At 44.9% G+C, this 71,789-nt stretch overlaps 1 protein-coding gene across 2 annotated transcripts; it reads left to right on the forward strand.

Moving 5' to 3' along the window:
• The first annotated feature begins 3,239 nt into the window (after nt 1-3,239).
• Nucleotides 3,240-50,621, forward strand: SNX19 (sorting nexin 19). Of its 2 annotated transcripts, none has more exons than XM_054998550.1 (11): nt 3,240-5,414; nt 6,106-6,244; nt 8,379-8,479; nt 10,893-11,012; nt 12,946-13,064; nt 14,912-15,008; nt 15,428-15,611; nt 18,428-18,557; nt 45,180-45,364; nt 48,318-48,405; nt 50,043-50,621. In XM_054998550.1, the coding sequence occupies exons 1-11, from the start codon at nt 3,711-3,713 to the stop codon at nt 50,122-50,124; spliced, it is 2,949 nt and encodes a 982-aa protein (XP_054854525.1). In that variant the 5' UTR covers nt 3,240-3,710; the 3' UTR covers nt 50,125-50,621. The 2 variants fall into 2 exon arrangements, with proteins under 2 accessions (XP_054854525.1, XP_054854526.1); XM_054998551.1 differs by having other exon boundaries at nt 50,066-50,621.
• The last annotated feature ends 21,168 nt before the right edge of the window (nt 50,622-71,789 follow it).

The raw sequence follows: 71,789 nt of genomic DNA on the forward strand, positions 1-71,789 counted from the left end.
CAGTCTCATTTTAGATTGGGGGCTGTTTTGTACTGCTAGAAATGTGATGCCTTATCTTCTAATCCTGGGTGCACACGAGCAGACATAACGAGGGTAATTGTGCTAGGTGCAAAACATATTACAGGTTGCATGAAAGGTTAGTTCACCCTGACCTTGATAGCTCAGGCAAGCCCAATCTCGTTGGCTCTCAGAAGCTAAGCAGGCTCAGCCTTGGTTAGTAACTGGATGGGAGTAACTGGATGGGAGACCTCCAACGTAGACCAGGGTTGCAGAGGCAGGCAATGGCACTTGCCATGAAAACCCCACCATGGGTGGCTGTAAGTCAGCTATGACTTGACAGCACTCTCCTCCACCACCAAAGGCTTTCCAGCTTCCAGGTGGTGCTTGGAGATTTCCTAGAATTACAATTGATCTCCAGAGTACAGAGACCAATTCCTCTGGAGAAAACTGATGCTTTGCATGGTGGATTCTATGGCATTATACTTCACTGAGGTCCTTCCCCTTCCCAAACGCTATGCTCCCCAGGCTCCAACCCCCAAATCTTCAGGAATTTCTCAACCCAGAGTTGGCAACCCTACAGGACTGATGAGCAAGCAGTGGCTGGTCTGCCATGCAATAGATGAAATACCAGAAGTAATTCAACTCCTTCTCTTGCACAAGGAGATATGTCTGATCCTCTGAGAAGGGGCTATGCTTAGTAGCTTCTCTTCTTCAGAGAAACATAAATATCAGCAGTAATTCAGTTCTTTCTCCAGCACAGACAAATCTGTCTCTGACTCATTGGTAACACACAAGCTTTGCACATAGAGAACTCTTGGTTCAATGGCTCGAATTGCCACTTAACAAGGCCACAGATGTTGTGGAAAATTCATGTATGTGGGTATATTTTTACAGTCTCTATTTCTCCCCCATGAGAACCCAAAACATCTTCAATTTTTCTTTTCTCCAGTTTTATCCTTGGAACAACAACCCTGTAACGTATGTTAGGCTGACTGTGACTGGCCCAAGATTACTTAACAAGCTTCCATGGCAGCGTGGGAATTTGAACCAGGGTGTTCCATAACCTAGCCCAACACCGTAACCACTACCACTTTTGCTAGATGGCTGCCCAAGACCCTGGAAAACTGCTGCCAAATACTGAGCTCGTCAGATAAATAGTCTGACTTGGAATAAGATAGCTGTATGTTGTTGGTTTTAGTAATAACATTGTTCTTATTTGATAAGGGCTGTGGCTGGGAGATACAGCACCCACTTTGCATGCAGAAAGCCTCAGGCGCAGTTTGTGGGGTTGCCAACTGCAGCTTAGGGAATCCCTGGAGATTTGGGGGCAGTGTTTGGGAAGGGCAGCTTTTGGGAAGGGAATGGAGCTCAGGAGGTATCTGATGTCATAGAATCCAACCTTCAAAGCAACTGTTTCCTTCCTGTGGAACTGAGCTCTGGGTAGGATGAAGAGCAGGGGGAATTCCAGGAGACCTCCAGACCCCTCCTATAGGTTGGCAACCCTAAGCCCCCTGGCATCTCAGGTTCAAGGATCTCCCAGGTAGCACCTGTTCAGAAAGAGCTGAGACTGTGGAAAAGCACAGGCAGGCAGGACTGAAAATACAGAGCAGAGAGGCAATAAAAGAACCAGTGCTCTGTCTCAGAATCGGCTAGCATGACTATCTGGTATATTTTTATCCCAGCCTTCCTTCAAAGGGCTTAAGGTAGCCTATATCCTTCTTCCTTCCTCACAACAACCCCAGGAGGTAGGTGAGGCTGAGTGACTGGCCCAAGGTCAGGCAGTGAATTTCATTGGCTGTGTGGAGATTTGCAAAAATCCACTCTTCTAAAGATATTATTTAAAATAAGCAGCTTTATTCCACACATGGTGTGGGGAAGGGTGCTTCTGAGCATACTAAACAGAGACCGTTTCCACACACGTTGAATAATGCACTTTCAACGCACTTTAGTTATCCTTTAGAAGTGGATTTTTTGTTCCACACATGGAAAATCAGTTATAAATGTTCACCAAAGTGTATTGAAAGTGGATTATCCAATGTGTGTGGAAGCAGCCAGAGAAAGGAGGAAAAGACATCTCTACTCTGCCAGGATCTGGGAGACCCAGGTTCGAATCCCCACTCTGCCATGAAAGCTTGGTTCAGTCACACACAGTCAGCTTAATCTACCTGACAAGGTTGTTGTGAGAATAAAATGGAAGTGAGGAGAATGACGTAAGACATTTCAAGGAAGGCATTGACAATGTCTTTCCCACCCTACAACCAATATATTTAGCAACTAGAGACTGGATTCTTTAGAGTATGGTAACTGCCTGAATTCCAGATTCCCTGCTAATCTCTATGCTGTGAGATAAACAACAGATTGGAACAATTACTGTAAAACAAACTGCTGGGTAAACCTGCTGTGGTGTAGTGATTAGAATGTCAACTATGATCTAGGAGACCCAGGTTCGAATCCCCACTCTGCAGTGGAAGCTTGCTGGGTGACCTTGGTCCAGTCACGCACTCTCCACCTAGCTTACCTCACAGGGTTGTTGTGAGGATAAAATGAAGAAGGGAAGGATGTCCTAAGCCACGTTGGCTCACCATTGGGAAGAAAAGCAGGGTCTAAAATGAAGCAAGTTTCTGTGTCATGGAAATCTAGCTCATCTTTAAAGTGCTACTGAACTTGAATCTTGCTCCGCTATTACAGTCCAGCCCAGACAAGCCGGCTTTGACTCACCTGAAACTATGCTCTTTAATACGTCATTCTTAGAATTGCTTATGCAATTTCTATTTCAGCACACCTTTGTACTGGATTTCTGCTGCCTTTATACCTTTGCAAATTTGCATTTACATACCCTATTATGTTGTTTATCGAAAGGTCTTTGAAACCGACGGTACCGACTCACGCTGGGTAATCCGCCTTGCGTCTCAGTGAGAAAGGCGGACTATAAATAACCTAAATTTTTTAAAGTAAATGAAATTTGGGATCCCATCGAGGAGACAGGCGGGGATGTAAATCAAGTCAATCGCATAACACAGTAGCGGAAGGAGGACCTTGCGATGCAACAAGCGCAGGACGGAACTTTCTCGTTGCTCGGCCGGACTGTGCGCTCTGGCGAGCGCTAGATGGCACTGAAGGAAATCGCAGACCCGGCGCGCCTCGCTCAGCGCTCGCCTCTCCTTAGCAGAGAGACCCAGGAAGAGCTCGGCCGACACCTGCCGCGGGCTCTCTCGGCCGGAGCCGGGGAGGAGCGGCTCTCGGAACGGACGCGGCTCTAGGCAGAGGCGGGCGCAGAGCCACGGCGCCTTTGGAGAGCCCGAAAGGGGCCCGTGGCGCAGTTGGCCGGCTGGAGGCTAGAAGCGGGCGTCGCTGCGCGGTGCCAGGTTTGCAAGGAAGGCAGTCGGGGGGCTTGCAAGCCCCGGGGAGGCAAGGGGTAGAGGAGTGAGTTAGGGGAGTTGATCCTTCGCTGCTTTCCGCAGAAGCCCGTTTTGGATGCTCCCAGTCCTTCCACTGCGTCTTTCCCCCAGATGGACGGCTCTGTAATGATTTAATGCAAACCCTCGCTGGTGGGAAAAGGCAGGCGACGAACCACTTTTTGCAAAAAGTTATTTTATGTATTTTTAAAAAGTCATGTGAACTCCGGCTTTATTTAGAAACGATGAGCTCTTTGCTCCGTTAAAGGATGGGGGTGGGGGGTGGGGGTCAGAAGATGTTAAAAGTCCCGGAGCATGTTAAAAGTGCGAGATGTTAAAAGCACAAGTCAGAAGATGCTGAAAGCGCAAGAGCCGGGGGCTAGCTTAAGCAGCATGGTGGGAAGCAGGAAGCTGATGGCCTTCGGGGCGGTGCTGGGCTGGCTGCTGGTTGTCCACTTGCTAGTGAACGTTTGGCTGCTCTGCATCCTCTCCGGCTTGTTGGCGGTGCTGGGCGGATGGCTCGGTTCCCAGGCGGTGATCGGAACCAGCAACCAAGTCCATCTAGAGCGGTTCCTCCTCCCAGAAAGCTACCCCCCCAACCCAGATGCAGAAAAACAGCTGGATGAGGAGATCGACAGCATGATATGGAAAATCATCCGGGATTTTGTGTCGTCTTGGTACCGAGCCGTGAGCAGCGAGCAGAGCTTTGAGCGTGAGGTTCAGAAGGCGATGCTGGGTCTGGCCCAAGAGCTTAAGAGGAGGTTGGCCTTGGTAGACAAGCCAGCTTTGACCCAGAAGGTGCTCCTGCTTGGCGGTTGCCACCTGCAGACTTACAAGAAAGCCCGAGAAAAACTGGCAGCCGCGAGAAGCTCGGATGACCCACTTCAAAGAGCCAGCCGGCTTTGGCACGAGTACTGTGAATTGTCAGCCCCCCACATTGCAGTTCAGAGCCCCGCCAATGAGGTAGACTACGCCCGGCGCATTGTGAGCCTGCTGCTGCGTGTGTTGGTGCCCAAGCCACACTTGGAAACGAGGACTGGGCGCTTTGTGGTGGTGGAGCTCGTGACGTGCAATGTGCTCTTGCCCATGATCAACAAGATGGCGGACCCCGACTGGCTCAACCTACTGCTGATTGGGATCTTCTCCAAAACTGGTGGGAAAGCAGCAGAAGGAAAAGAGGAGAAGGTAGGGTTGTCTCCGGTTCCGGCCATTTCCCCATCCCAGCCTGTGGTGCCCAGCTCATTGCCGCTGCCGTTTCCATTGGAAGCTATCCCGGAGGTGCGGATGTTGTCTCCGAGGGGCTCTGAATCGTCAATCTATGATACGATGGATGCTCTGGAGTATCATCAACTGGAAGGGAAAGAACTCATCAGTAGAGAGCTCAGTGCAGACATGAATGGAAGGAGAGCCAGCAGCACATCTGCGTCCTGCCTTCAGCCGGACCCTCTGGGGTCCTTTTTCCCCTGTGAGGACTTAGAAATTGAGTCCCCCATGTTGGACGTAGGAAGGGACTCTGGCTCCGTGGTCCTCATGTCTGCAGAAGAATTCCTCACAGACTCCCTCACTGCTATGGAGGGCCCTGACCGCCTAGACCAGGACAATGGTGTGGGAGTCAAAAACAGGTTCCTCGACGACGGTCCCGGCTGCAGCTCAGAATCCCACTTCCGGAGCCCTTCCCTAAGCCCATGCCCTGACATCCAGATTGAGCCAGCAGTGGAGAAGGAGGAGACCTTAGCTTCCCTGACAGCGCTTTTGGAGAGCTCACAGAAGTGTTTCTTGAGCCGACCGTCCTACTTGGACAAAGACTTGGTGTCTTCTGAAGGCCTGGCCCCCAGCCCTCAGGATCTGCCGAGCTTGCTATCTTCCTCTCCCACCGCTCCCATGGGAACCTTCAGCTTTGAGCCACTAAGTAGCCCAGATGGTCCCGTCATCATCCAGAACCTGAGAATAACAGGCACCATCACCGCCCGAGAGCACAGCGGAACAGGGTTCCACCCATACACCTTGTATACAGTCAAGGTAACCCAGTAGTTCTTCTGTTCATGTTGTGAATGGGGAGGCAGGTGGTTAAGCACATTCTACCTTATCAATATGATATGGATTGTTGGTGTCATTTTTAAAGCAGTGATACTCATTCAGTGGCTCTTCTACGTGCCATTTGTGGCTGTTCTGAGCACTGTTTCCCAGTGTGGAAAAGTGGGCAAGACCCTTGCCTGCTGGGGCTTGCAGTTGGCAAGTGGTTTCCACTTTGAACAGGTAAGCTGTGAGCCTCCCTGAGGTGGAGGCAGCATGTCAAGATGGAAGTAAATGTATCTCCTTTGGCTAGCGGTAATTGTGAGTGTGGCTTTCCGTGAGCTGTGGCACGAGAACCACTATTTGAAGTGGCATTCAGTAGTTCTTCTGAACTCCTGGGCCTTCTTGGGCCTTTTTAGAGCTGCTGTAGCAAAGTGGTTAAGTGGTTGGCTTGCGAATCAGCACTCTGCTGGTTTGACTCCCGTTCCGCTCAGCCCCAGCTCCGCAGCTGTATTGTGCAGTTAATAACAACATTGACTTTGTTGATTGCACTGAATGAGAACTATTCTGTCCAGAATGGTGGTATATAAGCATACAGTTACTGTTGTTGTTGTTGTTCTACAATTTTTGGTAACACAGTAGAAAGTTATTTGCATTTCAGGGCTGAATAGTGAATTATCTCCTTTTTCTTTGACAGTATGAGACAACGTTAGATAGTGAAAACACTAGCAGTCTCCAGCAGGTGGCGTACCATACGGTGAACAGGCGATATCGAGAATTCTTGAATTTGCAAACTCGATTGGAGGAGAAGCCGGATCTCCGGAAATTCATTAAAAGTTAGTAACAAATCTTGCTTATTTCTACCTTCTTGGCAGGTAGTTCTGTTTGATTCAGCCACATGCAAACAAGAAAGGATGGTAGGAAGTGCCTTTCTTTAGTAGAATTAATCGGCCCCAAGCGAGGAGGCAGTCTGAAAAATAATTTTAAATATATACATAGGGTAAACTGTTATTTGTTTCTAGTCTTCCCATCTTGCCCAGAAAAAAAGTTGTAGAATTTATCTGAATAATGGAAATAAAACCAATTGCACAGCTGATATTAAAATACAATTAATATAAAACAAACACATAAATATATCTTACTGATCAGTAACAACATTTTGGAGCCTTTAATTTTTTTTACAGTCTGCTTCTAGCCTAAGGACTGTTTTACAAGGATCATTTTAAGCAGCTAAGCTTTTTTAAAGCTTAAAACAACATAGTTTAGACATTGTAGCCATGATATTCCTCCTGATCTGCCTTCCCTGGCCTCACATACAAGTTTCTGAGGCTAACACATTTTTATTTTATTTAGGAAATGAGAGTGGCAAGAATAATATTTTTGGCCTATTATTGTGCATAGAACTGTGGCAAGAGATGCTGAGACCCAGCGCCACACAGCATCTAGGGTTCAGTTGAATGCTGCCAAGCATTGGAAATGTGCATGTCTTCCCAAACTGAAAGCTGTCCGTTTTTTCCTTTTTTTTTAAGACCAAGGGGAGTGCAACCTTTCTTTTAAAACAATAACCTTTTCTTGCACAATTGTAAACCGTACACAGACAGGGAAGGGGAGATCACTCCCTATCCCAGCCGCCATGCATTGATTGGCTCTGTGTTCTCTGAATCTATGCAAATACACATTGACGGTACATCTACAAAGGATATGGTGACCCTGTTAAAACACTTGGAATAATCTTTGTGATAAAAATTGCCCTGGTTGCCTTTTTGGGGGCAGAACGTGCAGAGAAAGGGCCTCAACATCTCTGTCCTTTTAGGATAGAGTCGTATTATTCAGCAGTGTTCCCAAAATACAGCCATGTACCACTTCCGTTTTTCATTCTGTGTACAGCACACCACTTAATGCTCGGATCCTTTCTTCTCCTTAAAAAAAGAGAGTGTTTGGGGCAGAATCCTTAAGAGTCCAGTCTGGTGATGTGGGCTTACCCGGTCCTAGTAAAGGCTTTGAGATCAGCATAACTAAGAGAACAGTCTCCATTTCTGTGCTCCATCTTGAATGTTAAGATTGACCGGGAACGCTCTGAAGTATGCTGTCTCCCTAAAATCAGGCCGTGAAGGCACTTCAAGAGGTGTTCTGCCCGGCTCGACTATGAAATGAAATTTCTTTTCCTAAAAACTCACCAGAGGCTGCACCTGTCCCACTTCTGGCAACAGCGTAAGACCTTTTCATTCGAATTGGCATTGTGCACCCAGAGATGAGGTAGAACAATTAACATATTGTTAGCTACCTGATGGGGTGGGCTCTTGGTCTAAATGAATAAATAATTCTGTACACAGAGACAATTGCAAGATAATCGACTGAACAGGGTGTAACATTATTGCCAGTAAAAATGGAATTTGAACACGTGCTTACCAAAACACAGTGGGTCAGCTGGGAATAACGCTTAAGATGTCCACACCTATCCCCTTCCATTTCCTAACTATAGGCTCCCACATAGAATTCCACTCGGGGGCATTGGAGGGGATTTTTGCCAGTTTCCCCTTCGTATGCCAAACCTCTGATTCCCCCAGGCTATCCCTCTTGATCACCATTGGGGGGTGCATTCTGGACAACAGCAGGAGAATGGAGTCAGGAGGGCATGGTTTTGTGGAAATTTATGGAAATTTTAGGTGGGATTCAAGCAATACATTCTTATCCCCCCTTTCTTCCAAGATGTTCAGGGTGGGGTATACAGTTCCCTCCACTCTTTTGTCCTCACAACAGCCCTGTGAGATGGACTGATCCAAGCTCACTCAGAGTGTTTCATCACTGAATGGGGACTTGAACCTAAGTATCCTAGATGGTAGTACAACACTCTCAACTACACCTCACTGAGGGGAAAAAATGTCTTTCATTAAGATTGTTAAAAATGGTGTAAGATTACTCCACAACAACCATGGTGTAAGATTAGTTTACATGTTTTTTTCCCCCCAGATGTGAAAGGTCCAAAGAAGCTCTTTCCTGAACTTCCTTTTGGCAACATGGATACAGAGAAAGTGGAAGCCAGAAAAAGTCTCCTGGAGTCATTCCTGAAGGTTGGGGGCTCTTCTTTCCTCTCCATTTAAGAACTGCAGCAGCTTTTCAAGATTCTTGTGCTTCACAAAGTATCATTATGTCTAGAAGTCCACTTTGTTCCACTTTGCTAGAAGGTGTTGAAACGTGGAATGAGAATTTTTTAATTAAAGACCAGCAGGCCTAGCTATATTCTTAGACCACTTCCCTCTTGTTCATTGGGAATGTTTAATCTGTTTAAATCCTTTCCTAAGCAAAGCTTCTCTTCTCCTGCACTATTAGCCTTAGGCACTAGTTCTTTTCCAACATGTTCGGCTGTGGTGTAACTGAAGCATGAATTATTCTCTTCAAAGCTCCTCGTCATACAGTCTCATCACCATTTGTTAATTGGTGTGTGTGTTGTAATGTCTGTTGATTCCCTTAAAGCAATAAGGAATTCATGTTTGCATTTTATGAAAAAAGAAAAATGAAATCTAAATTAACAGAATTTGTGGGGGGGCGGTGGGGGGGAAGCTTGGTAGAGGTAATAGAGAGATGAAGGCCTGAATCCTATTTTAATTTAATTTAATTTAATTTATTATATTTATATTCCGCCCTCCCTGCTTTCGCAGGCTCAGGGCGGAAGCCTTCCTCCAGCTTAAGGACCTTTCTTCCAATTTTGAAGAGCCGCTTAAGTTGTAGGAAAGCTGCTCAGGTGGGAGGAAGGCTTCAGACTTGGTTGAGTGGTAAGATACTGGCTGCTGTTTCTGAACAGGATATGGCAGAGGCGGGCAACTTAGAAAGCATCAGGGAGTCCGCTGTGTTGTTAACTGTCTTCAAGGTGCACTTCCAGATTATTTGGGGCAGTGGCGCTGCTGAATTGGTGCTTGAAAAGGACTTTCTACAGGGGTGGTGGGATTTCCAAAAGTTCTTGCACACTAGCTTTAAAAAAATGTGGGGGATAATACCTGGGGAGGGATGAGTCTGTTCAGGAACGAAAATCAGAAATACATGATTGAGAGAATGTCGTCACTAGGGATGTGCAATTTGGGTATCCGATTCAGGATAAATACCCAAATTGAACTCGATTTGTAAAGATTTGAGATTTCTGAATTGGGCCCAGCATTGGGGGCCCGATTTGGGAATCCTGAATCAAAGCTTTCTGAAGCGATTCAGATAGCCTCGGAAAGCTTCGGGGCATTTAAACCTAGCGCCCTTGCTGCAGCTAACTGGCGGGCTCTGCCAGTTAGTTGGAGCAAGGTCAGATGATTTAAAGATTCAAGTGCCCTCCGTGCTGCTTGCAAGCGGCAGGGGGCACTTTAACCCCCCTTGCTCCTGCTGACTAGCGGTTCTGCCTGTCAGCTGGAGCAAGGGGATGTTAAAGTTTAAAGCACCCCCCGTGCCGCTTGCAAGTGGCACAGGGGGCTCTTTAAGTTTGCAGGGCCCGCAGAGCACCCGGCCAGGCTGACTGCCATGAGCTGCGCTCACCCGATCCATGGCCCGCCGCCTTCTGCCTGCACTGCCCGCAAGGGCTGTGGGTGTGGCAGGCCCAGTACACACTGGCCAGGGCGAGCTGTGACCCAGCTGATCTGTGGCCTGCTGCCTCCCGCCCACATTGCCTGCAAGGGCTGCGGGTGGGCACAGCAGACTCGGTGCCCGTGGTCCCAGCCGGATTCCTTCGCGGTGCTGTCTGAGAGAGCCAAGGGGTGGGTGCCTGTGGTCCCAGCTGAGCTGGGGCCCGCTGTCGCCGTAGGGCACCAGGCCCACAGAACTCCACTGAGCCACGCCTGCTGCCACGGTCACCAGCCTCACAGACCGCGCCACCAGCAAGGTGCAGGGCAGTGCCTGCCAGTCAGCTGGAGCAAGGGTACAAACTTAAAGTGCCCCCTGCCACTTGCAAGCAGCACAGGGGAGCGCTTTAAACTTTAACCCTCCCCCCCCGTCCTTGCTCCAGCTGCCTAGCAGTGCTGCCAGTCAGCTGGAGCAATGGCAGGGGGTTTAAAGTTTAAAGTGGCACCTCCTCCAGTGCCCAGCTGGTCGGGGGAAGGGGTGCTGGGCTGAGACAAAACTTTCCTGGCTTTTTCACTTCGGTATGCTCCAAATCTTTATGGAGCATACCGATGCGGTTAAAATACCCAAATCATGGAGTGGCTTGCCGCTTTGGGATTCGAGTTATTCTGGATTGTTTTCCCACTTCAGGGAAACCCGAAGTGGGAAACCCAAAGCGGAAAACCTTGCACACCCCTAGGCGTCACTCAGTACTGAGCAAAAAACTTAAGAGTAGAAACTTCTGCAGTAGGGAAATGGGTTTGGTTTGGTTATGCAGTTGAGCAGTGCAGTTGAGCAGAATTTCGGGATTGTCTTTCCCTCTAGACAGTGTTAAAAATATCTGTAGCTAACCTTCCTTCAAGTGAAGCCCGGTGTGCCCTTGAACTAATTTTTTGTGGTTGTTTTCAGCAACTGTGTGCCATCCCTGAGATTACAAACAGTGAAGAGATGCAGGAATTCCTGGCCCTGAACACAGATGCCAGGATTGCGTTTGTAAAGAAGCCCTTTGTGGTGTCCAGGATTGATAAGGTAGCGCATTCAGTCCTGCCACTTCTATCACTTTCTATCCTTACAGAGAATTCAAACCTTTAGGGTAGGGCCACGGTTCAGTGGTAGAACATTTGCTTTGCATTCAGAAGGTTCCGAGTTCAGTCCCTGGCCTATCCAGTTAAAAGAATTGGACAAAGAGATGTGAACTCTTTTCTTTTCTTCTTCTTCTTTTTAATAATATTTTTTATTGTTTTCCAGCACGCGTGCGCGCATGCACACACATTCTTTATCTCTTATATTTCATCTTATTACATCAGTTGTGAGTTCTATTATGTCATTATACAGTTAATCTTAAGAGATGTGAACTCTTTTCAGGGGGGAATTAAAAAAATGGGAAATAATCCCCCCCTTACCCCCCCCAGGACTTTCCCCCCAAGGAAATTTGGAGAACACTGAAAAGAGATCTGCGTCTTTTATTTTATAAAGTTTAACTTAATATTCGAATATGCTGGCAGTCCTACCTATTCTTCTGACTCTATGAGAGAATTTCTGTCCAAATAATACACTTTCAATGCCATCCTAAGCCGAGTTGCACCCTTCTACAGCCATTGAAGTCCATGGGCTTAGAAAGATGTAAGTCTGCTTAGGATGGCATTCTTTCTTCTTTTTTTTTTTTACTACAGAATTTGTTTTCTATCTTCTCCCCTGCCCATCCCTCTGAGATGGCAAAAATTAAAGATACATGTGCAATGGTAATATGGAGTTCAGCAGTCTGCAACTTTTTCTCAAGTATTGGATATTCTTGTGTAATTTTTGTCATAGAATACAAAGACATCTATCATTTTAAATTCCATACATATCCAAAATGGCACAATTTTAGATGCTAAAGGAAGTTAAAAAAATGATGCATTTTATGTTGTTGAATCAATAGAAGCAATTAAGATTTCATAGGAAAGTAAGCATTGCACATATTTTAATATCCATTTTTTTGCCAAGAAACAAGAAGAAAAGAAATGCCTCCTCCCAACACACCTTTGGGATTCAAAATTTCTGGAAATGTACGTTTCCAACCAGATAGTAGGTGATGTGAAAGATTCCTGTTTGAGACCTTGGGTCCTCCAACAAAGCAACTGGTTCCCGCCCTCCCCCCTGGCCTCTTCAGGTTGGGAAAACATCAGAAGGGAAAAGGCAAGAAGTCCTTCCTCTTTTCACACCCTTGGAAATGGAGTCCCCTCCCCAGGGGTCTTGCTGCTGAGTGAAAATCAGGTTGGGGAACCAGGATGCAGGCAAAACAAAACGTGGCACTTAGCCATTAGGCCCTCTGCTCACTCGACTCTCTTCCTGAGAGGAAAATGTAATGCAATTCACATAGTAAGGGTAAGGGGTGGGGGCATGGCTAGGAGGTAGAACATCTGCCTTGCATGCAGGTCCTAGGTTCAATTTCTGGCATCTCCAGTTATAGAAATCCATTAGGAGTTGATGTGAGAGTTCTATTCATGAGAGAGCTGCTGCCAGTTGGAGTAGACAGCACCAATCTTGACTGACTCAGTCGGAGACAGTTTCCGGTGAGCTCCAGTGAGGGCAAAACCTCCACCAGCTTTGATTAGCCTTCCCACTACGAACAAGGACTGTATTCACCATTCCACACCAGCCTTCTGCGGGACACCTGTGCTATACAGGACGGCAGAGGTCGCAGGAGGAGATGGCAAGGCTTAACGGAGCAAACTTCTGAGCTGCTGGGTTATTGTAGCCGTAAACCTGCTGTCAAGAAGCACTTGGCTCCTTCTGGATGTTAGGAGGTCCCAAACATGAGGTGAAAGGGGCACAGAATGAATCTTGGGGGGGGGGGTCTGTGGTGGCTCTTGGTGTGTCTCATAATAAGGATTTATTTGGTTAGTGATTTTCTTAAGATCCCCCTGATCTCTGTGGAGCAGATACTCCAGCCCTGGGCCTTCCCTGTGATCTCTTTCAGATTGTGATGAACGCCATTGTGGACACCCTAAAGACGGCCTTTCCCAGATCTGAGCCTCAGAGCCCTACGGAAGAGCTAAGTGAGGCAGAAGTCGATGGGAAGTCCCAGAAGGCTAATAAGTAAGGGTACCCTTGAGGCTCAGGCCCAAGCTACAAGTGACGAATGGCACTTGAACGGCAAGTGAACAAACTCACGTTCAAGTGCCGTTCGTCACTTGTAGCTTGGCCCTTTGTCACTTTGTTCGGAAGTTTATCCTCTTCCCTGTGTTGGGTTCGTACCTTTGCTTGGCTCTGTGAAGCGATGGCTACTCAGTAACGTAGCAGCAGATCATGCTGTTCTGGAACTCGTTTGTATTTCACTAAGTAAAGATGGCTGTGTGTTTATGTGAGGTAACCTTTATGGGTTGCGTGACCATCGCTAATCTCACTGTGTCGAGGGGGGTGGGGTGCCCGTTAAATGCTCCCTTATCGAAAGCACAAACCCAGCCGATAAAAAGCAAGCCTGTTTCTCAGGGCTGAGCTTTTCTACTTACATTGCGATCCTAAACAGAGTTACTGCCATCTAACCCAGTTGAAAGCAGTGGGCTTAGACTGGAGTAACTCTGCATAGGATTGCAGTGTTAATGTGCTAATTTTCTGCATTCAGGGAATGGGAGGGAAAAGCCGTTCAGCCGTCATCATCCTGCTGCAGCCTAAGGTGGTAGAATCCAGGCATGTTTTTACTATTTGACTCAGCTCCATGCATAAATTTGCATTCACAGATTGTGAAAAAATGAATCATATGAGATTGTTCTTTGCTCTGATGGGCCCAGGGCTAACGCTGTTTTTAACCTGAGCATTGTGTGTTCTTCAAAGGTCAGCAGCTGTGTGAGCCAGCAAATACTTAGCATTGTTTATGCAGAAGAACAGCCGGCTGGTACCGTACATGTTAAATATTTGCTGTTTCTATAGGTGACCAGATCCATTTGGCCTGGTCAGGGATTCTTGGTTGGAACATGGTGAACTGCCGTGCTTGTATCCATATCCTGGACTTTGTTCTTGGAACAAGATTTCACCTCATTAAAGTGATCAAATAAACAAAGCAGAATCTGGTGTATGCTTTTTAAAAAAAAATACCTTGGCTGGAAATGACATTCTTTAGCAATAAACAGATTTTTTACTTTGTCTGAGAAGCCAGAAGACCTTTCCTAATTACTCCAGCATCTCTCTGCTTGTAGATGCCACAGAGGGAATTTTGCGATTTTGGTTTGCAGCCTGATCCTATGTATGTTTGGAAGCAAATCTTGCCAAAGTTCAATGAGACTTACTTCCTAGTAAGCACACCAGAACGTAGTTGGGCTGTCTTCTTCCTAAAGGGCATTTCCAGTGCAGAATAAAAAACATTGAATCCAAGATGCTGAATGTTTGCACAAAGGTTGCCTCCTTTCATCCCGTACTTGTGGACTCTCTGGAAGAATGTAACCAATCCCTGTTGGAAATATGATACTGGATTTAATAGTCCCTTGGTCTGATGCATCAGGATTGCTTTTATGTGTTTGCTTGAAGAGCTAGAGATGCATGAAATGCTCCTGAGACATTGCAATGATCTTTTCTCAATTCTTGTTCCTTCCTTCAATGTTCTAAGAAATACCCTCAAAAATTGCTTTGGTTCGGCCTTCAGGTTGCTTCAATTCGCTCTTCAGCCTGGTTCACGGACAAGTTTATTAATTGCTATCTGACATGACAAAGGACAACTCACATGACAACAACTTACATGCATGTACAGGTGTAGCTCCTCCCAACTTTCATATCACTTCATTACAGCTCTCATGGTGTGTGTTTTCAGTTCATGCCTTCAGCAGCTCATCTTCCAGTATTCAGAAACTAAACAGTTCCATGTCTATACAAGCGCTTTCAGAGGAGAATAGCAGGTGATAAATGTAATAAACATATTTCTCTGAAATGTTTTTGGGGGTTCTCTTCCACAGGCCTAGGCTGAGGTTCACATCTAGTAAAATTGCTCCAGTTTTGAATGTGGCTGGAACACAAGAGAAGGTCATCTACTCCCTGAGGGACGGCACTTCTGTAAGTTTTTATTCCCCTCTCTGATGAAAACTGAATGGGGTCTTGGGCTTGAGGTATCCCAGTAGAGGCTTTTTATGTTTCTTTTTGATACCTTTGTGAACTGTATGGGTGTCTCCACATGTCCTTAAAGGGACGGCCCACTCACTGAACATTGGCAGCTTTTCCCCTTGACTCCAGACATCTCCATTTTCAAAACGGTTGCAGGCTGTTTGGTTGCTGTTTTTTCAGCACCTTTTCTGGGAGCTCAGGAAAGTACAATAGTGGGGCTATTAGTGGAATAGTAGGGTTCCTAATTCTGGTAGCATCACCCAAATCTGTCCCTGAATCACTGGAGAATGTGGCAGCTTTTCTAGGGCCAGTTTGCCTCTGATTTGCTCGAGGGCTGCTGGGAAGCTGATGTGCTGCTGCTTGTCTTTTAGGCGGCTGAGGGTTTGTCCCTGGCGAGAATGGAGTCCTTCATTCAGAAGCAGGAGAAACTTCTGGAAGCAATGCTTAAAGAAGGCCTGGAGAGTGAGGGAAATGAAGCGCTCGGCTATTCAGCCAATCAAGACGTGAATCCTACGGAGGAGTTGCGGCAGCCCGCTGAGGTCAGCGACGATCCTGGTGAGCTTCATTTTTTTTTAATTTATTTAATTGATTTACTTTATTTATACTCCACCTTTCTCTCCAGTAAGGATCTTAGGTGGCTTACACAATTCTCCTCTCCTCCATTTTATTCCCACAACAATCCTATGGCGTATGTAAGGCTAAGTGTGCGACTGGCTCAGGTCACCCCGGCAGCTTCCAGGGCAGAGTGGAGACTTGAACCCAGGCCTCCCAGATCCTTGCCTGACACTCCAACATGATGCTGGCTTTAATTTCTGCTTCAAAGGCTTGGTTTGTCTTTCTCCACGTTGCCTGCATCTCCTCACATCCTCCTGTCTCTGCTTAGGCCTGGCTCTCACGTGCAAGGGAAGGAGGTGGCAGAATAAGTCTGCTGGGGACGGGGGGTCCAGTTTTGGATATTCCTTTCCACAGGGAAAAAAAATCCATGTCAATTAAAAAACTAGCAAATTCTACCCCACCCTGTCTCCACTGTTCGCTATGCTGATTTTCTGTTTGCAGGAAGTTTTTAACGTAGGGAAACATTCCAAAACGTGACCCTTCACCTGCAATGGTCCAGTCAGTCCCTCTAACTCATTTCTATCCTGCCCTTTCTTCAAGGAGCTCAAGGCAGTGTGTATGCCCCCCCCTTGTCTTCCAGGAAGGTTAAACGGTGTGTGTGACGGGCCCCACAGTTACTCAGCAAGCTCCACATCAGTGTGGGGTATGAACACAATAACAAAATGGATAGTGGTATCTGTTGTGGTTGGGTATACATCACAAAGGAAATCCTAGGAGCTGTAGCTTGGTGAACAGGGTTAGGAATCACTAGCAGAATTCTCTTGTCAAACTACAGTTTCCAGGATTCCTTGGGGACAGTTTCAGGTTGGTAGCCATGTTGAACTGCAGTAGAACAACAGGAATCAAGTCCAGTGGCACCATGGAGACCAACAAGATTCTCAGGGTCAAGCTACAAGTGACAAATGACACAGGTTGGACACTTGTCAGCTTCCCTCAAGTTTTGATGGGAAATGTAGGCATCCAGGTCTTGCCGCTTGGCTCTCTGACTGCTGTCCAATGGACTTTTCAACTGTCACTTGTCCAACATTCCACCAAGCTGCCTACATTTCCCATCAAAACTTGAGGGAAGCTGACAAGTGTTCAACCTGTGCCTTTTGTCACTTGTAGTTCTGCTCTGAGTCTTCCAGGTCCTGGTTAGGCACTAATTGCTACTCTACACAATCTTGTTCTTTCATCTCATTCTCTTGCATGTGTAAACCAGGATTCAAAGAGGGCAACTGTAAGCCCATTCAAACATTTATGGGTTTGTCCTGTGGCTGCTTTGCACAGCTCCACTGCTGAGTCCTGATACCACCATCAGGGGGCAGCAAAGGGACATGAATGAAAAAGATGGGGCTGTGGGGGATAAATAGCAAAAGGGAACTGTGTGTGTGCATGCAGGCACCATAGATGTGAATGGCTCAAATAGTTGTTTACTCTCCTTAAGAAACCTTGGGAACTGAACAGGTTTGGGGTGGGGGAATAGGAACAGATCTCCACTCAAACTGTGGTCTCCAATGTTCTTTGAAGGGCACCACGGTTCCTAAACTGGTGCAAAGTAGGCTGCTTCCAATTTTTGCATCCTTACGGTTTCAAGATAGAAATCCCTGTATTTGCTTTTCTTCTCCTGGATGCAAATTGGAACCCACAGGTCTTTTTAAATGCTTTGCCCTTTTAAACTTAGACAATTTTAAGCTTTATTCATTTATTTTTTGGATCAAATGTTTACGAATGCCATGAAAGAAACAAAGGAGCTGGAAGTGCAAGCAACAAACAGGCAAAACGAAAGACTTGCATTGACGATGACACCATATGGAAAAGGATGTGTTTATATTTCTCCAGTATAGACCTGACCTCAGGTTTTTTTTATTTACTTCATTTATGCTCTACCTTTCTCCACAATAGGGACCCAAAACAGCTTATATTGTTCTCCTCTCCTCCATTTTATCCTCACAACAGCCCTGTGAGGTAGGTTAGGCCGATTGTGACTGGCCCAAGAACACCCAGCAACCGTCCAGGGCAGAGTGGAGATTCAAACCTGGGACTCCCAGATCCTGTTCCAACATGAAACCATTGCACCATGCAGATAACTGGTTGCTTTTGTTCGCTGTTTTGGGGCCCCGTTTCTGAATTTCCTGTCTGCCTTCAAGCATCATATTCCCACCCTTGGATTCTTCCAGTTTCTACATTCTTCAAATTAGAACCCACATAGTGGGCTGTAGGATTGGATCAGGATCTGGGAGGCCCAGGTTCAAATCCCCACTCTGCCGTGGAAGTCTGCTGGGTGACCTTGGGCCAATCACACGCTTAGCTTTACCTACCTCACAGGGTTGTTGTGACGATGAAATGAAGAAGATTGTAAGCTGCTTGGGGTAGGAAAGTAGAGTATAAATAGTCATACAGAAGTTCTCTGCCGACCATACCCATGTAGTGATTTCACCATGCAGTGGGGAGTGGGGAGACAGTGCACTCGTTTCCGCTTCCCCTCTACGTGTACTGATTTCGGCATACACACACTGCATAGAAGATGGCTAGAGTCTCCTTCTATTGTCCCTTCTGCCCGCTTGTAATCTTCAACCTTTTCGCTTGATAGATTTTGATTTCCATGGCTGTTGTAGAGCTCAGGTGGTCCAGCCTGTCCCATCCTCTCTTGCTGTCTCACTTTCTCCCTAGCTTCAGAAAGCTTCAGCAGCCCTCGGAATTTCTCAGGCGAGCCCAGAAGGTCCGTGTCCCAAACCACCATTTATCTCCTCATCTGTGCCCCCTTGCCTCGACAGAATCGGAGACTCCGCTGGCAGACATTGCCCTGGACCTCCTTCGCCTGATCATGATGGATCATTGGAGCTGGCTGTGCACGGAGAACATGCAGAAAGTCCTCCACTTGCTCTTCGGGACTCTGATCCAAAGGTAAGGCCGTATCATCGGCTTCAAGAAGAGGGTTTGACTTGGCTGAAGAAGGAACCATCAGTCCTGGGTGGATTTTGCTTTTATTTATTTGCAGATCTCCATCCCAAAGGGATTGTATCTTTTGGGGCCCAATGAGAGCAAATGGCGAGTGGTATTTTTGCATTCAGGAGACAAGCCTGGAAATCCTGGCTACCTGATCCCTGTCTTGCTTTTAGCACTTTTTCCAACAAGACACGTGCAGGGATTTTTGTATCTTGCATGGTGTTTCAAAGAGGAGTTTGTAGGCATGCTCTAAGGTTTTCCTGCAGCTGTTCTGGAGTCTCCTATGTTCTGGTGGATACCTCCATATTTTTCTGCATCTTCCTTGTAATTAAACTACATGTGATGCCAAAGATCCATGACTGGGTCCTTAGTGTATAATTTAGCCTCAAAAACCAGCCGTGGTGGAGGGATAGATTGTACTAGGGCAGTGGTGTTTACTCTTTGCCCCCATTTGGCCAATCAAACACTACACTACAGACTCTCTGCTTTTAGCCCTGGTAGGAATTTAAAAAGACAGGCATTTAGCCTGTCTTTTTTCCACCTGACTTAAAGCAGCTTGGGGGGAAGAGGAACTGCTGTAATCAAGAAAACAGCACTAGGCGTATAGAGCTAAAATGCCTTCCCCAGTGTTGTGGCTCATCTACCTTCTTCTCCAATGACACGTTTGGGGGACCTGATTCCCAAGGTCAGGTATACTTTGGCCAACCAGTCTCACCCCAGGTGGGGTTTGGATGCTTTCACACATGTTGGATAAAGGACTTTCAATGCCCTTTAATGATCTGTGCAGAACAGGAAAATCCACTGGCAAATGATTACTAAAGTTCATTGAAAGTGCATTATCCTTTGTGTCTGAAAGCAGCTTTAGAGCCGATCTCCTTGGTTGAAATTCTGGATTTAAATGGCAGAGTGGCATTTGAGTGGCTTAGCTTCCTTGCGACAAATAGAATGGGGACTTTTGCTCCTTCGTCTGGGTTTCTTGGCAATAAAATGTATGAAGGTTAGAGTGTGCGTTTATTTTTAGAATATTTCTGTGATGCCTGTTCCGAGCCCTGCTGCTGGGATTGAGTGACTGCTTTTGGACTGGACTTTAAATCTTTGCTCAGCTGCAGAACTCACTGCAGATTCTCAACTATTCACAAACTCTCAGCCTAGCCTACCTTGAGGGATTGTTGTGATGAGCAATGGGAGGTCGTCTGTGTTTGCTGCCCAGTGCTCTGTGGAGGAAGGATGGTATATAAACATATTTAGATCCAGGAGATTAGTGTTGCAGAGCTTAACCAACTACGAATGTGTGTCCGCTCTAATTCTGTTGTGGTGTAGTGTGCATGAGTTAGAGTTGAATTCGTTCTTTTTTAATGTGAGTCGTCTGTGCCGGTTGCTGAGCAGACCCTTATAGAATTGTTTAAAGACACTCTTGTTTTGTTTTAAGCCACGTTTAAGCACATCTTGCAATACTCACGATGGAATGGAGGAGGAGGAGGTGATCTTCGTATGCTGCTGTGAACTCCTTAAGGGAAGGGTAGGATAAAAATACAATAAATATCTAGGTACTACTGGACTCTTGCTGTTTTCTACTGCTCCAGACAGACTAACACAGCTACCCATCTTTAGATATCTAGGTAGTGTAGGAGCCTGGTAGTTGGTAGGGGTTTCAGCTAATTAAAAAAAAAAACCCACTGGAGTAATCATCTACCATTAATCAACTTAAAATTAAATACGTTTGCCCATGCCCAAAACTTTAAATAGACGAGCCTTTTTTAACATGTGACATGGTGTTGAAGATTAGCATGCATTTAATAGATAAAAGCAATTGCACGTAGGGGGAAGTGAACGCCCTTCGCCACTTTCTCTTTTGGGTCCCAACTCCAGTAGCACACCAGAACCAAAATAGCCTCCAAACCTAAGCCAGTTGCCCTTCAATTTGCAGCCGCCTCCCCCAGTCAAAATTTACCCTTGCCAATAAATCAACCCAGGCATTTCTGAAGCCGTCCACAAATTAAAAATCTGTACTCCTCTCTGGCTCTGGATGGTGAAACTATCGATCTGGGTTTTGGAAGCATTTTTCTCCCCTCTCTTATGGCAGACAACCCCAAGGACAGTGCCTGGGGACAAAAGGCGGCTTGTTAAGAGGTCTGGTTTATCTGAGCTGCTGCGGACGAGGTTTGTCAAGGAGGTACTGGCAGCTGCTGGAAAGCCGGTTTCTTTTTAAAGAAAACTGGGCTGGGGAAAGTGGAGGCAGGACCTGTAATGGCAGTTTCTGAAATGGGCTTTTAAAAGCAGAGTGACCGAGCTGGAAACTGATACCCTTGAGAGAGAAGCTCGCGGGCACGAGGCCTTTCAGCGGAATGTCATCGCTTGCTAATATGCTGGGCCCTGATAGTCTGGGGCGCTGTCATGCGGACTGGGTATTTTCTACAAGAGAAGCAGCCACAGATTAACTGCCTGACTGACTTAGGCTCCCAACAGGGCTGCAGAACCATCCAGGCAGGATCCTTATATGCAGGAACTAGGACGTCAGTGGTAGATCTGGGTCTCTGCTATTCAGCTGCCAAACAGCTGGGTCAGAAGCTGATATGCTACAGAAGGGGGAATGCTAAATATAGAATCATAGGGTTGGAAGGGACCTCCAGGGTCATTTAGTCCAACCCTCAAATATACTAGTTTTCACCTTTCGTCTGTTTTTCAGATTTATGTCCATTTAGGGGGAATCAGGGGAAAGCAACATGGAGAAAAGGATTTCATACATGCTGAACACACTTAGCAATGCCACTGATATTGTTGCAAATGGACTGCTTCCTTGGCCACCTCTGTTTGGCAGAGACCTACTTCTGCCACTAAATGTGTCCTTGGAATATGCTGAGAAATGAGATTTTTTGACTCTCGAAAGCTCATACCTTGGAAATCTAGTTGGTCTTTCAGGTGCTATTGGAACTGGATCTTGCTGATTTTATGTCCCGCTTCATGCAACTTTGCAGAAACAGAAGTTCACGTGATTAAAATTGTTCCTAGACTGCATTGCAACAGCATGCAGATGCTGAGGGGAATGCAGTGAAGTCAACACGGATGGGGAGGGAATGGGGATTGGGAAAGAGCCGTGTCTCAGTGGTAGAGCATCCACTTGCCATGCAGAAGGCCCCAGGTTCAGTCTCCGCCATCTCCAGATAAAAAGTTAAGGTAGTTGGTGATAGGAAAGACTACCACCCAAATTCCTGGAGAGTCGCTGCCAATCTGAGTAGACAGTACTGGCTTTGAAGGATCAGCTGTCTGATTCAGTATAAGCCAGCTTTATAGAATCATAGAGTTGGAAGGGGCCTTACAGACCATCTAGTCTAACTTGCCGCCCAATTCAGGAACTGCCTAAAACATCTCCAACAAGTATCCATCCAGCCACTTCTTGAAGACTGCCGGTGAGGGGGAACCCACTCCATCCCTAGGCAGCCAGTTCTACTGCTGAACTACTCGTAATGCGAAGAAGTTTTTTCCTAATGCCCAGCCGGTACCTTCCCTCCTGTAGTTTAAATCCATTGTTTCGTGTCCTATCCTCTGTTGCCAACAGGAACAGCTCCCTCCCCTCCCCTAAGTGACAGCCTTCTAAATACTTAAAGAGAGCAACCGTGTCCCCCCTCAACTTCCACTTCTCCAAACTGAACATTCCCAGGTCCCTCAGTCTTTCCTCGTAGGGCTTGGTCTCCAGGCCCCTGGATCATCCTGGTTGCTCTCCTCTACACCCTTTGCAATTTGTCCGCATCCTTTTTGAAGTAAGGCCTCCCGAATGGCTTACCATACTCCAGGTATGCGTCGATAGAATGAGAGCTGGAGTTCCCCTTGGATTAAGAAATGGGAAGCAAGCTGTGAATTCATGAGTTGCTTTACAGAACCAGAGTGAATTGTCTTCTGCCTGTACTTTGAACGAGTGGTATGTTAAGGCTAGCTAAAGTCCCCACTCCTTCAGGTGTTAAAGTCATATGAATATCTGGTGAGAACTTAAGCACTATTGTGGCAACAGCTAGGAGAAAGGACAGGACTGGAAAAGGGTATTGCTCAGAAAGGGCCAGTAGGGCTGTATTCAAGGCGGCAGGCCTGTCTCGTTATGTAACACAGAATGAACCTTTTTTTGAGGCCTGATCGTCGGGTGGGAGTGCCAGCCAAGAGATGAGATCATCGGGAGCCAAGAAAAGATTCCAGCTTGGGTGGCCTCCTTTTTTAACTCGATCTGTCAACGCTTCTCTTTCGGCCAAGTCCGTCTTCTTTTTGCTAAGTCGCTATGACAAGAGGTGGAGGTTGTGTGGACCGTTCAGAGCCTGCAATGGGAGTTGCACACTCACAAATTTCTGTGGGGTTTATCCTCACAGTTTTCTCCCCATTACTCAGCACTGGTGGCTCAGCTTGCATCCATGTACATATGAGCAAAGCAGAGGGTCTTAAGGGGAGGGGGGAGCTTTCTTTTTAGATGACATATACTTGTATTCTAGCAAGCACCATCTCAGAAGAAGCACCCTGTCCTTCAGGAACACTTATTCTGAGAAGACATCTGTCAATCACAGACTTGCATTAACATAAAGCTTTAAAAAAAATAAGAATAAGAAATGCAGTCTACTCTGTTGGGGCAACTTTTTATTTCAAGAGAGATCAAATGTGCTAAACGTTACAACTGATATGTGCAAAATGTGTCTATAGATTAACAGAGCAATTCTAAGCAGAGTTACCCCAGTCTAAACCTATTGATTTCAGTGGGCTTAGACCGGAGTAACTGTGCTTAGGGTTGCTCTGAAAGACTCTTCTCCTTACCCATCAATTTATGGAATACACCTTTCCATTGACGTGAGGAAGACATTTCAGTCTTGTAAGTCTGAAGGAAGATGAAGGGGACTTATGAGAACTTGCACAGGAGGGGAAATCCCACCCCCTCATTTGCTTCCCACTTGTCCCCTTGCTTCTTTCCACTTGCCATAACACCACATGGTCTTCCCTCCCTCTTCTACCAGGTTTTTGCACTGCACTTGAGTTGCTAGAGCAGTCCCGTACGTTGCTGGAACTCCAAGTTTGTTCGGCAGTACTTTTTATGTCTGTATATACAGCGTTTTGAACAGGATTTTACCCCAATGTTTGTTTTTGTTTTATACACCCCTCCTCTCCCCCTGTGAAAACAAAAACTGGTATCTTAACCTTGGTTGTCCCCATTGTACACCTTTTTTGATTCACATAGTAGGGCCGCTTGTGGCTGTTAGTGATAAGGGTTCAGGACCTTTTGGATAGCTCTGTTTGGAAAGAGGGCAGGGCCATCCTATTAATGGCCTTTGATGGCATCAGGTGAGAGGAGGTTGAGTGTCTCAAGCATCGCGGCCCTTTTCTTTGAGCTGGTGAGTCAGAAAAATGATTTAAAATACAGGTCCAGCAGCCAGAGCATGTGGTGCGTGGTCTGCTGATGTCTCTTGGCTCAAGGTGTTCTCTTTGGTCGCGGATACTGCTGAGTCCAAAGGACGGGGTACACTCATCCAGCTGATCCCAGCGCACATGAGCATCAAGAGAAAAGGATGTTCTAAGAATCAAAGAAGGTGAGTTTCAAGGTAGACCTCAGATTTGACCAGGACTGAAATGGGACCCCCAGAATTCAAGATCTCGAGACAGCCACATGGGACCCAAGGGAACAGCCAACAGCCCCATCCGATAAAACAGACAAGTTGTGATTTGGCAGGAGGAGGGGAGAGGAGAATGTGTAAGTCCGTGAGAAATACGACACCACTTGGCAGAGCCGTGCGAAGGGGCTCGTCTGCATCCCTTGGCAAATTTCCCCCAGCCCTCCTATGTGGTGACCACTCCAGCAAACACAAAACTTAAAATAGACTTCCTGGAAAAAATAAAATCCTACAGGAGCTCCAGGAAAGAAGTTGAGCCTGTTTTTGAAGAATCTTATCATAGTATTATTTAGACATGCTGGAGTCTGGTCCGATTGACCTTAGCATGCTTATGGAAGAACCTTGAGGACCAGTTCAGCCCCCCGAGGAATTCTCCTCTGGCCCCGCCGTGATTGCTGACTCCAGGCATTGCAACCATTTTAGGACATTTGTTTTATTTATTTAACAAAATTTATATCCTACCTTTTTCTCTTATAAGGGCCACCACAAGTTAAAATGTGCACAATAAAATCACATTTTAAAACTATTCAACCAGAACAAGAACAGTAACACATCATTAAGCCACAGATAAAAACATACAGAGACATAAAAACAACAATTAAAACAGTTAAAAATATTGGGCGCTAAGGAGGAATCCCAGAGGGGAAATGGCAACAGAAGGGGACAGATGAATCTCCATGGGTAGAGAGTTCCGGAGAGGTTTGGTGCCGTGACGAAGAAGGCCCTTTCCCAGGTCACCAGCTGCCTATCTCAGAAAGTGGGGGCACCCAAAGTAGGGCCTCTGAAGTTGAACGTAGTGGTCAGGGAGGTTCATAAGGAAATAGGTGGTCCTTCAGGTGAATATATGATGCTGCTACTGGTCCATCTAACTCATTAACTGGCAGCAGATCTCCAGGGCCTCCACCAGGTCTTTTCTGGCACCTCCTGTCTTTTAAGCTGGAGATGCCAAGGATAGGAACTGGACCTTCTGCATGCAAAGTCATAGCCACTCTCCCACTTTCTAAGAGGCTTTTGCTGAAATTGAACAGCAGGGAAGAGTTAGTGGGTGAGACGTTTGCCCCTCTCTTGCAAAAAATGGGATCCCTCTTACATCTTCTTGAGAACCAGAGTGGCGTGGTGGTTGGACTGGGAAGACTCAGGCTCAGTCCCCTGCTCACCAGAATGCCTCTGGGCCAGTGACACACTGTCCATTGAACTGACCTTACAGAGTTCTTGGGAGGATAAAGTGGTAGAGGGGACCTGAGGTCCATGGAGGAGGGTGGGATCCAAGTGTGGCGGACAGCATGGTACACTCTGTAAGAGGGTGGCTTGGATGTACAGAAGGGAAAGGAATGTATGCAGGGGTATGGACAATGAGGGCTAGAACCTTGTTCAGTGATGAGCAGAAGTCCAAGTGGGCCTGCTCAGCCCTGTGCTGTGCTGTGTAGAAAGTACTGGCAATTGCCACAATCATTTCTAGAGCCTTTGTGTTACCTTCTGTTGCAGTAGAGGACAATAGTCATCAATAAGTTTAGGGCCGAAAACTTTTCCAGATCGGAGGATGTCTATATTTCTCATGTAAGTCAGATTACAATTGATAGTTTGTTGACCACCCACTCCAATCCCTCGTTTTAATTTAATTTCCCTTTCCTTTGATTCAGTTGGCCCGCAGTGCTTCTCCTGCAGGCAAACCAGCTTTCTTTTCTAAGCTCATCTTGTCAGTCCACCTCACCAGCCTCCTTCCCGAGTATCATTTGAGATCCATGCCATATACAAGCTGTTAATCCAAAGATAAAGAGAGAGGACGTCTCGTCACATCCTGGCTGTCTGCACTTGGAAACCTGAGCAGGTTTCATGCCCAGCAGCCGGGTGTGGGGGGCAGCTCAGAAGATCTTCAATGTGTTGAAAGGGAAAATTTGGGCACACACCGAGAGCAAGGGTGGGTGTCAAGTTCCAAAGCAGGATTTAAAATAAACGAGAAACATCCTTCACTTGGCTAGTAGCTGGGCATCTTCTAGCCTTTCCTTTGGGTCTGTCTGTCTTCTCAGATTCCTTCCAGTACTTTGGCATGACAGACATGGAATTAAGTGTTGCAAATTGCTCCACCCCAAGTCAAAAATTCTTTAATCAGATATAGCAGCGGTATATCCAGTAAAAGTTCCTAGTAACTGCAGCTTGCTTGGAACTTCCCCCTCTTATTGTGCAAAACAGATGCATCTTTTTTGTAGGTAGTTATATCTTCTTGTAGTCAGTCGCTATGGGCTGTGGCTCAATGGGAGAGTATCTCTTTTACATGCAGGAAGGACCAGGCTCAGTCCCTGACATCTCTTGTTAAAAGGATCATGTAATAGGCGATGGGTAAGACCTGCACCTGAGATCCTAGAGAGCTGCTGCCAGTCCAGGTATCCAGGATACACCAAAAGTAGAAATCAACCAGCCAGAAATCAGAGCAGAGACCTGGGTTCCAATCCCCACTTTGCTCATGAAAGCTTGCAGGGTGCTCTGGGGCCAGTCAGTCAGCTTAACCTACTTCACAGGGTTGTTGTAAGGATCAGTTGGAGGAGAGGAAAATGATGCAAGTCATATCATGGGAGGTGTTACTGATTGGGCATCTGCACTCTGCCAGGATCTGGGAGACCCAGGTTCGAATCCCCACTCTGCCATCCAAGCTTGCTGAGTGACCTTGGGCCAGTCACATGCTCTCAGTCTTGCCTACCTCATAATATTGTTGTGAGGATAAAATGCAGAATGGGAGAATGTGGGTTGCCATTGGGGAGAAAGGTGAAGGTATAAAAGAAGTAAAAAAAAATCAAATGTGTTCATGTGTGCCCAACTGGACGTTAGCTGCCATTGTTTTCATAAAGTGAAGGTCAGCAGTGGAAGGCTGTCCAGTTGACCTGAGCTCCTGTGTCCTTAGCGCCTGTGTTGCCAACACCTTGTGTGATGTAATGCTGGCAGAGATGCTGGCAAAACTGATCCTGGCTTTGCACCTCGGTAGGTAATGCATGTAACTTCAAGGCAGGTTTTGCGCCCTGGCACTTGTCAGTGTGGAACTGAATCCCCAGCGAAAAGAGCCTAGGTGGCCCTTGATGCAAAAACAGACCCTCGTTCTAAACCAAGGCTTGGTTCCTGTGACCGTATTCTGCATGCACTTTGCTCCAGCCGCGGCACAGCACGACTCCTCTGCAGCTAGTACTATGTTTGCTGAAGGCTCATTGAAAACTACTGATTTTGCACAAACCAGTGGCAAGGGAAGTGTACTGTGCTGCACCCCAGGCAGAGCACTAGGGGAACACGGTCATAGGATCTAAACTTGGGGTTTAGAATCCCTGTCTCTGGGGTCAAAACGGTTTGACCAAGTTGGCTGCTTTTGGACACGGTGCTATGTTGGAATGTGATCCAAAACTTCTGAAACCAGGAAGCCTTCAGTTATTCTCTGTGTAAAGAAGAGAAGGGATAGAGCCTGCAAGCTAAATTTCTATCTATTAATAACAAACAGATGAGTGCAGTCTTTGATTTCCTTTTTTAATGTTTCATTTTTTTAAAAAAAATTGTGCATTATAAGAAAAACAACAGTAACAATAATCACAATTCATCAGACCTCTAACTCCTTAAACAGTACTTATTCAGAACACTTACATCCCTCAACAACGCATACAGCTCATTGAAATTCAGTTAGCTGTTTGACAAATAAATTGTGTAGTTAAATAGCTCAAAATTGGAATGTAATTCTTTTTTTGCCGTCATTTACAAAAAGGTTTCCAGATCTCTGAGAAGCTGGAAGTCAGTAAAAGCCCTGCCATCTGTCAACCTAATTCATTTAATTTAAATGGTTTTACTATGCCGGATTTTTTTTAATGCAAGATTTACTGTTCAAACTGAATTTTTTTTTCCATTTCTGTGCTTGGTAACATTTTTGCTTCTGTTAAAAGATCTATATTCTCTGAATATAATCAGGGAGAATTCCGAGCAAGAGACAACTTAGATCATTTGGAATGTCATATCCCTTCATTCAATAGAGTTCACTAAGCACCTTCTCCCATAATTTCATGGCTTTCGGGCAATGCTAAAATATATGCTTAAAATCTTCTCTTTTTTGAACCATATTTCCAACAACATGTATTGGTTAGCATGATCAATCCAGTTTAATCTATGTGGTGTAAGGGGCCATTAATAATGTTATTTTATAAAAGTTCTCCAATGTCTTGCCATTTATGGCTGAAGCAGCAGTAAATGCGAAGATCAACTGGCAATCTGTCTCAAAAATTCTGTCAAGCCCTTCTCTTATCAGTTTCAACTGGCCAGGGATATTATCACTTGTAGGCACAAGAGGGTGCTGCTAGCCAGTTTCTGTTCCTCCTGAATGTGTCGTCATTCAAAACAAATGGGCTAACTTGTGAGGTATCCAAACGAAGCCACAACTTAAGCCTTTCAGATACGTTGCCGCTGTATTCTACTTGCCAACTTTAGGCAGTAACTAGTGGCTCACACTCCCCTTCTAACCACCTCCCAGACGTTGACTTGGCTGGTAGAACACTTTCCCAGCTAAGCATCCCATGATCTCGGTGCGGTTTAAATTGTATTCAGAACTGAGCAGGGCTTGCAGAATGGACCACTCAGAGAAATTGCTTTGCACTCCATTTGTGTAGGGGGAAGGAAACTGGGATTGCATAGCTGGAGCAGGGTCAAGTGCAAGAAATTTGCTATTCTGCAAAACACGAAAGGTGCACCCAATTCTTTTTTGTAATATTGCAGAAGATTTGGGGGCGGGGGGGGGGGACCCTCAAGACTGTACATGCAGTACAGAGGTGGGCCCAAGAGCTTACTGCATTGCAAGGGATTTCCAGGCACTGGCCTTGCGTGCTGTTTCGTTGGTGCACTAGGGTAAGTTATTACAGCTGTTTGTGTTGCTTGTGCTTTGGGGCCAATCGGACAACAAGAGTTTATCTTGGTGTTGCGACAGCTAAAAACTAACATCGTTTTCTTACGAAAGTTTTCAAACGCACAAGATTATTTTTATTTGCTTTCTTGAAGTTAATAGTCAGAAGGTTTAAATGGCCCTATAAATTAGATAAACTCTTGAAGGATTGATCAGTCGAGAACTATGAATATTTTGGCTTCCAGATGCTTAGTGCATGCAAGTAAGGGGTGGAAATCTTGAGCTCCATGTCCTGCTTTTAGTGTTCTGTTTTCCAGTGTTCATAATTATCTGGATTTCTCCAGTGTATAATACTGTATCGCAATGCAAAGTCCATATTCCCCAAAGATTCTAAACCCCCTGAAGTTAATTCTATGCGTGCTCAGTCAAAAGCCCAAGTGCATGTGCAGAAGTCATTTGCAATGTTTACTCTCAGTGAAATATCTTATTGTTTTCTGTTTTTCTTTTCTGTTTGGATCAGTTGATTGTCTCATTGCCCTGACCCGGATGGCCCAGCCTAGCCCAGTCTCAGAACCTAAGCAGGGCTGGCCTTGGTCAGTAGTTGGATGGGAGACCACCAAGGAAGTCCAGGGTTGCTGCCCAGAGGCAGGTAATGGCAAACCATCTCTGAATGTCTCTGGCTTTGAAAACCCTACAAGGTTGCCATAAGTTAGCTGTGACTTGACGACACTTTCCACCACCGTGGTCTCATTCTTCACAAATATTTTCTGTGGTTTCATTCCTCATCTAGATCTAAAGCTATTTCTTGTTCCCTAGAGTCTTGAACGGAAATGGAGAGGAGGGTGTTTGAATTTCCCGCAGGCCTCTTCTGTAGCTGGCAATGTGAGATGAGTGAGGGGCAAGTGAAACTGAAATTCAACACTGATCCTAAGTAGAGTTACTCCAGTCTAAGTCCATTGAATTCATTGGGCTTAGATGTGAGTAATTCTGCTTAGGATTTCAGTGTAAGTTTCACATTACTGCAAGCTGGGAGAGTACTCTTGAAAAACCAGGGAAGTCAGGGAACCCAACACTCACCAAAGAAGCTCCTAGTGGTCCCCGGCCCAAGGGACATCTGTCTGGCCTCCACCAGAGCCAGGGCTTTTTCTGCCCTGGCCCCAGCCTGGTGGAACGCTCTCCCACTGGAGATCCGGGCCCTGCAGGACCTACTACAGTTCCACAGGGCCTGTAAAATTGAGATGTTCCGCCAGGCCTTTGGTTGATGACCTGCGGGTGTCCCCCCTTACTCCATCTAAGATACCACCTCTTCTATGATTGCCCTTGGCTATGCGTTCTGCCTAGGGCTGCCAGACACCCTGTCACCCCCGCCCCTCCCTACCTGGCCAGTGGGGGCGCGCACACCTTCCATGCAGGCCCCCTGCGGTGCCGCACGCCCCTGCGCACAGCAACCGCCAGGATCAGGCCTATTTTGGCCTGGATGGGGGCCCCTGTGGAGCGCAGGAGCGTTCCTGCGCTCCACAGGGGCCCACAACGGGCCCAATCCATGCCAAAACGGGCCCGATGCGCACCTATTTTGGCGTGGATCGGGCCCGTTTTGGCGCAGATTGGGCCTGTTGTGGGCCCCTGCGGAGCGCAGGAACGCTCCCCGCGCTCCACAGGGGCCTAAAACGGGCCCAATCCACGCCCAAACAGGCTGCGTGGTGATGTCACTTCCCAGCAGTGACATCATCATGCTTGCAGGAGCGCGCGCGCGCACCACCCCCCTCCAGGTAAGAGCCAGGTCTCAATCTCCTGCTGGGAGATCGAGGGGGCCTGGCAATCCTAGTTCTGCCCACAGCTATGACCTATACAGGCCTTTTATCAGTATCTAAAGTAGCCTATGTATAATGGTGCCTGGTCCTGGAGTATTTTAGTGTAAGTTTTAAGTGTGTTTTGAAAGTTGATTATTAATGTATTGTGTCTTATTGATGATGTGAGCCGCCCTGAGCCCATTCATGGGGAGGGCAGGATATAAGTCAAATAAAATAAATAAATAAATGCTAAACTGATTCTGAATTGAACCAGGCTCTACCCTCACTAAACAAAATAATGGATTAAGAAGATATAAAGCTCTTACCCCAAGGCAGAGTGTTCTGCTATCTCCTTTGCATTGTCTGCTTTTGACTGGCAGTGCTTATTCCTTGTCCTTAGGAGGGAAAGGTCTTTCCCCAGGACCTAAGTGCTGAGATCTTTAAACTGATCACCCCCCTCTCAACCATTAGATGGACCTTGGTCTGATCGAGCCAAGCAGCCTTGCTTCTGGGGTAGAGGGGCAGGTTACAAGACTGCAAAGTGAGTGTGCATGGAAGTACATGATTGTTGAAGGTTTTCTCAGTTTCTCAGTGTTTTGTGTTTTACCATCTTGTGCCCTGTAAGCATTGTGCTACTTAGCTCATAAATCAGACAGTCCCGCGTTGAAGCTCTGCAAATTTAATGTGAAAAGGGAAAATTATATCTAGTACAGAAAAACGAAGTCACCTAGTACCAAATGGATAGTTCCTCCATCCAGAGACACTTGCTACCTTTAAATCAGAAAATGAGAATTCCAAGATGTGGACAGCCAAAGTGTTTACTGCAGGTGCAGTAAAATTATGCAGATTTATCCAAATGACAGTTTTGATTTATGTGGTCTAATAAATCAGGCCAGTTGTATTGCTTGTAATAATTAAGTGCATTTTTACATTACCGTTTTATGGCTCACTTTTATTGAGTCTTGGGCATACTTTCTGCAGGAAATTGGCAACTCAGTGAGAACCATTTGTTCAGGTCTGCCACCAGCGCAAGGACAAATGTTCTGTCCAAATGCAAAATTACACACCGCTGAGATGCTCAAGGAAAGAAGGAAAAGGGTAATGGTGTAGCAGCAGGCCGCAAATCACCACAGGAGAATAAAGAAGCAGCGGCTCCCTTCTTGCATCCCCTCCCCATATGCTTCATGCTTATTTCCTTCCCACAATTCTCTCCTGCACCTGAAAACCAGGGCTTTTTTTCTGGGGAAAGAGGTGGTGGAACTCAGTGGGTTGCCCGCGGAGGAAATGGTCACATGGCTGGTGGCCCCGCCCCCTGATCTCCAGACAGAGGGTAGTTGAGATTGCCCTCCACGCCACTCAGCTTCGCGGAGGGCAATCTCAACTCCCCCCTGTCTGGAGATCAGGGGGCGGGGCCACCAGCCATGTGACCATTTTCAAGAGGTTCCGGAACTCCGTTCCCCCGCATTCCCCCTGAAAAAAAACCTTGCCGAAAACCATAGCATACCCTGCTTTCTGAGAGTGCATACCCTGCTTTCTGAGAGCTTCGATGAGAACTGAGATAGCGTCATTTTCATCAACCTGGAGCTCCAACTACTGCCTGTGGGTGACGGTGGGGACACGGTGACCTTGTGGAGCAGTGGTTTCTGGCTATTTCCACCATATTATGAAAACAGCCTTGTAGCGAGTGAGCAAGGTGCCTTCATATACGGATATTTGAAACGAATGGTTTCGTTTTCATTTTTGTGTCTTAGGCTAGTCCTCCTTGTGTTTGATACTTAGACCACTGATCCACCTAGCTTGGTACAGCCTGCTCTGACTAGCAGCAGCTCTCCAACATTACAGGAAGACAGCTCTGCTACCCAGACATTTTTTTTTATCAGACTGGACTTACTAAAAGTTGAACTGGAGCCCTTCTGCATACCTTCTGCCACTGAGCTATGGCATCTCCTTTAAGAGGACACTTCCCTGGGGCACAGAAGCCATGCCATTGTTAGGGCTCAAGTCTGTAAAGGACCTTGGAACTAAGACCTTAGGGAACTCCAGTAAAGATTTAGCTTCTGTGTCCACATTAGCTGAATCCAACAAGGAGTTCAACTTAGTCATGTAACTTACCGTCAGATCATTTCCCCCCTCATGTATCTCCTGTTTTTCTTGAGGTGGTATATGTAGGAGCAGGGCTTCTTTTCTAAAAGAGAGAGAGAGAGAGAGAGAGAGAGAGAGAGAGAGAGAGAGAGAGAGAGAGAGAGAGATCTTAGTACTCGTGATGTTTGCCGGTTTGGGGAGCAAGCCCACCTGCCAAAAGAGGAGCCAGTACTGCGGAAAGAGGTACTGGTACTGCATGCTGGCACATACTGCCAGCTCTGCGTAGGGTATGGCTGTCCAAGCACTGACCACAGCCAGATCTGCTTCGCTTCAGGATCATGTCTCTTCCAGCCATCCTGTGTCAGCTGATGACACCCTGCCCACTTCTAATGGGAAGCCACACCAATTTTGTGTTATGTTGTTCCATCTGTCCCACTTACCTAAAAGGTCTGTGAAACTACAACTGGTCTAATATAGTGTTGGTTAAACTTCCCAGACACTCCATGTCCCTCCATCTCTTCCACCTGAGTGGTTCTCATCTTTTTCTTACACTTGGGACAATGCTGTCCTTGCTCTATAATTAAAATGGTGCCCAGAAGACTCGTTTTATACGAAGGCTTGAGTCAGAGGGGAGGGAAGTCAGTTATCCTGTGTATCTTTCCACCCCAAATTCTTCCCCCACCCCGCTCTGTTTTCAGGACCTTTTCCCTGCAGCTGTTCATTCCCAGCCCCTCTGTAATCCATTTTTTGGCCTTGCCGTGATGGAGGTCGTTCCCCACTGAGGTAAATTCTCTGTGGACAATTGGGCTCCCAGTCACCACGACAACCATTAAATTGCCGTAGCTGCTTCTCCACCCAGTTAGGTTTCACACTCGCAACTCCTTGCCGAGTCTCAGATTGCTTGGGGGCACGAAGAGGTGTCATCTCATTTTATTTTTTTCTTATAAAGCCAAGCTGCGTGGCCAGTTTAATTAGCTCTCAACCCAGGGACTCTGTGCTGGGAAAGGCAGGCCTGCTGGTCTGTGTTGAATGAGAGCAGGGTCAGGAGGCCTTTTGCACTGGAGCAAGAGGGGAAGGAAGAGAGGAGGTTGTTCCTTCACCTTAAATGAAGCAAAAACACCAGAGCTGTGCTCATGAACAACAAATACTGTGCCTGTTCTTACACCTCAGAAACCTACCAAGCTGCCTGCCATATTGTTTGGTTAGGCTTGATTTGTGGCACTTCATTATGGGAGAATCTAGGATTGCTCTTTCATAGCTGGGTGTCCCAAAAGCTACTAAATCTACATGCTCATTTCATCATCATCATCATCATTATTAATGTCATATATAGTCCGCCTTTTTCACTCAGACTCAAGCTGGATTACACAGTGTGAGATTAATACAGTCAGTTTCGAGGACATTTCCATAAACAATGCCATAGGGTAAATAAACGCAAGTTTACAAAGACGTAGCATTAGTAAGAATCCAATACAGAGTTGAAGAAATGCTGAAATGGGACACAAGCAATTCTAGGGCTGACATTAGACCACATGAAGCACAAATAGCTCATAGGAGCACATATTTAAGACTCCAGGTAGTACGGAAGGCAACATAGTGGTGAAATCTTATGGTCCTTAAGTCATTAGCACAAGGTTAAATGCAACCATGTACTTTCTTCATCATTCCCAGTCATATGTACAGTGTATATCCATGTATGTGTGTAGGGCTTGCTATGTTTGTTCAGCTGTACCTATGCCTGTGCAGTGAATTCACAGGCAAGCGTCTCAGAAGGTTTCTGGTCTGACCAGTAAGGTCTACAGTCTCTTAAATGCACAAGAAATGGACATTGGGCAAGATTGCCAGTCCCTTGGTGGGAGCAGGGGATACCCGGCTCCCAGTCTGCATCCCCACCACCACCACCACTTACCTGGCCGATGGAGGGGCAAGTATGGGAAATGGGACCAGGATCTCGGGAGTATTCTCCCATGCAATCCGGAGCTCTTCCTTGTCGTGCTGGGAAGTTCCCCCTGCATGCACCCCCCCCCCCAAGAACCCCTGATCCGCTGGGTTGGGCTCCGGTGGACCTGGCAATCCTAACTTTGGGTCATAATGGAAAAACGTGTGCTGCATTCCCTCCCCCCTTTTAAAAATGAAACTTAAGATATAAAATATTAATATCCCATTTCTCCCTGCACTTGAGCCAAATACCCTTCCTGGAAAAAAATATTTACTGGCCAAGAAATTCTACTAACTCTTAAGCAGTTGCAGTAGCACAAATATTAGGGGCAGGAGAGGAAGGGGAAAGAACTCCCCCCCCCCAAAAAAAACCCACAAGAGATCCTGCTTTCTGTTTTTCAAAATGTCCGCAGTGCTTTTTATATGTATAGTCTTTGTTGTAATCCTTATAACAACCCTGCAAAGGTGGTCATAATTGTTATCGTCATGTTGCAGATGGCTGAGAGAGAGAGAGGCTTGCTGAGTGAGTTTTGGGCAGAAACGTATTTCTAATCTGAGATTGTGTGCCTCAGTCTTTTGGCTGCTGTGCTAGAACAGATGTGCCACTCGCTCTTTCCAAAGTCAGACCTAAAACCAACATGTCCCTAAGAGGCAAGGGTCTCATTAGAGACTTGTCATACTATGAATGGCATGGAGAGTGCAAATGGATTATCTCCCCAAAGTGATGACTGAGTGGCCGTGTCTTGGAATGCATCCCAGGAGCAAGGTCCCTTTTCATACGTATGCCGGAACAATTTTATTTTTTTTTCCCTCCTTCATTTACAGGGGGGGGGGGGGAAGCAACTTGAAAAGGCTGCTGTGGGTCCAGCCAGGAAATGAGGCCCCTTTGCACTCTGAGCTTGGCTGCAAAGAGCCTGTAGCATTTTCATGCCAACAGAGTTGGCTAACTTGAAGGGCCCTTGGCGGTTTCTGTGGTCCTCGTGTGGGTTTATAAAGTGCTACAGCTGTGAAATGCTGCCTGGCATCTCTGAGCCACCTACCTGGGAACTTGCCTGTGCAGCTGGGTTGTAACTGGACGCCTTTCTTCGGGCACCTGCTCCTGCCACCACAGTGCCTGCCTAGAACAGATGCCTCAGGCAGGTGAGTCAGTCATCTTTCTGCCAGGACCCTCTGGAGCACTGAGCATCCAGCTGCAAAGACTGCCCCTGCCTGGCCTCCTTTCTGTTGGCTCCTTTGCAGTCAGTGGAAATACTCTGGTACTGCACGGGCAGATCTAAATCACAGGCACAATCAGGTTTAATGACGTCTGTCCCTCTCCCCTGACGATCTTAAGGTTCAAAGAGACTTTGAAAAAGACTATGCATCTCTGACCAAATGCATCTTTTTTCCAGAGTCATACAGCCTCAGTTTGCCTTGGGCCGTGCAGGGAAGAAGGGAAAGGTTTACTATTTGGTACTGGGCTGCTCCATACTCTCTAATCAGCATTCGAAAGGAAAAACACATATTTAAATGGCACATCTTTTCTCCTTCAAAATACTAAGACCGAAGTGGGGAGGAGTTCTGAATCTCAAAAGCTCATACCCTGGAAATCTAGTTGTTAAGGTGCTACTGGACCTGAATCTTGCTCTTCTACTACAGACCAGTATGGCTAGCCACCTGAAACAGTACCAGACAGTGAACCTAAATGGAAGACTAAGGGCTGAATATCCTTTTCCTCCCCTGAAAGGCCTTGGGGAAAACTGCGAGTGTGTGGGCCTGCAGTTTGTATTTGTTAGAAGAATACAGATATGTCAACTTTGTCACATCTGTTTGCACCTTTACTGACTGTTTGGGGCTAGAGAATGATTTGTGCCAGTGATTTCTCAGCACCCGCAACAAACTACAGTTCCCAGGATTTCCTTGTGGGGAACCATAGAAATCTGGTTTGTAATTGATACGTTGTGTAACTATGCCTTATCTTACTGATCGTGTTCCTGAGCAGAGATTGCCCTAGAATAGCAGTAGCTTCCTGAGTGGTTGCAACTGATTTACCAAGATGTAAAATTCTGGACTGCTGGAGAGGTGAAAGAGAATGCCCTCAAGTCAGAGCTGACTTATGATGATCCCTGGTGGGGTTCTTGTGGCAAGAGACTAAGAGGGGTAATTTGACATTGCCTGCCTCTGCAACCCTGGTCTTTGTTGAAGGTCTCCAATTACTAACCAAGGCCAACCCTGCTTTGCTTCTGAGATCTGACCAGATCAGGCTCACCTGGGCTATCCAGGCTGGAGGCAAGATGCTTTTTTAAATGCTTCCCTGTGTAAAATGCATGCAAGTAACTACTCTTCCACGTAAAGGGAATTTCGTAGCATAGGTGAACATTGTAAAACGCTCCAATCAAAAACCCAGCTACCTCATTTTGTGTAGAGTGTAGATCAGTGGCAAACGTGGTATAAAAATCCTGCACAATACATGATTGGAAACATATGAACATGTGCCCCCAGTCAGCATGATGAGAACATATGATGGAATGTGCACATTGTAGATTTTCTTGAACTTGGACTTCTGTATCGAACATACAAAGTTGCTTCATGCCAACTCAGATTACTGGTTTGTCAAGTCGATCCTGGGCAGAAAGAATGATCTATCCCAGCTTCTGCTACTGGACAACCTTGAACTGGGGCATGTCAGGGATTCTGAAAGAGAAGCCTTATTTTCCTCCTCTGCGCTCCAGCTCTTCCAGGGATCAGAGGAAAGAGAGGAAACCTGAGCTCCTGGCCCGACACATTAAGTTGCTATGACTCTTGGTGCCTCCCAAACACCTGGAGATTTTCAGCTGGATCTTCCGACAACTGCGAGCCAAAGACGTCACTACTTTAGCCTCTTGGAGAGGGCCTGGCTGCTGTGCAGTGGCAGATGTAACCCTTCAGCCATGGCAGCCAGGTTCTTTCTTTGCTTTATTACAGAAGCTATAACATTCTGGGCAAGGAGGGATTCTCTCCACTAAGTACAAGAACAGATGCGTCATTACCCTTCTTCCAGCTGAGATGTGTTCCTGTTGGACTGTGTTACTCACATTGGCATATCAACTTCACATACTGGCCAGAGGTGTGTCTGTTGGGTCATGGGGGGGGGGGGCGTTAGTATTGTTGATGAAACGACAGCAGAGGGATAGTTTTTCTAAAGACAGCCTAGTAGCCATAGATCCAGAGGAGTTAGCCATGTTAGTCTGTAGTAGCAAAATAGTAAAAAGTCCACTAGCACCTTTAAGACTAACCAACTTTATTGTATCATAAGCTTTCAAGAGCCACAGCTCTCTTCATCAGATGCATCGGACGAAGAGAGCTGTGGCTCTCGAAAGCTCATGCTTTTCACAAATGATGGCTTTACTTTTCAGCATTTGATGTTACTTACTCCTTGTGGTAGCAGCAGCGACAGGCCCCAGGGTCTAATCTGCCTCCTCCCAACAGTTAACACTTGCTCCTCCTCCGTTGTGTTCAGCCAAGAATAAAAAAAAGATGGAGGAAGGATGGTTGTAGCTGTGCAGAAAACGGGTTCAGGTGGCAGGCTCGGGAGAAAAAAAAGGTGGCCTCTAAAAAAAAATGCAAGCATTTCGAGTGACTTTTTTCTTCAGGTGTATTTTGAACCAGTGAAAAAGGTTTTTGACTCTTAAAGCAAATACAAAACCGTGTACAGTGTGTGGTAGGTAGTTATTTACTGTTCGACTGCAAGGTCAGCAGCCAGGGCAGCAGAACAATCAGAAAGGCTAAAAGGGGGCAGAAGAAACCGTAACAGCAGCAAAAGCAGTAGCGACAGTGGCAGCAGCAACACTGATGCTGCCACTGCCACCGTCTCAGCCAGTGCAGGGTACAACAGTAAAGACTCTGGCACTGGCGACAAGGAGAACAGGAACAACAGTAGCGGACACAATGGGGGCAACTAAGACAATAGCAGCACTAATACAACCCCACTGTTGTCAGCCAACGTCCGTGACTCAAGCCTAACCTTGCATGGGCACCACCGGATACATAAACTAAGAACGACAAAATATTCCCGTGTATAGGAACTACAAGGTTCCACAATCTCTTTAAGAAATTTTTAAAATTATTTTATATTTTTTGAAAGTGCAAAGTGCTAATATTGTGCAAGAATATAACAATGAGATTAATCAATAGTCACTCCAATCCAGCTGGTAAAGTTCATCAATATGCACACAAGTCCAGCTGGTAAAGTTCATCAATCCATGAGCAGAGCAATCAATACGTGAAGGCAAAAATTCAAGTGTATCACACAGATGCCAAGACAGTGACCTCCCAAGTCCAATTATCCAGCGTAAGAGCTGTAGCTGAGTGTTTCTTCAAACCAACATCCGTGACTCTGCAGCAGGTGCGGAATCATGTAGGCATTGTCCTGTGTGGAAACAGCGAGCAGCGGGAGCACCTATGTGCCTGTGAACGATGAGCCCATCCACTCGCACGATTCCATACCAGCAACTGTGTCCTTGAATGATGACTGTCGGCATCAGTACTTGTGGGAGAGATGCATTTATACCCCACTTTTCTCCCCAGCTCAAAGCAGCCTAGGAAATCATTTCTTCCCTCCTCCATTTTCTCACTACAACAACCTTGTCAGGCTGAGAAGATGTAGTGGATTCAAGGTCACCCACTGAGCTTCCATGGTAGAAGTGGGGATTCGAAACCAAGGAATCCCAGGATCCTAGTCTAACATTCTATCCAATACAGTTCACCGGATCCCAACAGAAAGGGGTACATAGTCATGGAAATCACAATGCTCTTCTGGTATGTGGGTGTGCAGTGCAACTTTAACCGCTGTACGTACTTGAAAACTGAATACTTCACTGGAACATTGGACTGTACACCCTGGGAGGTCGAGGGGGTGATTCAGCCACCAGAGAGTTTCAAGACTGACATTCTGTTCCATATCTATGAAGAGTACAAGGGATTCTTTCAGGACGTCGTGTGAGCCGTACAATTCTGCCCAATGTTTTTGGATGCCTATAAGCGCATCCTCCTCTATCAATGGGAGGTGAAAATCATCATTCTCTTCACAAGGACTGGCACAGGACTGCCTGAAGCTCAGATATGGAGCTGACTCGATGCAGGCATTCCACATGCAATGCATCATCCATTTGGCAGTCCCCTGTACACGACTTGCTATCAAGGTCAGCCACAGGTGTGCTACCAGTGCAGGTCTTTCAAGCAGTTCCAGTAAGCCTGTAAGCAAAGTGGGTGCATCAGGTGTGGAAAGTGAGGCCACGCCACCACCTCCTTTTGCAACAACACTGTATGAATGCTGAGCAGCATGGAAAGGCACACATATCATATGTGCCAACCACCTAGGTGACATTGACAGCGAGAGGATTTGGTAGAGCGGCTAGAGGAGTAGCAGCAATGTAGGGCAGCAAGACAAACTGTGGAGGCATCTAGGGTGACAAAGAGTGATACAGAGAAAGAGCAGTAGATGGAGGCAGAGAAGGGACAGGAGGAGGATGCTGTCGAGGAGCAGGAAGGAGTGCAACGATGATCACTGCACATGACATTGAACTCCTGCCGAAAAATGCTGTTGCCCGCCACTGCTCAAAGCATCAGTGGAAGAAAAAGAAAACGGTGGTGTTGCTAGCATTATTACATCACCTCCGGGTACTACCTGCAAGCGACAACGAGTAGCTCTGGGAATCGCGGATGGAATGGAAGTGACGTATTGATGTCAGTGATATCATGATGTCACATGCATGCTTCCTTGTCCCCACCCCTCAGGCCTCCCACCAGTTCTATTTGCACTTTGGTTGTAGAAAATAAACCATTTGTCCTTTTAAATCCCATAAATATGCCAAGTAGTGCAATTTTATATGCTTTAAGTTATATGTGATGCAGGTTTATGTTGTTAAAATAAGTTTAGGTTTGATAGGAAAGTAGGCCTGTGCAGGCCTCCTGGGGATTGCTCTCTCGCTCTCCCTTTCTCTCTCTCAGTATTGAATATATTTAAATTTCCTCCAAAGTTTCTTTATTTTTTTCTGGAAATGAAGAAAACAGAAAAAGACACACACATTCCATAATTTCCAAATTTCCAGACTTTTAAATCTTTACTAGAAGGTTTGTATGTGGGCCTTCTCAATCAGATCTGACCCTCCTGAGTTCCGCAAACTGTCCTGCAAGATTGAACTCAATCCCACATAAGGTTTATTGGGTGCATTATCCCACCTCATCCAAGGAGCTCTTGGAGTCTTTTAAAAAATGAAGAAATTAAAGAAGTCCATAAACAACTGTTGAACAGCAAGACGAAAGCCTGCGTCACTCACTTAAAATACAACGTCCATTTCCTAATCCATCAAATAGGGCATAAGAATAGCCCTGCTAGAAATATATATGAGTAATTTGGGTGTCCTTTTACTTTGTATTCCAAAAATATATAAACTTGGACAGGTCCTCTTGGTAAGAGATTTTTAGAGTAGTGGGGTTTAGAACCAAGAAGGCTTTACGTTATTGCCCACCCTCTTTCGACATATTTCAAATTTTAGCAGTTATCCTTGCAGACCCACTTGGCAGGCTCTATTAACCTGGCTTATTTTCATCCTGCCCTTCCTCCATGGAGCTCAGGGCAACATACATCATTCTTCCTTTCCCGTTTTATGCTTACAACTAGGGGTGTGCACCCAAAAAAGATTCGGTTTCCCCACTTCGGGTTTATCGGAGGAAAAGATTAGGAAAAACCCGAATCCCGAAGCAAGTGGCAAGCTGCTTCGGGATTTGGGTATTTAAGCTGCTTCGGAAAGCTTTGGGTAGAGCGGCAGCAGCTGCAGCGCTTTTCTTACTGTTTGCAAACAGCAAGAAAAGTGCTGCTTTCAAGCTTCCCGCTGCCTTTTTTTACCTGATGGGAGAGGGGAGGAGGGGATTGTAGTGAGTTACTCACTACAACAATACTGGGGCTGATTCAGAAATACTGAATCATTCTGAATCGGGCCTGATTCGGATTAACAACTCGAATCGGAAACCCAAAGCGCACAGCACTACTTGTAACAACCCTGTGAGGTTGGTGAGACTGCAAGAAAGTGACTGGCAAAAGTCACCTAGCAGGGTTCATGGCAGAAATTAAGTTTGCAGTGCAGTCCTGAACACAGTTACACCCTTCTAAGTCCATGGAAGTCACTGGGCTTCAAAGGGTGTCACTCTGTTCAGGATTGCACTGTTGATCCCCAGATGCTACTCCAACCACTACTCCACACTCATTCTCATGATAGATGAGAGATTCCGCCGTTGCTTATCGTGATGGCTAAACATGGCCAGGCGGAACGTTGAACAAAGTCTGTTATGCTTAGATGGTGAATGTTTCATCATCTTGTTTTAATATGAATTACTTGGTCAATTTGAATTATTGAAACAGTCCCCTTCACTTCTGTTTTGCGGTCAGAGGTTTGAACAAATAAAATATGAACATAGAGTGATGCGAGCCGCAATGTTGTTCCTGAATGTCGAGTTTGAGATTGATGGTGTTAACTTTGACTTAATTCTTGGTTGCTTTTGGCCTTTGCAGAAAGGAAACGGCTTGAATGTCAGGATCATTTGCAAGCTGGCCTCCAGGCAGGCTGCTGTACCCCTCTAGAACTGTATGATAGAGTAATGGGCCTGCTGTCTGTAATCCATTCCTCAGGGTTAGAATTGGCTAGGTAGGGATTGATATTATTCCCTTTCTTGTGATCACATAGATCCCTAGAGATTAATTACAGCATTGAGGATGCCTCTTATGTTTTTTTTAGTTAGCAGAGCCAGGTTGTCCACTGGCCAGATGTGTTGTCCCATATGCTAAATATTGGGTATGTGTTTAAACCTGCGGTGGGGTAGCTCTGTTATATTCTGTGCTATTCAGATGTCTGTTTCCACCGTCCCCGAATCAGTGCATGGGTCACTCAGAGTTTTTTTGTCGTTCCAACCAGAGCATGCTTTCAGCTGCCATAGTCATAGTTGTGTCTAACATCGTGCCAAATTTTCATGAAGTCCACTTTTATCTTTAAAAGATGTGAAAAATCCTTCAAGAAGCACCCTGCCTTGGAGTTGTTTACAGCCCACGTATATTGCTCCTGCTCCAGTGCCAATTTGGGCAGGGGGTGGTGGTGGTTCATTGTGATCCCAACATTGTCTAACCACACTACTTAGTTAGTAAATATGTACCGTCTGTGTTCTAAAGACCTGCCCATTTTTTCACACTGAGTTTATTGAAACTAGTCCACAAGATCATAAGCAGAGCCCCGGTCTCGACCCAGTCCTGGGTCCAACCACTACCATGTCCAGGAAGCTCACAATGAGGGCATGAAAGTGAGAGCTCCCCACCTCCCACCCTCCCACACACTGTTAATCTGCCTCTTTTTATCGAGTTTCTCTGAGTACCTGATGTTTTAAAAGGAGTCAGGACCTCATCCTCAAATTTGTATTCCCTAAATCCAATGTAAACTGGCATAGTTGGCCTTAAGAGTTCACTTTCCTATTGCTCCAGGGTCAGGAAGGATTGCAGCTCTGCTAAACAAACACTTCATCATGCATTCGTACAGCCAGGGGTAGAGAACACATTGTTCATGGTTTATACCATTGTAAACTTTTACAGGGTAGGCAAGAGGAACATTTCCAGTAAAATATGGAGATGCTTTCTTCTATTCTTGGCCAGCTCTTGAAAAGGGCTTGGAGTGCTTCATAGTTCCTGATTTATTGGTGGTTTAATTTTTGTTCTCTCCCTCGCGTATGATTTAGCAACTTGCTCGGCAAATGTTAGTTGGCTCTGCAGGCTTCTGGGTCCAGATTTTTCTAGCAGGAGAGGAAAGGCAGCAATCCTAGTGCCAGGGAACTGTGGCATCCACAGAGATGTCACGAGGGATGGCCACAAGCAAAAATGGCTTTAAGGGGGGATTGGACAGATTCATGGTGCATCAGTGGTTACTGGCCATGGTGAGTAAAGGGAACTTCCATTTTCAGAGATAGCAAATTCCTGAGTACCAGGGTGGAGAAAGCATCAGGGAAAGGCCTGGGCATCTGTGCCCAGTTTTTTGGCTCTTCAAGGCAATAGGTTGGCAACTGTGTGAACCCGTGTTGGACTAGATGGACCACTGATTTGATCCAGCAGGACTCTTTATTTTCTTGTGAAGGCAAGAGATTTGGTACATACAACATATTTAAAGATAGCCAGTAGGTAAAATGACAGGCACTATAATAGATTTGGGCACCATGTGTTCTCGGGTAAAAAATAAAATTAGAATTCTCTACCAGAAAAGCTGAATTCTGTGGCCCAAATATGTTATGAAAATGGGAGTGGGGGGAGATCTTATTTTGTATCATTTGTTCTAGAGAGGGATAAAGAGCTATGCAGGCCATTAAATCTCAAGAGGTCTTGCTTAGAGCCTTTCTACACGAGATGCCTTGACACATGCTTATCAAATGTAGGGAGATGCAATGTTACCCGGGAAGTGTAGTTTTAAAAGACAGAGCTGGTGGAGATCACTCCTCAGAGGGTTTGTTAATTTCATCTTTGCCTCCCAGAAGGCTTAGTCAATTTCATATCTCCAGTCTAAAACTGTATTGGGTCGCAACCAGAGGGCAGTGAGGAATGGAAATGGGTTGGAGCTGCCTTCCAGAGCCGGGCTTCGACCTGGAGAGGTTATAATGAGCATGTACTCTGGTTTACCCAGATCCTAGTGCAATAATTTTAACCATGCTGACTCTCTACATTGGCTTTCCCCTTGGTCATAAGGTTGTTAACATATCAGGCGGAGTTGAGGTACAGGATATCCCAGCTCGGATTCCTCAAGTTGCTCACTACTTCTTGCTGGACTCCTTCACTTAACCTTGGCCTCCCATTGTCACAAGCTCTGGTATTAAGATGCTCTTTTTTAGCCACAATTTCATTCCTCTGGCAGCCTGTGCTTCAAAGACATGACGGCATGCAAAAGTTATGCGTTTCCAAAAAGGAAGCTGACACCCCTCGCTTCTGCTTTCTCTCCTTTTATGCTGTCTGGTTCAAAATTGCTTGGGTCCAGCAGGGTCAGATTCTCTTTGGAAGTCCAGGTCATGGTTCAGCCGCGGGTTGGCTTTCTTTTTACATTCATCGCTGAGATATTTTTTGCTGGTATAAAAATAGCCATTTCTCAAGGACCCCAAATGCAGCCTACTGTGTTTGGGTCCATTTATTTTTAGCTTGTTGACTTTTTCTGGGTATCTGCTATTGTAAAACATTCAAGTTTGAAAGCGGCACCGTAAAGAATCATCCAAAATCTCTGTATTTCCCCCCTTGTAACAGGTGGTTAGAAGTGCAAGTCGATAATCTGACTTGCACTCAGCGCTGGGTCCAGTACCTCAGGTTGCTTCAGGAGTCAATATGGCCCGGGGGAATCCTGCCGAGGGCTCCCAAACCGCTCAGGACAGAAGAACAGAAGGCAGAGGCAGAAAAGCAGGCCCTGCAGATTCTCATGGGGATCTTGCCTGGTGAGTTGCCCACTTAGTGAAATGAGCACAATGAACGGCATATGCTCTTAGAGTCCAACAAGGCTAATTGGCTAGCCTACATCGGGGGGGGGGGAATAACTTCCCGAGGTGTAGCCATGGATTCATTATACCTACTCTCGGGGGTCATTTCGTAGAAAAAAAGCTGGAGGAACTTATTAGCATAAATCATTAGCATAAATCATTAGCATATGCCATGTCCCTTGACATCACCAGAAGTGTGTCATTAGCATTACTGATTTGCATGTGCCACACCCCCTGACATCACCCAATGTACCCAATCCTGGCCATTCAGGGCCGAAATTGGGCTGAAAATGGCCAAAAAGGGGCCCAAAATGGTCAGGATCAGGCCGCTACTGAGCAGGAGAGTGATCCATCACCCGTGAGAGGCCCGATCTAGGCCGTTTCGGGCCCAATCCAGGCCAAAATGGGCCCAAAATGGCCGAGTCAGGTGGGCGGAGCCACCTGTCATGTGACCTCTTTGGGGAACTGCCAGAACTGCATTACTGCGCGTTCCCCCTCAAAATGAACCCTGCCTATTCTCAATTCTGGAGGCCTACCTGGTAATCAAATGTAGAATCCTAGATATTGAACAGCAAATGTTATTTAGCCAAGCTAATAAATCTTGTTCCCCTCTAAGTTTTGAGATTCCCCTCAAGACAGGTGGCCTGGCTACATATTTATCTGCCCTACAGGCACCACATTTCCGTAGAGCTTTTTCTCTTGCAAGATTCAACTCTATGCCATCTGCAATTTTATATGGTAGATATAAGATCACATATCCAGATAGTTTGCTTGTGCAATCATAGCAGTATCGAGACAGTTCCACACTTCCTGCTTTATTGCCAACTATATGCAGACTTGCACCTCAGATATTTAAACTCAGAATTAGTTAATATCAGGGACCTTCTAGATTCCCTAAAGGTCCATCGCCTTTTGAATGACTCCTTGCCTAAAATCACTGAGAGGGTAGCAGTGTTTCTTTATATGGCTGTAAAATTGCATCAGGAAAGTTTTCAGAAATAGTCTCTGTTCTATGTTTCTGCACCCTGCTCTGTGTTTATTGTGCCGATTAATGCCAGTAAAGATTGACTGACTGACTGAACGAGTGTTGCAACCGCTACCTCTTGAATTGGAAAGGGTGGCATAGAACTCGGAGAGGCATCCGAGTCTGAGAATCCCTGTGATCCGGATATGAATCTGGAATTTTTGGGTTTTCTGTGGTGGAATGGGTTTCAGTGGGAACCGGGAAAAGATAACATGACCACACAGAGGGTGATGTGGGATCCAGCTCCTTAAATCTGTTTCACAAATACTTTTCTCACCCTTGGAGGGGGGGATTGGAAGCCACTGTCCAAGCAACTATCATTCTACCATTAAAGGCAGAGCAACGCATGGTTTCTCCCTGCATAGCCCCCAGGACACTGAAGATTGCCTTGCCCTAGAAGGAGGAGCTAAGGAGCCACTGCCCAAGCAACTGCCCTTCTTACCATCAGCGGAAGACTTTTTATTTTATTTATTTTTGTATTTTTATTGTTTTTTTCATTGTGAGCCGCCTTGAGTGCTGTAAAGTAGAAAGGCAACTAATAAATATTTTTAAATGACTAAATTAATAGGATCAAAGATTAAAATCCAGCACCAGTTTTAGCCTTATCTGCAGCTATCTGTATGTTTTCAAGGTTGCACATCCACAAGGGCTAGAAACTTGTTTGCTTTTAACAAAACAAGCTATTTAGACACAGAACATTTGAGTTCTAGCTTAGCAGGACAGACCATGTTTTGTGTCTGATGTGCGTGTTATGTGCCATCAAGTCGCCTCTAACCTATGGTGACCCTATGAATGAAAGACCTTCAAAATGTCCTATCATTAACAGACTTGTTCAGATCCTGCAATCTAGAAGATGTGGTTTCTTTTATTGAGTCCAGCCATCTCTTATTAGGTCTTCCTCTTTTCCTACCACCTTCCATTTTTCCTAGCATTATTGACTTTTCCAGAGAATCTTGTCTTCTCATGATGTGACCAAAGTACGATAGTCTTAATGTTGTCATTTTAGGTTCTAGGGAGAATTCAGGCTTGATTTGATCTAGTACCCACTTGTTTGTCTTTTTGCCTGTCCATGGTATCTGCAAAACTCTCGCACCACATTTCAAATGAATCAATTTTCTTCCTGTCAGGTTTCCAGCATTCACATCCATACATAGTAATGCGGAATACCATAGTTTGGATTATCTTGATCTTGGTTCCCAGAGAGACATCTTTATCTTTAAGGATCTTATCTAACCCCCTCACAGCTGCTCTTCCAAGTCTCAATCTTCTTCTGATTTCTTCATTATGTTCGAAATGGATGGATTTTTAAAATTCCATGAGCATAGTTTAAGCAGCAAGCTGTGAATTTAAAGATATCACATCAGGCTTTTCATTATTGTGAAGGAACTGGCCCTTACCTGGATAGCACAGGTGAGCCTGACCTCATCAGATCTCAGAAGCTAAACCGGGTCGACATTGGTTAGTAATTGGATGGGGGACCTCCAATGAAGACCAGGTCTGCAGAGGCAGGCAATGGCAAACCACCTCTGTTAGTCTCTTGCCATAAAAACCCAGCCAGGGGGTGCCATAAGTCAGCTATGATTTGAGGACACTCTCCACCATCACCAGGGTGAAGGAAATACCCTGTTAGTCTCAACAAGAACATTTTTCTAGAACCAAGATTTGGAAAAGCAGGATGATTGATTTGTTTTAAGACTGGATGAAAGATCTATATCCAAAAGATATGTTCCTTGAAGAGTTATTTCATGCCGGGTGATATTTATCCAGTCTCCAAATGCTTCCTTGGTATCCAGAGTGAAATCCCAGTCCACGGTCTGAGAACCCCTTGAATTATGTTGTAACACCTGTCTTGTTCTTGGAATTCACACCCATCTCTGATGTCCACAGAAATAATCCTGGAAATTCTTGGATCTGGTAAATGTCAACAAAGCTGGAACCTGGTGCTGGAATCCATGCAACATCCCATCATAAACAGGTAAGCGTGCCAGACTGCCATTGTTACAGACTGATAAAGAAATATATGCAGTGAATGATTTTAAAAAGTTCCTTTCAGTGGAACTCTATAGGGTTGAGGGAATTCAATGGAATTTTAGCAATGGAATGGAAAAGGTACAGCTGTCCCCAGTGTGTATTGAGTGGTAGAGAGACAGATATTATTTCTGTGGCAGAAAGGGGGAATGTAAGAGCGCCTGGGAGCCCTGTTCTGTGGACAGAAGTACCACATACAGACATCTCTTAGATTTCAGTCCTCAGTGACACATTAGCATCACACACAAACTTTGTGCAGCTACAATAGAGAAACACTTCCCTTTTTCAAATTAAAGCTGTGTTCTGGAACAAGTCCAAAGAGATGTCTCCCTGAGAGGAACAATTCTTCAAGACAAAGTGCTCTGTGCGCAGCTTTCTGAACAATTATTTACAGCAAATAAAAGTGGACTATCTCATTCTTAACAAAACCCTAGTTTGTGGGTCGGCAGCTTCTGTATGACCCCTTTAGATGGATGACTGCCGCTTGCTTGACAGGTAATCCTAAAAACGTCGAGAAAGTAAGAGAGGAAGATAGGCCTTCTTGGCCATCTTTACAGTCGCAGAGGACTCAAAGTGAAACAAAGACATGAAATGAGTTAACCAGCATGGAGCCCTTAACACTTCTCCTCTGAATAATAAGCCAGTTATTTATTTCATTCCTCTGTGTCACTCTTCTTAGATTATAACGTTGGAATTAGGAGACCCCCTTTGTTCTAGTATATGGATGGGGAAAGGCATCCATCCGTCTGTCTGTGTCATCTATCTAGTGCGTTTTACCTTACCTTTTCTCCAAGAAGCTCAGGGCAGCATTTATAGTTCTCTTGTCTTCAATTTTATGCTCACAGTAACTCTGTGGGATAGGTGAGAATGTACATGACCAATCTAAGTCACCTAACAAGATTCATGACAGAGTGGGGTTTGGAACCCAGATCATCCAGTCTGGCACCGTAACCGTTACGCCTCATTGGCTCCCATCCGAGTTGGTGACTGAGTCATGAACCAAAACTTGCTTTTGACATGAACTCACTGGATGGACTTAGGCAGGCAGTCTTGGTTCCCCGCGTGCATACTTCTGCAATGCAAGAGTGCAAATCCTGGTCCATCCTACAAGGTTGTTGTAGAGAGTGCAGGGATCTTGCATGTTAAGAGCTTTGAACTCTTGCAAATGATGGATAAATGCTTTTTGTTTTCACAACAATCTAGTTGGGAAATCATTGGTAGTAGTCACTGGAGTGTAGTCGCTCAAACATTTCCGCCTCTTCTTTGAAGTATGTCAGTGCTGCACCGTCACCTGCCCTTCCTTCTTAGCTCAGGCACATGTGCTGTCCATTTTTACATCCAGCAGTCTGAAGCTCAGTAGGAGAGCATGCAGAAGGTGCCAAGTTCAAGCTCTGGTATCACCAGTTAAAAGATCTCAGGAAGCAAGCATTAGGGAAGCCCTTTCTCTGCCTGAGACCCTGGAGAGCTGCTGCCACTCCAAGTAGACAATACTGAGTTCGATAGATCCGTAAGCTAAAACATCTTCAGTTACATGGACATACCTGTCCGACTTTCCTTTGATCTCCTCTTTCTCCTTGGTTTCAGGCACATGGTTTACTGTCTTGCAGACATTCTACTTGAGTTTTTGATTCCCGACCTCCAAGCAGATAAACCCCAACAACACTAGTAGCTGCTGCTGTCTGTGAAGCTGCTAAGAGAGCTAACTCTGTGTCACACTAACTTGGACTGATGCTGTGAACAGCCAAGGAGTAGAGAATCCAAAAGCATTACATGTCCACTGGACTGAGCCAGGGGCTGTTACAGAAGGCTCGCGAGACAGAACTTCTTCCAGCGGTTGGTGAATCCACTTGTGGTGCAACAGTCTTGTCTTGTACTGTAAAACAGTCTTCATTCCATAACTCAGGTGCAGTTCTGTGTTAGAAAATGCCTCCTCTTTGAAGAGGTGAATAAGCTGCTTAATAGGACAAGATCCCATTGACATTCCTGGATAGGGGCAATGTAACATCCTGCATGTCTTTTCCTGCTGTGGTTTGCTTGGGGAGTTGAACACTCAGTGTACAGATAGATAGGCATTCCTTGTCGTGATCTTTATTGAGATAAGTTTATAATTAAGAGGAGAAAGGCAGCGGTCACTGTTTAATAAATGAACTTGCCCTCCTGTCATTCGGTGTCTTGTGTAATTGTCCTGGGTGTTCACACTGTCTTTTCAAGCACAGAACTATGATTAGGTGCAAATCAGCTTGAGTCAATGGTATCTGCAAGAATTCATAGAGCATGGAGAGAAATAAGAACCCCAGATAAACCCATAGATCTGGATTTTAATATAGGGTGGCTGTAAAGTTCTCCCTCTAAAGCAGAGGACATCTTGGGTGATTCCCACCATCCAGTCAGGGAGGCAGGAATGAATTTTCTTCCTCTTCCTGTCTGGCGTGTGGGACACCCTCTCTTCAGTTCTGTTCCTGCCTCCAGGGAGAACAGTCTTATCTAGTAGCAGATTAGCTCTGCTACTTTCTTATTAGGACTTCAATTTCACTTTCGCTTTCCCATTCCTTTGCTCTTCTCTTCCTCTAATATTATCGTTCTTCCAAAAGTATATTCCAAATTCTATAGGTTGCAAGAGATAAGGCTACCATATTTCTACCTGTACCCTAAATATCCTAGGGAGAGGCTCTGACACAACCCAGATGTCAGAAGGACACTCAAGGCCTATCTGCTCTGAACAGGGCAAATCAAAAAGTCGGACTTACTGTTCATCAATATGTCTCCCCTCAATTTGGGGAAGAAAATGCCTTCAGCAGCCATAGATGCCAATAACAAAACATACATTATCGAAGCTCACAGAGCTCTCATCATAGAGGTTCCTAATGGAATAACAGCTCATTCTGTGAGAAGTGCTGCTACCAATGCAGCATTACACAGGAACACTTCTGTAGAAGAAGTCTGCAAGGCAGCAACATGGTCGTCGGTCTCGACCTTGGTGAGATGCTACAAATTAAATCTATATGATTCAGCAGACACTGCCTGCAGTAGAAAAGTACTGCAGTGCATGGTCTCAGACGAAGACCACATCCCATCCAGAAAGTGGAAACTGCTCTGGGAGCACCCAAGATGTCCTCCACTTCAGAGGGAGAATGGACCTTTGGACACTTATCGTGAAAGGTCCTTCTCCTCTGAGGAAAGGAGGACATCTTGCCCTCCCTGGGTCTTCATCCTCCTCAACCCTGCTGCTTCATTATTGTACTTCCTCCAGGTTATGCTGTACCTGTTAACGCAACAGGTGTTGTTTCTCTCTCAGAATTGACAGTTGCTGAATGATTAATTCAATGTTACTGCTTTGTGGAGTCACCTGAACTGAAGAGAGGGTGTTCCACATGCCAAACAGGAAAAGGAAGAAAATTAGTTCCTGCCTCCCTGATTGGATAGTGGGAATCACCCAAGCTGTATTCCTTTCCTCAGAGGAGAAGGACCCTTCATGGTAAGTGTCCAAAGGTCCGCTATAATCAAAGAAGATAGGTACTGGCAACCAGACCTGGTTTCATCCTAATTTGCACACAATTGAGAACCATTATCTATTAAGACTGGGTCTGCAATCGTTAAGTACTCTGTTCCATTCTACGGCTGCCACCACCAAAATGCCCCACACTAACAGTTCAGCTATAAAGCTTTATCAGACAATCTAAGAAGACAGGGAGATTGGTTTGGGGGAAAGTTTCCTAAGGTATGCTGGGTCCAGGCAGTTCAGTGCTAAAGTGTGTAACCAGCACTTTGCATTGTGGTGGGCAGCTGACAAGTAACCAATGCAGGCATGCCAAGATAACAGTCACATAATCTCTGCTGTGTGTTTATGGACAGGGGGTTAAAGTTCAGCATGAATTGGTGCTACCAAATCATCTTCAAAAGTTGCCCCATCTATGGAGCACCTGACAATAAACAAACCAAACTAGGGCCAGATTCCAATCATTGAAAAGAAGGGCATGACCAGCTAGGTAGCACAGTTCAAAGATGAATGTGTTCAAAAGAAAAAAAAGAAGAAGTTGAAGCCCCAAATTAAAACAATATTAATTTTGGTTTAAAATGAGGAGGAAACCCTATACGGCAAAGTGCTTGGGTCATATGTTATTCCAGATTAGACATGCTACAGAAAGATCCCAGATGCTGTCGGAAATCCATTGCCTATGACTGAGATGAACATTTGCGCAACACATGATGTGGTGATTGTGGCGAGAGCCAAGTTCCCTTCCATAATATCCACCCCAGGCTAGACTGGGCCATTTCCAGTGTCAACAGCTATAAGATTAAGCACTTATCCTCACACAGCATATGGTGTAATTAATACCAGATCAAACTGGGAACTCTGGTCTTGGCACCGTTGCCGTGTCTGAGAGGGTCTATAGGGTGGATTAGGGGTAAATCTAGTGAGATTTCCTAACATCTTAAGACTTGGAGCCTGGCCTTGTTACAATATGCAAAGGCTGGAGGTGTCAATAATCATATCATAAAGCATCTAAAATATAATTGCACCTGCATGTGTTCTTTAGAGTACATTATATTAAAAGTGCAATCCTAAGAAAAGTTACACCATAGTCCATGCAAATCAATGGGCTTAGAATGGTATAACTCTGTTTTGGATCGCACTGTAAAACTCCTGCCATTTTATAATTAAGATTGTGAGAGTGCCGTCCGGAGACTTTGTTGACTGCAACCTACACACAGAGGGTGAGTGAGATTACATCTGTCTGGTCCTCCAAAGGGCATGACTGCTTCCAGGGACTTGTAGCAGAGGTAACATTTGCAGAGGTGACGTTCCCGTTTGCTTGCAGGTCAGGAACAGGGGACTCACTCAGGATCCTGCTCTTTTGTTCACACAGCAAAGATGGGAGCTTTCAAAACAATGTCCATTTATTAGCAAGGAGATACAAAGCTGGGAGCAACTGGGTTTCAGGGCAAGGGAGCTGATGCAGGCTCCAGTTCTAACTACCAAAAAGAACTAACTGAGCAGGGACTCCACCCCATGACACCAAACCAATGCACACAAATATCAGAGGGGGGAAGCGGACTGTTCCACTGTATGCATACAATAAATACATCACAGCAGAGAATGCACTGGATGGTGAGTGTTGGCTCAATGCTCAATATTCTTTCACAGACTTTGTTTTGAATGTAGATTTTGGCGTCTAAGCTTTAAGCCTGAAGTGGCCTGAAATACCGCCCATACCAACTAAGCTACAGCAACAGACCTTAGAGAGTATATAGGAGGTTTTGGAAGATAACTGCTTTCACATGGTTACCTGATTAATCAGCAGGATGATTTTGCCCAGAGTTTTTGGCTAGCTGGTCTGAAGGACCCACTGAGCATTTTTCCAATTAGCTGTTTTGGTGCAGTAAATAAAGAACCCTTGGTATGGGTCTGAGCCTGTAAGACCTACCCTGATAAAGACTTGCATAATCAATGCATATTTTCCTAAAATATGCACACCGTTTATCAAACAAGCAAGTACGGAGTAGGTGAAGCCAAGAAGGTAATAGAATGAGTAGAGGGAAACATTCTACACAGTTGTTTCATTTTTTTTCTGTCTAGCACACTCACTAGTTTGGTCCCCCAGGTGGCTTACAATTCAGTACTGACAATTAAAACATCTAAACCAGATACCATCCACAGCCCCTGTAGTCTGCCCATTAACTCTTAAAGGAAGAAGACTGTTTAAGCAGTTTGGGGTGTTACGGTCCCTGTAATGTCTCATAATGTTGGGCATTGTCTTTTGTGTACAACTTCAGCAATTAAAATTGGATGTTACTTGAAGAAATCTGTTTGAAAGCTCCTTCTTCCTGTTTCTCCAAGTGTCTTCCATTCTCTTCATCTCATTTCACAGAACCAAGCAAAAGAGCGGTCGAGTATCACTTGACCAAATAAATCTCCCTTCCTGTTCCCAAGCCTCTTTTTGGAAAGAGAGAGCAAGGAGGCACTCCGTAGCCCTTCTTGAAAGAGGACCGAAGATCAAAGACTATAAACATTCTAAAAGGCCTAGCAAAGCGGACCTATTTTCATTCAAGTACCAACACTCTCACAAAACCTCCCCAGTAAGGGGCCTCCTTATCAACCATTCTTGTGCCTTTAAAATCAACAAAGGTCAGCAAAGTGGGCTATCTTAACTGAAGATGGCGGAAGGGTGTTTCCTTGTCTCTGTGTGTGTTTAGTGCAAAGGACAAGGTCACAGCTGTTTGCTTGCCAAGATGGCCTTTCTATGCAGCCACTTCACATTTCATGCCAGATGGGATGGAGCGCTTGAAACCTCAGTGCTCTTTATTTCTGAGCTTTTAATTTCCCTCATTTTCTACTGCTAAAGTCTCTGTTCCCTCCATGGCTCATTCGCTCCCCCTTCTGCCTCTATGCCTCTTAATTTTTCTTTTTATTTGGATCTGTGAGAAAAGTGATTTAATCCCCTTGTACTGCTGATTAAGTCTATTATAACTGCCCCAGCCCTGACATTTTCTCAGAGAAGTGCACAGCTGGGACCTTGCAAGGGCTTTCCAGTATCTCCACCTCTGCTTTCATTTGTTGAATGCTAAACATCCAGATGTGACCTTTTCCTCAAGAGAAATGCCAAGCCTGCAGGATCACACCTATAGGCAGGGGCTTGTGTGTAATACAGGCTTAAGAGCCATGCAAAAATCAACAAGACAAAGGGAAGAAAAGGGACCAAGGCAAGTGGTTAAGACCTCCAAATCTCTAAAGTGGGGACTCGGTGGATGTTTGAAACTGGATGGGAATTTTGTATTTGCAAAGGTGAGGGCAGATTATTCTGTGCAGGATCTAAATCCACTGTTTTGATATATGTTTGGTCTTTTTGGAAGGGCAAAATCCTCCATGTGTTCTTCATATGAACATTCTAGAAGCCTTGAATTCCTCCATCAGGCTTTTCTGTCTCCATAGTTAGGAAGACCTTGCGGCACTTGCTTGACTCTGCATCGGAGGGTCGTAAACATGAAAACAATGTCATATCTGGCATGTGGATGCCCTGCTGTTCTGCATACACGTGCTTCCCAGATGGCCACCACTTGTGGAGGTGTCTCCACATCAAATGCACAGCTTCACAATTCAAAATGACAATAGTAAAGCTCTTTAATTTTTCTTTGCATAATAAACCTTAGCTTTCATGTGTGTCTCCTGTCTTCCCAAGCCTGGACTCTGGTTTCAGAAACACTTAGCACATTCCAACTGTTTACCACGGTCTGGTCCCTTTTTTCCAGTTACTTGTCTCTGGTAAATCATCTACTGTCCGTATTTTTGTCTTGGCAGGGTGGCTTTTGGGGCTGCTATTAGCATGAGATTGTAGAGTTCTGCTGGTCTTGTTTTATTTAGACCGTTTATTTGCTATTTTTCCAGTTTAAGAAGAGTTCAGGTCTCTCCCCAGGGCCTCTAAAAGGTAATAAAAACCAAAGTCTCCTCTCACATGGTGGGTGAATGGAATATTGTAACCCCGATCTGAAATTAACAAGCATTGACAGTGCAGCTGAATTCCCCCCAAAGACGTCTTGAAGAGAGTCAGAGCTGGCTTGAACAGAAGAATAGACAACCAGTTATATCATGCTAAACTGGTTATGTTTTGCTTTAGCATCATTTTCCAGTTCTGTATCGGATTTCTGCTTGTTCTCAGATTTCTGCTACCCCTACCTTATTATATTGTTCATTGAATGTCCCAGCTGTTGATCGTATTGACTTATACTGTGCTATCCATCTTAAGTTTCAGTGAGAAAGGCAGACTACGAATGATGCAAATAAAAAAAATAAGATACCTGAACAGGATGGCTGTAGATATATCTTGTCTACAGATGCGTGTACAGGATTATAAATGCATGTTGTAAGACACCGTGCAGTACTTCCTTTATACATATATATTTTTTGCTTTAACCAAAGCATCTTACATCATTCTCCTCTCCTCCACTTTATCCTCACAGCAACCTTGTGAGGTAGGCTAGGCTGAGAGTGTGTGACTAAGTTCACTCGGTAAGCTTCATTGGAAGAGCAGGGAATTAATAACATTAACATTAATAACATTCAATTTATATATACCACCCTTCAGGATGACTTAACACCCACTCAGAGCTGTTTACAAAGTATACGATCATTATCCCCACAACAACAATCACCCTGTGAGGTGGGTGGGGCTGAGAGAGCTCCTAGAAGCTGTGACTGACCCAAGGTCACCCAGCTGGCTTCAAGTGGAGGAGTGGGGAATCAAACCCGGTTCTCCAGATTAGAGTCCCGTGCTCTTAACCACTACACCAAACCACTACCCATTGAACCTGGTTGTCCAGATCCTAGTCTGTCATTCAACCATAGAACACACTGGCTCTTGCTACGCTCTCTACCAAAGTTTACCAACCTCCAGGTGAGGCTTGGCATTCTACTGGAATTGCAATTGATCAGCTGTCTTCAGAGATCAGTTCCCTGGAGGAAATAATAACACACTCTATGGCATCCCATCTCTGCTGAGCTCTCTCCCATACCCAAACTCTCCAGCCAATCTCCAGGACTTTCCCAAGTTGGAGTTGACAAGCCTATCTACCATTTTACTATATTTGCAGCTGCTGTCCAACGGGGGGCCCTGAGTCTGGTCTAATAGTGGCACATGCAGCCAGTATCTTGATGAAGTTCTGATCAGTGTCTTGGTAAGATGCTTATGCTCCCATCGCTTTTTTTTCAAGATGGGTAGCCATGTTAGTCTGTCTGTAGCAGTAGAAAAGAGCAAGAGCTCGGTAGCACCTATAAGAGTAACAAAATTTGTGGTAGGCAAGGTATGAAATTTCGTGCTATCTGAAGAAGTGAGCTGTGACTCACAAAAGCTCATACCCTACCACAAATTGTGTTAGTTTTATAGGTGCTACTGGGCTCTTGCATGATTTTTCAAGAATATCTTTAACGGAAAGAACTAAAAATCACTTTAGTTTTTAAACAGCGGAGGACAAGCTGTTGGAAAGAGATTAGGCTTCAATCCTAAGAACACTTCCATGGGAATAAGTCTCACTCTACACGAGATGTCTCAGCATGTGTTCATCAAGTGTAGGGAGATGCAGTGTTATTTGGGAAATGTAGTTTGAAAAGACAGAGCTGGTGGAGATCGCTTCTCAGAGGGCTTGTTAATTTCATCTTCAAGGCTCTGTCAATTTCACCTCTCCAGTTTAAAACTGTGTGGGATCACAACCAGAGGGCAACAAGGAGTGGAAAGGGGCTGGAGCTGCCTTCTGGAGCTGGGCTTGGACCTGGAGAGGCTATAATGGGCTGAGGTTTCCCTTCTGGCATTTCACAACCCCTTCACACTACTCCAGTATATGGCAATGTCTTTGCCCTGCCATCGGCTCTGTCTTTTTAAACTACTGTTCCCTGCTACCAGTGTATCTCCCAACACATGTTCTTCACATGTCAGATGTCTCATGTAGAGAGACTCTAAGTCTTATCAAATAGTATGGGACTTACTTCTGAGTAAACTTTCTTAAGATTGCTTGATGAAGAGTAATACCTTCAGCAATGTATAATAAAGGAGGGGTGGAGTGGGTCTCTAGCAGTGATCCTTGCTATGAAAATAAAGGGGTTAAAAGTAGATTTCAGTTTGTATTTGCAAAATGTTGGAGGGCAGGAGGATTTACTCATATTATCTAAGGTCCAGTGTATTTGTTATCCATGACATGGTGAAATACGTTTAAGCTAATTAAGACCATACGTATCAGCTCAGATGGACAGGAATTTTTCATCACCATCAGCTGGGAGTACAGCTCCTAGTATCTGTTTCATTTGGTTGTTTTACTGGTGAAAATAATTTCTTTTGCTTACTGTAGAACACAACAATTCTGTCCAGTTTTTGACATGATCAGATCATGATGGCAGGCTTCGATTGCTGCCCTACAGATGCTTGTTTGAGAGTATATTTGGAATAACAGTTCTGGAAAGGGCCGATTGCTCATACATTATATCAGGTGCCAGTTTCAAAAAGTGACATCTCTAGCCAAACGAGTGCCAGGTGAAAAGCTTAACTAATCAATTTTAAGCATATTTCTCAACTGTCAGTCCCCCTTTTAACCTGCAATTTCTGTGATGGGCTACATTGTGCTTGAGAATGACCCAGTGCTTAAGCAACCCTGTTTTCCAGATCATTTCGGTGACCATGACGTGCTGCCATGCCAAATTTATTTGAATCTTTTCAGTCCCTTGGCAAACAGAGGTCCTGTGATTATTGATTCTACAGCCAGCGGGGGCTTTTCTTTCTCATTGTGTGGGCCTAAATGATCTCCCCCTCCTTTCTTCCTTCCTTGCAATCTTCTCCTCATGTTCATATTACGAGGGAGGATATTTATAATGAAAAATAAGTCGAGAACAAAAGCCGGCTAGGAGCAGGCTCTCCGGTAGGGTTATTAGAAGAATTAGGCTCCCACCTCCATTAGGTCTGGTGTCCACTGTGAGAAAAAAAGGTGGATATGGAGATAGTATGGGGAGGCTCCTTATTAACCTTAATCTGAAGAAAAGCGGCCATTGAAACCGCATTGAGGCCCGGTTTCATAGATACAGCAGGTCTCCTTCAAGCTTGTGACTGTATTATGGGCCAGTCTCCCCAGCAACCAGTTTGGCCTCGTCTCTAATGTGTTTTGAGGCTCACCGTCTAATCTGAGGTAAAAATGTCAGCACAAGTAGGCCCCGGGCTGGCAGCTTCCAGCTATGGCCCATCTAGAAAAGCACATATCCAGCTCACACCTTCTGGTTGCTGGGGTGAAAGGGCCTCTTTATTCTCCACAGGAAGCATTCGATGAAGTTGGAGCTCAAACAAGGGGGCCTGCCTTTTGTTTCTCCTTTCCTCGCCCGACAGTAGTTTGAAGGGACTCTTTATTATGTCTTTAGCGCTAATCTTGAGGTGGGAGGGAGCAATAAGCCTGGAGAAATTGGAAAAGAAGGCCCCTCTCAGTGGGGAAAGGCCTCAGTCAATGGTGTGTGAAAAAAGAAGGCAGCAAAGGGGATTCAAAATGTCAGCTTCATGGGAAATACTTGATATTTAATAGCGTTAATTGATTAGCGCGAGTCACTGACGTCCTCCGCAAGGTGATCCGGCACGTCGAGCAGCAATCTTATTAGGGCTTATTAAAGCATGTGGATGCTAATCTGGAGGGCATTAAAATCTTACCTATTAGGATTGTCAACCTCCAGGTGGTGGCTGGAGATTTCCCAGAATTACAGAGATCAGTTCCCTGTGAGAAAATGGCTGCTTTGGAGGGTGGACTGTATGCCAATATACCCTGCGGTAGAAAAGAGCAAGAATCCAGTAGTCCCTATAAGACTAACAAAATTTTTGGTAGGCTATGAGCTTTCATGAGTCACAGCTCACTTCAAGTATCTTCAGCTATCTGAAGAAGGGAGCTGTGGCTCACAAAAGCTCATACCCTACCACAAATTTTGTTAGTCTCATAGGTGCTACTGGACTCTTGCTCTTTTCTACTGCTACAGACAGACTAACACAGCTACCCATCTTGATCTGTCATTATACCCCACTGAGGTCCTTCTTCTTCCCAAACCTTGCCCTCCCCAAGCTCTATCCCCAAATCTCCAGTAATTTCTCAGTCCAGAGTTGGCAAGCCTAGATACAGATGATAGAAAGATTTTCCTTATGCTTATTTAAATTATGTCTTATAAGGATTTCACAATATTGTTTTGAGGATGTGAGCAGACAGAGGTTTGCTCAGGGGACACACAGCATGCCACTCATGCTTTGCAAAAGGCTTTCTTCCTGCCCTTGTTGTCTACTGGTGAGGGAGGACGGCTTCAGGGGAAGGACTGCAAAATTGTTTTAATCAAAATGGGGGGGAGTGCATTTTCCTACATTTGAGGACCCATTACTAATGCATTTTTATCATATCCTTCATCTAAAGAACTCGTGTGATTCTCATCTGCCTGCTTTTATCCTCCCAATAACTGTTAGGTAGGTTAGATAAACCAGAGAGCTGTCATAGCACTGTGGGAGTCTGAACCCCCTATCTCCCAGAACCTAGATGTGACATCCTAAACACTACACAACACTTCCTTTTAAATGAGAAATTCCTGCTTCCAAGGCCTCACAAGGGCTTCTAGGGCAATATCTGATTCCTGGAGAGAAGTGGATGGTCCAAGTGTTTCTAATCAGTACTGCTACTTTGCCATGGGTCTTGGCTGAAGTTCAGCCATGCTGACCTCTTAGGGTTGCCAGCCTCCAGGTGATAGCTGGAGATTTCCTGGAATTACAACTGATCTCCAGGCAACAGAGATCAGTTCCCCTGGAGAAAATGGCTGCTTTGAAGGGTGAACTCTACGGAATTATACCCCACTGAGGCCCCTCCCCAAACCCCACCCTCTCCAGGCTCCACCCTCAAAATCTCCAGGAGTTTCCCAACCTGGACCTGGCAACCCTATGACCTCTTGATGCCAACCCTAACCCTTGTCTGTTGTTTCTCTGAGCTAAGGGGGGGGGGCTGGTGTAACTATTAGCAATTTTCTGCAAAACTTGAGCAGGTCATTGCTATTGTCTTGTAATGTTTCTTGAAATGGTTGCTCTGCTTGAAAGGCAATTGAAACAAATTGCTTTCTTAAGAACATTTTATTTATAAGACCTGTTTTTTAAAAATGGTTTCTGAATGTGGCTTCAGAAAATAGTTCTGTTTGATTAAAAAATCCTAAGGAAATCATTGTTGCTGAAATGGAATGACTTGCCTGTCTTTGGTCAGACATTCAGAGAGGGGAGGGGTAGCCATTTTAGCCTGTTGCAGCAAACAGCCTTGTGGCATCTTAAAGAGTAACAGATTTATTGGAGCAGAAGCTTTCATAGGCTAGAGCTCACGTCATCAGATGCATGAAATGTTCTCTTCAGCTGGCAGATAGGTGGACTCATATAACATGAGTAGAGAGAGAGAATTGTAAACAGTGTGGCCCAAAGATCGTAAAGTGTAAGAGGCAGCAGCTGATGGTTGTAACAAGTAATTCCTAAACTAATTCACAACTTTGACCAGTATTTATCATTGGAAAACATTCTCTGAGAGATTTTTGCAACCAGTTGTAGAAAAGGTAGCAATTTTACAGGAACCGGATAAGCAAAACAAAGACAGCATAGACAGAGCTTTTTTCAGTGATGGTCCTTCACCTTTGCAGTGGCTCTCGTACTGTCCTCTAAGCTCCAAGCTAGAATATTTCTTTTTATCCAGACTTTTAACTGAAGAGAGGATCTATTCCTGTGCCTTGCTTTAATTGGGTCTGTAACTTATTTGCAAACATGATCACACAATGTAGAATTTGTTGTTTTAAATGTGAGATGTTTCTTTACATCTAGTGTTTGGTAGCTTTAGCCTTCAAATCTGAATAATGATCAAATATGAAAACGTCTCAGGTATCACCTGTCAAACTGTCTTTGCATGTTACCAAATACTGTCTGCTACTACACGCTACTACATTAAAATTGTCAGATACAGTCATATTTAACATGTCAGTTATCAAATGCAATCAAATAATATATATTTTTCTATGCCAGTTGTCATATTCTATCAAATGCTGAGAACAAATGTTAGATGCACATATTTAGGAACAGGGAAATGTTTTCAGCAATTCCTGGAGAGTTAGTCATATTATTACATTGCTTTTTTAAAAAAACGAGTTGTGGCATCTTAAAGACTGATTTGCTGTGTCAGCAGTGGACTTAGCCATCCTCTTGCAGGAAAAAAACTGTTAAAGATATTAACAAACTCATACTGGGCCCTTAGGTCTTATTAGGGGTCATTTCATAGAAAAAGAGCTGGAGGAACTCATTAGCATGACTCATTAGCATATGCCCACCTCTTGCCATCACCAGAAGTGTGTCATTAGTATAACTGATTTGCATATGCCACATCCCCTGACATCACCTATTCTGGCTGTTTTGGACCCAATCCCGGCCATTTGGGGCCAAAATTGGGCCCAAAATGGCAAAAGGGGGCTGAAAATGGCTGAAAGGGAGCCCCAAATGGTCAGGATCGGGCCATTAATGAGCGGGAGAGTGATCCGCCACCCATCAGAGGCCTGGTCCGGGCTGTTTCGGCCCCAATCCAGGCCAAAACGGGCCCAAAACGGCCAAGAGTCAGGTGGGTGGGGCCACCTGCAATGTGACCTCTTTGGGGAACTGCCGGAACTGCGTTCCTGTGCGTTCCCCCTCGAAATGAGCCCTAGGTCTTATAAAACTTTTAAATAAAGAAATATATACATAAATAACTGTGGAGGAGAGAGCCCTCAAGTCAGAGTTGATTTATGGCAACCCCTGGTGGGGTTTTCGCAGCAGGAGACTACCAGAGGTGGTTTGTCATTACCTGCCTTTGCAACCCTGGTCTTCCTTGGAGGTCTCCCATCCAATTACTAACCAAGGCCGACCCTGCTTAGTTTCTGAGATCTGATGAGATCAGACTCACCTGGGCTATCCAGGTCAGGGCACATAAATAACTGTTTCCATAGAATAAACAGTTGGGGCAGATGTCCATTTTCCTGTGCCCTAAATAACCCTTGGCTTCCAAGAGAAAGCCTTCCTCTGTTCTCCATCCACCGTGGCAATAAATGTGGGTATTGTGAGCTGGAGAGCAGCTTTGGTATTAAAGGGGTTTGCAAGAATATGATCTAAAAAAAATGGAATAGATTATATTGTCTGCATCCCTTTATTATCGACTCTCTTATTATCCACTCTCAGGATGAACCACGAGAGGGAGCGGTCTGCCTCTCCATCAGAAATTTAACAGGCAGAAGCTATGGTCACTAGGTGGTGCTATTGCCTCAATGATAGTGGTTGTCAGATGGTGCTCTGCACACCACAAAAAAGGCAATGGGTCTGAAAGTGAATATATATATATATATATATATATATATATATATATATATATATATATATATATATATATATATATATATATATATATATATGCATGCCTTCCAGAGGCTTCCAAGGAAAACAAGACAAAGAATTACTAAGGAAAATCATTCAAGGCTACAGGTAGCTGCCCTGGTCCAAAGCAAAGCCCCAAAACAAAAGCCAGGTGATTCTTAATCAAGACGAACCAAATAAAATAGTTTGCAAGAGTATTCCGTAATTGTTCACCAGGTGAATGTTTAAAAAACAACAAGGATTGAGGAGGAAAATCCCTGCCATTAAGGCCTATTGCCTTTATCCTGAAAAAAATTCCAGTGGAGTAGCTGTAGAGTTGCCATCTCCAAGTCAAAAAATTCTTGGAGATTTGGGGGGTGGGGTGGGGGGTGAAGCCTGGAGAAGGCAGGGTTTGGGGAAGGAAAGGACCTCGGCATGGTATTAATGCCATAGATTCCACCCTCCAAAGCAGCCCTTTTCTCCAGGTAGACTGATCTCTGTGGCCTGGAGATCAGTTGTAATTCCAGATCTCCAGCCAGCACCTGGAGGCTGGCAACCCTAAGTAGCTGTGCTGTCCCAATACAAGGGAGAAACCCCAGTTACATCTCACCTCCCTCTGCCAAGGAAATGCTGGCATGAAGGGCAAAGAGTGAGCTCACTCTTGCATGATCTGGGAATGATTCCCACAACGCGGGTGCTGCTACCAAATTTTGCAACTCCGCTGCTTTGTCTCTTATATCTCTGTTTCAATTTCGTTTCTTTCTTGCGCCAATCTAACCCATGATTTTTTTTTGCAACACTTTCCTAGCTGAATTTTCAAAAATTTTAACACCACTATTTGCATCTGTGTCGTATAATGTATAAACAAAGAGGAAGCGGGGGAGAGTAAAAGAAACAAAAACCAGGAACACCAATCCTGAAATTGTCCAAAAGCAAAAACTTCACAGGGACAATATTTGCAAAATAAGGCAGTGAAAAGAACCTTCCTGGCAACCCCTCCCAAGTACTACGGAAAGGAGTGGTGCTACTGTGGCCGCCAGATATCACAGGAGTAACATAAGGAATGGCCTGAGGGGTTACGTTTGAGACTGAGTGGTAGTTATTTTACTCACCTGGGTCCCAAGTAGGTTTCTTTAGGACTGGACGCACCACTGCATGCTTCAAGGTAGGGCTAACTATCCTTTCTCTCAGGGAGGCATTTACTGTCTCCCAGACCCCATCTGTCAGCCTCTCCCCCAACCCATCCACCTCCTGGCAGATTTAAGGTAGAGTTGCCACTGCCAGCCTCAAGGTGGTGGAAGAAGATCTCCCAGAATTACAACTGATCTCCAGGCCACAGAGATCAGTTCCCCTGGAGAAAATGGCAGCTTTGGAGGATGGGCTGTATGGCATTATACCCTGCTAAAGTACCTCCCCTTCCCAAACCCTGCTCTCTCCATACTTTATCCCCCAAATCTCCAGGAATTTCCCAAGCAGGAGCTGGCAACCCTGTACCAGGAGCAAGTACATTAGGCCTTAAGGTCTTGACTGGAGATACTTCCCACATACAAACTTTAAAAAAAAATCTATACTGACACAGAACTCTGCATAACTTGAAAGCTTGCACACTCTTTTGAGTTATTTTGGTTGGTCCTAATAAAAGTATTTTGTGACTATCATATTTTGAATTTTGCTTTGGAACAGTGCAGCTACCTGCAACCTTGTTCTGGGGTGGTACTCTATTAGATACTGTAAATGATGCAGACAGTATTAAGGTTGGATTTTATTTGTTACACCATATGTTTTTATATTCCCTGTGAAATCTCTGGAGGAACAACTGATAAAACTTTAACAATATACAAACAAAATATAATCTGTTAAACAATTGATGGATAAAAGGCAGGTAGATGATTTGTTAACTACAAATTCTTTAATAATAACAACAACAACAACAACAACATTCGATTTATATACCGCCCCTCAGGACAACTTAATGCCCGCTCAGAGTGGTTTACAAAGTGTGTCATTATTATCCTCAAGACAATCACCCTGTGAGGTGGGTGGGGCTGAGAGAGCTCTGAGAGAGCTGTGATTGACCCAAGGTCACCCAGCTGGCTTCAAGTGGAGGAGTGGGGAATCAAACCGGTTCTCCAGATTAGAGTCCCGCGCTCTTAACCACTATACCAAACTGGCTCTGTCAGCCTCTCCCCCAACCCAATCAGTTGTCTGCCTCAGTGGTTATTTATTGAACTGTCAAAACATTTATATACTGCCTTTTCCACTGTCCATGGATTAGCCATTCCTTAATCAGACAACATTGGGGTAGATCCAACCACCATCCTCTAGGTAGCCTTTCTCCATCCTAAGGAAACTTCCTCTCACTTAAGTGGCTCTTCCTTCAACACATGACATTGGATAAAGGCTCCTTTGATTGAGCAAAGACTTCCAGCTTAAGCCAAAAGGAAAACTTGAATATAAACATTTTAATAAATGAATAAATAAATAAGTGGAATGGTAGCCTTGGGACTGGATCCTCTCCTTTTCAAATAATGGTTTGAAACTGTAGTTGCAGTCTATACAGGCAGAGGGCAGGGTCAGCTTTACCAATTGCTAGATTCAGCCGTTTCTATGCAGGCCACACAGGGTACTCTGCTTGATCAGAAGAGTAACTTCTTGACTCAATATTTCAGGTACTTAGATGGCAATAATAATCTATAAATCCATCTATTTTTATATGTCTGAAGTGCTAAGCCAAAAGTGCTGTAGACTTTTTCCATTTTTTAGTATCCACGTGCTGCTAGAATTCCTTACTTCCACATATGGAGCGTGGTTGTAAGAGAGTTGTAGTGTCTACATGATACATAACTAGGGTTGCCAGCTCCTGGTTGGGAGATTCCTGGAGATTTGGGGGGTGGAGCCTGGAGAGGGCAGGGTTTGAGAGGGAGAGGGACTTCAGCTGGCTATAATGCTATAGAGTCCACCTTCCAAGACAGCCATTTTCTCCAGGGGACCTGGAGATCAGTTGTAATTCTGGGAGATCTCCAGCCACCACCTGGAGGCTGGCAACCCTATCCCTTGCTAAATTAACACAGCATCACTCATATCAGTGAGGCAAGACATTAAAATCTTGTTGTCATTAACACTGAAAGCAAGTGTTGTTCTCCGTCTTCCTTTTGCCTTCAACCCAGCTATATCCTATATTATATTCAAAAGTTCTTCCAGTAAGTACTTTTATTCATGTTCTTAAAAGTTCTTCCTCAATGCCTGCAGAAGTGCATCCTTGTATGCATCTGTATGTGTATGTGCAGGAATGACAATAAAAGCATTCTTCATACATTATTTGCCGGTATAAACCCCTGATTCTATTCAGAAGGGAATCCAGGCAGATTCATGGAGGGATATACATCATTCAGCACTCCTGATACAATGACTTGACATTCAATGAATGTGAAAACCGCTTCCATCAGGAATTCATATGTTTGAGATAAACTGACAGGAGATTTGTATGTCATCAATTGCTGTTGAGTATATGAAGCTGTTTTATACCGAGTCAGACACAACTGATTCGGCTAGCCCAGTACATTCTATTCCCTGGCAGTGATTCTTTTAGATTTGGGGCAAAGATCTTTGCCAACCCTGCTATCCAAAACCCTTTGACTGGAGAGGTCTGGGGTCGAATCTTTTACATGCAAAGCAGATGCTCTTCCCAGAGCTCTCTGCCTTGCATTAGATGTTTTAGTCATCTAGCGATGAAGATGTGCACATGAACTCATTCATCAGCCCCCTTCTTTGCCATCCTGACAGTCTGTAGGGGTCTCCACTTTGAAACTTACGTACCCCCTTTCCCAACAAATGTTTGGTTTTATTTTCTCTGTGAGAGTGACCTACTTTGTCTCTCTCGAGATCAACATTGCAGCAATTATCCGACTTCCGGTTTGGGATCTATGGAGGTCTGAAGCAGCTCCAGTTGTGGAGCTGACCGGACTGCCGTTTTAAGCGGCCGGCGGGGTGAAAATAGCCCGCGGCCGACTGCTCTCAGGCGGAGAGCAGGCAAAGAACGCTCGAGACCCTAGGGCGCGTTGATCTCGGACGAGGGGGGGCTCTGCGCAACGGGCCCCCTCCCGATCCTTGAGGTCCCACCCTGCGACGGGTCGGCTAAAATCTCTGCGGCAGTTTTGGGGCCAATTCGGCTGGCATAAGACCTACATACCCAAGCTTCGATTGGGAGAAGAAGTGGAGAGGAGAACTTAAAATCGAAACAGCGATTACAACCCGAGAAAAGTGAAGGGAAGGTAAAGATCACTATCTTCCGATACGGGACAGATTGATAAAAAGAGAGAGGAAAAAAGTAGATTTTTAAACTGCAACAGACTAGTGAAAAGGAGGGGAAGACTCGGCAGGAGTTGTATTTGAAAAGAGACTAAGTTTAAAGAAGTTATTAAAGAAACTGGACTATTGTTTTGAATACCTGTGGTTTTGGAGCTGTGAGAAAAAGACACCATCGCGAGATCTGCTGTGGGAAGACGGGAGACAGGAAGTGCGTAACAACAATAGAGTGGCTGGAGAGAAGCGGCCCTTGCTGGAGGGCAGGAAGAAGGGAATCGCCATCTTTGAGAGGGGAAGGGTCGCGGCCTCAGCGGAAAAGGAAGTAGGCCATCTTGGATTACAAAATCATAGAGAGACCATAGAGAAAAGACGCCCGACATTTTGGACCTTTTAAAATTAATTTACGCAAGAAGACCGGGACATTTGAAATAAAAAAGGTACCAAATTCAATGCCACGGAGTTAAGGAAGAGAGCGGACTCGTGGGAGCGAGCTAAAGCAAGCCCCACGATGTCGAAAAAAGAGTGGCAATCGGCAATAGAAAACCTGGACAAAAAACTTTTAGAGGTGATTAAGGAATTTAAAGACATGAAATTGGAGCTGATTAAAGAGGTTAAACAGACAGTAAAATCGGAGCTGTCAGAAGTAAAATCGGAGCTGTCAGAGGTGAAGAAAGGTATGGAAACAATACAAAACGAACTACAAGGGACGCAGCAGAGAGTTAAAACAGTAGAAGGAGCGATGGAGAACTTAGCAGACACGCAACAAACGGAGATGAGATTGATGAGGGGAAGGATGGCGATTGCGGAAAGTAAACACATGGAAAAGCAGCTCAGATTTCGCGGTTTGCCGGAGATAGAAGGAAAGACAGCGCAAGAACAGATGACTGAGGTGTTAGCTGAATACCTGGGGAAGGAGGAGGAGGAAGTTGTGGCTATCCTTGATGTGGCATATCGCGTGAATTCGAGAATTGCAACCCAGAGGAAAGTACCAAGAGATGTGATTGTGCAATTTACAACACGAAACATGAAAGAGAAGATTGTGACTAAACAGTTTCAAGATCCATTGGAGATTGATGGCAAGACAATTATCATAATGAAGGAATTACCCAGATCAGTGTTGCTAGATCGGAAAAAATACAAAACGCTAATCCAGATGTTGAAGGACATGAAAATCAGGTACAGATGGGAGCTTCCAGAAGGTGTGTCCTTTGAATTTGGAGGTGTCAAAAAGCGCATTAGATCTGAGCGGGAGATGGAGCGATTTATAAGGGACAATGAAAAAGACTTACCAACAAGATTATGAGTATGGAGTGTAAAGTATTATCTTGGAATGTAAATGGACTAAACTCACCGAATAAGAGGAAAAATATCTTCCACTGGCTATTAAAACAAAAATGTGACATTGTTTGTTTGCAAGAGACTCATATTCGAAAGCAGGATGTAAAATATTTAAAATTGGGAAAATTGGGCAAGGAATTTGTAGTGGCCTCAAGCAAGAAAAAAAGAGGAGTGGTGTTGTATGTAAAAGAGGAGCTACAGCCAAAATTTGTAATGAAAGATGCGGAAGCCAGATTTGTAGCAGTGGAATGTATTTGGAACCTAAAGAGAGTGTTGGTAGTCGGAATCTATGCACCTAATGGTGCAAAAGAGAGCTTCTTTGAGGATTTGAAGAAGCATTTAGACGATCTCTCATATGATCAGATAATTCTTGCTGGAGACTTCAATGGAGTGACAGATTTGGAATTGGATAAAAAAACAATAACGGCACAAAAGAAAAGAGGATTATTACCAAAGTTCTTTTTTGAGTTGATTCAACAAGAGACTCTCGAAGATGTATGGAGGAGAGAATATCCCAAAAGCAGACAGTTTACTTTTTATTCTGCAAGGCACTCTACATTATCGAGAATTGACATGATCTGGGCCTCAAAAGACTTAGCGTTATGGACTAAGGAGGTAGAAATAATGCCGATGATAGGCTCAGATCACAACCCAATTATGTGGAAATTAGGGAAAAGGAGAAAAAGGAAAGCATGGAGAATAAATGAGGACTTGCTACAAGAAGACGAGAACATGGAGATATTGAGAAGAGAGACAAAGTTCTTCATACAGTATAATGTGAACAAAGAGGTACCAACTGACAAAGTTTGGGATGCTTATAAGGCGGTTATAAGGGGCATACTAATGGACTTAAACGGCAGAGCAAGAAAGAAAAAAGAGGAAAAAAGACAAGAGATTGAGGAGAAAATAAAAGCCAAAGAAATACAGCTAAAAAAGAGACCAGGGAAAAAGAAACTATTTCAGGAAATTAAAATACTTCAAGAACAGCTGACAGCAATGAGTAACAAAGAATTGGAGTGGAACCTTAAAAGACTGAATCAGAAAGCATTTGAAGGTGCAAATAAACCTGGGAAATACCTGGCATGGCAATTGAAGAAGAGAAAGGAAAAGAAAATAATAAACAAAATTTGTGAAGACAACAAAACGTATTTGGAACAGACTACCATTAGTAGAGCCTTTTATAAATTCTACGCTAAGCTGTACAATAAGAAAGAAGTAAAGAAAGAATCAATAGCGTTATACTTGGAGAAAATGAAACTTCCAGAAATCTCGGAAGCTTGGAGAAATAAACTGAACGGTGAAGTAACAGATGAGGAAATAAGTAAGGCAATACAATCTGCAAATCTAGGAAAGGCGCCAGGGCCAGATGGACTTACGGCTAAATTTTATAAGACAATGGCCAATGAACTGGCACCATTCCTAAAAGAGGTGATTAATGGAGTTTTAAGGGATCAAAGGATTCCAGATACCTGGAGTGAAGCGAACATATCATTGATCCCAAAAGAGGGCCAAGACTTGACTAATGTGAAAAATTACAGACCGATATCGTTACTTAACAATGACTATAAAATCTTTGCGAAGATACTGGCGGAGAGACTGAAGGGGTGGCTCTCGGAAATCATAGAGGAGGAACAAGCAGGTTTTTTGCCAGACAGACAAATCAGAGACAATTTAAGGACAGTGATTAATGCTATTGAATATTATGACAAGCGTTGTGACAAAGAGGTTGGTTTCTTCTTTGTTGATGCTGAAAAGGCGTTTGACAATTTAAATTGGGATTTTATGTTTGCCACTATGGAAAAGCTACAACTGGGAGAAAGATTCATCAGAGCAATCAAGGAAATTTACAGAGACCAGACTGCAGCAATTGTGGTGAATGATGAATTGACTAAGAAATTGACTATTAGTAAAGGAACAAGACAAGGTTGCCCGTTGTCTCCACTGTTGTTCATTTTAGTATTGGAGATCCTGATGATACAAATACGACAAGACGAGGAAATTCGAGGAATAAAAATTAAGGACTATTCATACAAGGTCAGAGCATTTGCGGATGATATAATGTTAATCGTAGAGGACCCACTGGAGAACATGCCAAAAGTGATTGATAAGATTAAGGAGTTTGGAGACTTGGCAGGTTTCTATATTAATAAAAAGAAGTCAAAGATATTATGTAAAAACATGACTAAGCAGAAACAACAATTGTTAACGGAAATAACGGACTGTGAAGTAACAAGCAAGGTGAAATATTTGGGAATTGAACTGACTGCAAAGAATATAGACTTATTTAAAAACAATTATGAAAAACTATGGATTCAGATAGAGAGAGACTTGATTAAATGGAATAGACTGAATCTGTCATGGTTGGGTAGGATTGCAGCAGTTAAGATGAATGTGTTACCAAGAGTTATGTTTTTGCTACAGACAATACCAATCATCAGAGACTCTAAACAATTTGAAAAATGGCAGAGGAAACTATCAGATTTTGTATGGGCAGGCAAGAAGCCTCGAGTGAAAATGAAAGTTTTACAAGATGCAAAGGAAAGAGGCGGAATGCAACTGCCCAACCTGAGACTCTATCACGATGCAATCTGCCTAGTGTGGCTGAAAGAGTGGATGACATTAAAGAACAAGAAATTACTAGCCCTAGAGGGATACAAAAAAATATTTGGATGGCACGCATATCTATGGCACGATAAAGTAAAGGTCAACTCGATGTTCCTGCATCATTATATACGGAGAAGTCTATATACAATCTGGAAGAAGTACAGAATTTATTTACAAGAAGGAACTCCTTTGTGGGTAG

The sequence above is a fragment of the Eublepharis macularius genome, chromosome 14 (genome assembly GCF_028583425.1).
Source record: "Eublepharis macularius isolate TG4126 chromosome 14, MPM_Emac_v1.0, whole genome shotgun sequence".
Taxonomy (NCBI): Eukaryota; Metazoa; Chordata; class Lepidosauria; order Squamata; family Eublepharidae; genus Eublepharis; species Eublepharis macularius.

Coding starts and splice junctions, on each gene's coding strand:
- SNX19 (XM_054998550.1), top strand. CDS start 3,711: ATGTTAAAAGTGCGAGATGTTAAAAGCACAAGTCAGAAGATGCTGAAA. Junction 13,065..14,911: donor AAGTCCCAGAAGGCTAATAA/GTAAGGGTACCC, acceptor TCTCTTCCACAG/GCCTAGGCTGAGGTTCACAT. Junction 45,365..48,317: donor TCTCATGGGGATCTTGCCTG/GTGAGTTGCCCA, acceptor TGATGTCCACAG/AAATAATCCTGGAAATTCTT.